The 72,089-nt window shown below is 43.9% G+C and overlaps 3 protein-coding genes across 8 annotated transcripts in view; 2 read left to right on the forward strand and 1 right to left on the reverse strand.

Annotated features, from left to right (window-relative positions):
• LOC308311631 (caveolae-associated protein 1-like) overlaps window positions 1–1,712 on the forward strand; it is a 20,919-nt gene extending 19,207 nt beyond the window's left edge. For all 3 annotated transcript variants that reach the window (XM_080758397.1, XM_080758395.1, XM_080758396.1), the window contains exon 10: window positions 1–1,712. This exon is cut by the window's left edge. The gene's annotated coding sequence lies outside the window, so the exon portion shown is untranslated.
• Window positions 1,713–5,934: 4,222 nt separating this feature from the next.
• Window positions 5,935–30,405, reverse strand: stat1a (signal transducer and activator of transcription 1a). Of its 3 annotated transcripts, none has more exons than XM_080758212.1 (25): window positions 30,351–30,405; window positions 28,786–28,919; window positions 26,881–27,025; window positions 26,623–26,718; window positions 25,739–25,825; window positions 24,029–24,107; window positions 23,839–23,930; window positions 22,535–22,686; window positions 21,166–21,324; window positions 20,670–20,762; window positions 19,745–19,804; window positions 19,539–19,559; window positions 18,442–18,532; window positions 18,286–18,327; window positions 18,029–18,118; window positions 16,725–16,823; window positions 16,420–16,555; window positions 15,514–15,569; window positions 13,808–13,899; window positions 12,579–12,718; window positions 11,996–12,081; window positions 11,787–11,889; window positions 11,255–11,330; window positions 10,253–10,349; window positions 5,935–8,621 (listed from the first exon to the last, which is right to left on the reverse strand). In XM_080758212.1, the coding sequence occupies exons 2-25, from the start codon at window positions 28,917–28,919 to the stop codon at window positions 8,580–8,582; spliced, it is 2,268 nt and encodes a 755-aa protein (XP_080614338.1). In that variant the 5' UTR covers window positions 30,351–30,405; the 3' UTR covers window positions 5,935–8,579. The 3 variants fall into 3 exon arrangements, with proteins under 3 accessions (XP_080614338.1, XP_080614336.1, XP_080614337.1); XM_080758210.1 differs by having other exon boundaries at window positions 11,996–12,087; XM_080758211.1 differs by having other exon boundaries at window positions 11,996–12,087; window positions 28,786–28,922; window positions 30,351–30,382.
• Window positions 30,406–31,160: 755 nt separating this feature from the next.
• On the forward strand, window positions 31,161–59,429 carry LOC308311405 (sentrin-specific protease 7-like). Of its 2 annotated transcripts, XM_080758093.1 has the most exons (22): window positions 31,161–31,341; window positions 33,188–33,301; window positions 33,966–34,033; window positions 36,017–36,226; window positions 38,601–38,659; window positions 39,611–39,675; window positions 40,850–41,120; window positions 42,234–42,332; window positions 42,438–42,910; window positions 43,193–43,226; window positions 43,414–43,614; window positions 45,296–45,492; window positions 48,661–48,707; window positions 48,868–48,984; window positions 49,833–49,946; window positions 50,745–50,837; window positions 51,436–51,569; window positions 51,741–51,793; window positions 52,300–52,343; window positions 56,784–56,864; window positions 57,823–57,973; window positions 58,093–59,429. In XM_080758093.1, the coding sequence occupies exons 2-22, from the start codon at window positions 33,191–33,193 to the stop codon at window positions 58,228–58,230; spliced, it is 2,760 nt and encodes a 919-aa protein (XP_080614219.1). In that variant the 5' UTR covers window positions 31,161–31,341; window positions 33,188–33,190; the 3' UTR covers window positions 58,231–59,429. The 2 variants fall into 2 exon arrangements, with proteins under 2 accessions (XP_080614219.1, XP_080614220.1); XM_080758094.1 differs by lacking the exon at window positions 36,017–36,226.
• Window positions 59,430–72,089: the final 12,660 nt, after the last annotated feature.

Here is a 72,089-nt window from a genome sequence, read left to right on the forward strand (position 1 = left end):
CTATCGGACACACATTCTACTACTAAACATCTGAAGTGTTTCCATGTGCGTCAGGTGTGTGTTTCTCACGTGAAACAGTATGCAAACAGAACAACCTTGACTTTGCTAACGCTATATGTGGCTGTCCTCATGTCATGCGTGTGTGTGTGTGTGTGTGTGTCTGTGTGCGTGTGTAGTGTTAAGCTAGCTGTGAAAACACCTGTGACCTTTTCTGTCTGTCCGTCTTAGTATATTAAAGGAAATGTAAGTGATATTTTCGTTTAATACAGAGCATGTTTGTTTTCTTCTTGTTTTGTTAAAATATGTGTACAACATTCTTACTGGGGGGGGGGGGGGCTACACTAGGGACGGAACGTAACCGTACGCAGCTAGGTGGTTGCACCGACAATTTGTCCGTCCCGCGGGGAGTTCCGTATTCATGTTCCTCTGAAGACGAAGGGCTGCGTAACCCACGCGGAAAAGTAGCTTAACTGCGCACTGCAGCCGGGTTCACAACACGCGCACTGCAGCCGGGTTCACAACACGCGCACTGCAGCCGGGTTCACAACACGCGCACTGCAGCCGGGTTCACAACACGCGCACTGCAGCCGGGTTCACAACACGCGCACTGCAGCCGGGTTCACAACACGGGCACTGCAGCCGAGTTCACAACACGCGCACTGCAGCCGGGTTCACAACCCGCGCACTGCAGCCGGGTTCCATTGGTTATAGTGGCAGCTAGCGTACCGTTGCAGAGCCAATTCCATTCCCAGTGTAGCCCGGCCCCCAACAATGAATTTCCTCAGTACCGTCGCTACCTATCAGTGGTGGAAAAAGTATACTCAATTGTTTTACTTAAGTAAAAGTACCAATACTGCAATTTAGAACTACTTCGTTACAAGTAGAAGTATACGGAATAGAAAATGTACTTGAGTAAAAGTACAAAGGTATCGGCATCAAAATCTAAAGTAAAAGTACTCATATTGCAGAATGTCTCATTTCACAGGTTCAAAATGTGAAGTCTATTGCCTATGTGTGAAGTCTATTGAAAATAGGCCAAATGTATAGGGTTGAAGTGGTTAATGTATGTTTTCTGATCAAAATGTAAATCTCCAAAGTAACTAGTAACTAAGGTTTTCAAATAATTGTAGTGAAGTAGAAGTACAAATTGTGGCTCTGAGATGTAGTGGAGTAGAAAGTACTGGAAATACTCAAGTAAAGTACAAATACCTCAAAGTTGTACTTAAGTACAGCACTTAAGTAAAAGTACTTAGTTACTTTCCACCACTGGAATACAGTATCAGATTTATTGTTATAGTGTTCCAGCTCCAATGTTGTATCGTCACTATGAGTTCTCTCTCCTGATTGGATAAAATTGGTATCCTGACCAGAATCTTTATTATTTACTAAAATAGCTGGAGAGATGGGGAGACCCCTGTTACTGAAAAAAATAGCAAGGATTACTATCACAATAGAGCTATTTAAAACTTATTTTAACAATAAAATGTATACAATACAGTATATTATTTTAATCTTTCTCAAGCTTGCTTGTTGTTGTTATTGCCGTCTTTCTTTAATGTTTTTAACAAACAAAATGCATCTGGTGCCAAAGAAATGCTTGTTTACGCTCACAGAAATAAATAAATGTCATACAGTATTATAAAGAACACTTCTTTCATTTGGGAAAATTCCAGAGTCTAATAAATAACGCAATAAAATGTATCTTAACCTAACTCTAATGTTTTCTGTCTTCTGTTGGATAGCCAGACAGACAGTAGGACAGCTGAGAGACAGACAGTGTAGGAGAGACAGACAGTAGGACAGCTGAGAGGGAGACAGTGTAGGAGAGACAGACAGGACAGCTGAGAGGGTGACAGTGTAGGAGAGACAAACAGTAGGACAGGTGAGAGACAGGCAGTGTATAGGAGAGACAGACAGTAGGACAGCTGAGAGACAGACAGTGTATCGGAGAGACAGACAGTAGGACAGCTGAGAGGGAGACAGTGTAGGAGAGACAGACAGTAGGACAGCTGAGAGGGAGACAGTGTAGGAGAGACAGACAGTAGGACAGCTGAGAGGGAGACAGTGTATCGGAGAGACAGACAGGACAGCTTAGAGGGAGACAGTGTAGGAGAGACAGACAGTAGGACAGCTGAGAGACAGACAGTGTAGGAGAGATAGACAGTAGGACAGCTGAGAGACAGACAGTGTATCGGAGAGACAGACAGTAGGACCGCTGAGAGGGAGACAGTGTATCGGAGAGACAGACAGTAGGACAGCTGCGAGACAGACAGTGTAGGAGAGATAGACAGTAGGACAGCTGAGAGGGAGACAGTGTATCGGAGAGACAGACAGTAGGACAGCTGCGAGACAGACAGTGTAGGAGAGATAGACAGTAGGACAGCTGAGAGACAGACAGTGTATCGGAGAGACAGACAGTAGGACCGCTGAGAGGGAGACAGTGTATCGGAGAGACAGACAGGACAGCTGAGAGGGAGACAGTGTATCGGAGAGACAGACAGTAGGACAGCTGAGAGACAGTGTATCGGAGAGACAGACAGTAGAAAGCTGAGAGACAGACAGTGTATCGGAGAGACAGACAGTAGGACAGCTGAGAGGGAGACAGTGTATCGGAGAGACAGACAGTAGGACAGCTGAGAGACAGACAGTGTATCGGAGAGACAGACAGTAGGACCGCTGAGAGGGAGACAGTGTAGGAGAGAGAGACAGTAGGACCGCTGAGAGGGAGACAGTGTAGGAGAGACAAACAGTAGGACAGCTGAGAGACAGACAGTGTATAGGAGAGACAGACAGTAGGACAGCTGAGAGACAGACAGTGTAGGAGAGACAGACAGTAGGACCGCTGAGAGGGAGACAGTGTAGGAGAGACAGACAGTAGAACAGCTGAGAGGGAGACAGTGTATAGGAGAGACAGACAGTAGAACAGCTGAGAGGGAGACAGTGTATAGGAGAGACAGACAGTAGGACAAATGAGAGACAGACAGTGTAGGAGAGACAGACAGTAGGACCGCTGAGAGGGAGACAGTGTATCGGAGAGACAGACAGTAGGACAGCTGAGAGACAGACAGTGTATAGGAGAGACAGACAGGACAGCTGAGAGGGAGACAGTGTAGGAGAGACAGACAGTAGGACAGCTGAGAGACAGACAGTGTATCGGAGAGACAGACAGTAGGACAGCTGAGAGGGAGACAGTGTAGGAGAGACAGACAGGAGAGCTGAGAGACAGACAGTATGCTCTGATGTGATGCCAGTGGACACTAACCCTCCACACTCTCCTATATCTAACATCAGCATACATGGGCAACTGGCGGCCTCCACCTTCACTTAAAGGACAACTTTAGTTTTTTTTCAACCAAGGTTCATGTTTTAGGTTGTTATTAGAGAAAGTAAAAGATGAGTGTTAATTTTCTTTCAATTGCTGCTTTCTTTTGTTTTGGGGATTTTTGCAGTTTTTGACAGGGGGGCGGGGGCATTCGAGCATGGGGCTAAATAGGTATTTTTTTTACAAAATATTATGGTGATTTATTTTTGTATTATTTACTATAGTCCTAATAAACCCCAAGAAATTACATCTGGCCACAAAAGATCACAGGATCTACTGAATGTGACAAACTGACATATTGAGCCTATACACACAGTATACACCCAGTAGGCTACCTTCACAATCAGTAGATCCTGTGATCTTCTGTAGCCAGATGTAATTTCCTGGGGTTTATTAGGACTATAGTAAATAATAAAAAAACTAATCACCATCAAATTTGGTAAAAAAATACACATTTATCTCCATGCTCGAATGACAAATCCCTAAAACGACAGAAAGCAGCAAATGAAAAAAGAATTACACTCATCTTTTACTTTCTCTAATGACAACCTAAAACATGAACCTTGGTTGAAAAAAACTAAAGTTGTCCTTTAATGCGGCTCTCAGGTTAATATCCGAACATTGATATATTATTGATGTCAGCTTATTACTAGTATTAACATGAAGATGTTGATGATGATGCGTCCTCTGGTGTCAGGGACACAGCTGCCCCTCACTATCTCTATGATGAGCCTGCCAACAATGTGGATCCAGCACCACCCTGTGGTGGAGCCAAAGGGGTGCACGACATGCAGATATGTCTAACCTATATAACCTTATGGACTGTTAAAACTGTACTGTACTCTCCCCTGCGCGTGCTTGTAGATTGGCTATTTTCGCTCTCAACATCTCCATCTATAACTATATACCACTACTGGATTCCGACTGGGCTTTATCCCCCCCCTTATGACCTGTTAAAACTGTACATTTCTCCCCTAGTCTAAACTAAGTATGTAATGCACCCCAGGTCTCACATGCGGAAATCACCCGACAATGCGTTGGTCCGACATGCGTTGCGCCGTGCTTGCGGTTAGGGATAGGCTAGTCAAGTGTTTTGGGTATAGGGTGTCGGTGTAATGACAGGGATGGAGGAGCAGACAGGGACATAGAGCAAAGAATCAGCAAAGCACAGCTGGCATTAAGGATCTTGCGACCGATCTGGATATCCAAACAGCTCTCTAACAACACCAAGCTACGGATCTTCAACACCAATGTGAAGACCGTCCTGCTCTATGGCTCTGAAACATGGAAGACTAACGAGGGCCTAATAAACAAGCTCCAGGTGTTTGTGAATAAATGCCTGCGCTACATCCTCAAGCTATGGTGGCCCATCAAAACCACAAATGAGGAGTTATGGAGGACCACAAAACAGGACAGTATAGATAGTACAATCAAACGTAGAAAGTGGAACTGGATAGGCCACACCCTTAGAAAGGACACAGAAAACATCACAAAGCAGGCCCTGGACTACAATCCACAGGGGAAGAGGAAACAGGGTAGGCCAAGAAACACCTGGAGACGTTCCACTCTGCAGGACCTAAAGGACATGGGAATGAGCTGGCAGGAAGAAAAAGCGCAGGCCCAGAAGAGAGTGAGATGGAGAGCTCTGGTGGACGCCCTATGCCCCTCGACGGGGTAAAGAGGATGAAGTCAAGTAAGTCAAAGTAATGACAGTCGGACCAATAGCATGTCGGAACTAAAGCCTGTAACCCAGCGAAAATACCACCAGCCTAAATGCCTTCATTGTCATTCTTCCAGGCAGAGGTTTTGGGACAGAATCATTCAAGCGATCTTTCAAACAGCCTTTTGGTTTACTATACGGTATTGATCGGGTCCTATTGGTGAAAGCAGTGACCAAAGAAAAACTGATAAGTGAAGACAGTTTGAGGAAAGGAAAGGTTACATATATATCTGTCTGCATTTTAAGAGACACAGACGCACAGGACAGACAGACAGGCATTATAATATGTCTGTCTTTTAACCCATTCTGAACGGGAACCCATTTTGGTATTAGCATCATGTTATGCTTTAGCTATTGAAAAATCGAAGAACGACAGACATTTTTAGAATCTGATCTCAGGTCAGAATGGGTTATTCAGACCAGTGTGTCCGGTGGAAACCTCGTATGAATCTGATCTCAGGTCAGAATGGGTTATAAGAGACAGAAAGGGATTACAACCACGCCCATGGACTGGGGGGGGGGGGTATGAAACAGGATACACAAGCACGCCCGCGCGCACGCACACATGTCCACGCAAACAACGCATCACGCACAGGAAGTGCAGGTCTACATTCTTTGAGCTGAGGTTACATTCCTTAGCAATTAAAACTTCACAAAACAATAAGCGTAAACACACACACACCATTTCCATTTCGAAGGGCGTGTGTGTGGGTGTGTGCGTGCGTGTGGTGGGAGGTGAGAGGGGAGAGCCTTCTTCCCATTCTGTATGGAGTGGTAGGTTTCTCGAGTTCTTTGCACAATTTTGTATAACTTTATAATACTAGTATTTGACAGTGAAGGTCTGACTTGGACCCCCCAACCCCCCCCAAAAAGGGAATCAGACACAGACAGATGAAGTGATTGTGTGCATTTAATATCCCCCTATGACATCAAACAGATGTCTGACATAGACAGACTCATGATGTCATGAGTAGCAAAACTTGTGTCACATTAGCGCAGTTCACATTTGTGTAAAAAAATAACGGATATATCATAAACCCAGGTGAAAAAAGTACCACACTTAACCCATTTTGGGCGGGAACCCTTGTTGGTGTTTTAAGCATTATGTTATACTTTAGCTATTGAAAAATAGCAGACCTACAATTTTGTAGCGCGCCACTCTTGTAGGTCTGCTATTTTTGAAAAATCGTTAAAATGTGGCGCAAATCATTGAATTTCAGAGCGAACATTTTAAACTAAAATATTTGCTTCTAGGGGGTCCCTGGAACTACATATTTTGAGATGGGGGTCCGTGGCCCAATAGAGATAATTCTGGGGGTCCTTGACATGAAAAAGGTTGAGCACCACTGACATAGAAACATAGGTTTTTCAGAAAGAAAATAGGATTTAGAAGCCTTTTTTTTTATCGACCTCAGTCCAAAATGGGTTAAACTAGAGAATACTGTTCCGGAAGTTCCTGAAGTAGGGAGCTCGAGTAGCTACCGGAGATATATTTTTGCTAGCTTACCTTGCCGATTTCATTTATACGATACACGATCCAAAAAGCGTTCCCATTATGAACGAGAGGCACGTTGAAGTCAGAAATGAAGCGCATAGTACATCCATCAGATCAAAAGCACGGAGAGCGCCCTGGTTTAGGAGAGACGAGGCATTCTCTCTGCCGCGCTAACAGCTAAGTGAACGGTAAGCTAATATGACTGTAGGCTTCGCTCTACGGTGGCCGAGTGTCTGAATATTCTCCCCTCGCCCGATATCATTGAGGACGCGCTAGGACGTGTATACACACGTCCAATCACGCGTCGGTTGGATTCCCTAGGACGTGTGGCTACGTCCTACGGACAGATACGGTTAATATACTTATACTCCTTTTTCACCTGAGTTATAAAAAAAAACAGATTCATACAGTAAGTACACATTTAAAGGCAGAAGGCAAATACATGGATCAAAGCAAAGTAAAATCTCACGATTGAATATGTTTGCATGGCCAAGTCCTATACAGTAAACGGGCCACTTGTGCAGTACTTAGTTTAGACAGTTTTTGGTTTAGACTAGTCATTGTTTAGACCAGTCATTAGTCCTACAACTACAACCTATCTCAAACCCTCACCCTAAACCTCACCCCCCACGGGAGGCACACTATTTTCCGACAGCATTCTAGCCGACGGGGCAACGGTCCGCTCCGCAGCGGGGGGACCGTCGCTGCGATGCGAAAAAGCGATGGTCCGACATGCGCTGCTCCCGTGCTTGCGGTTAGGGTTAGGTTAGGATTGAGGTTTCGGATCAATATGCTGTCGGAAAAAAGACCTGCACCCACCTCCAACGGGGCAGCACACCTAAACCTAACCTTAACCAATGTCTAACCAATGACTAGTCTAAACTAAGTATGCACCCCCACACGATTCCTAAACAACAAACACAATATGTAAAATGAACAAATGACACACGAGATATCCGACTGACACCATTATAGATTTGATGGAAGATGCTTCAGAACATAATTGCTAGTTGGACCACGTCAAATGCTTTAGAATAATCACCGGGAATAGACAACCTACAACAAGCTCTCAATGTGCGACACATTGAGAGAGAGAGAGAGAGAGAGCATGTTTTCACTGGTGCAACATGACTCCAAACAATATGGAATCAAATAAGACTGAAATCAGTCGTGGCGAGTGAGAACTTTAATCGATGCAAGTAAGGGCCGATTCATACTCCTATTTTACCGATGTTTCGGCGCTGTAGTGCCGAAATGATTTCGGCTCGTCAGAAATTTTCAGTAGCACCGAAGAGCCGACTTTAGGACTGTACCCGCCCCCCCGAACCTCAAATGACGTCAAATTGTAGGCTCTACAGCGCCGAACCGACTTTTATTCGGCTCTAAAATAGGAGTATGAATCGGCCCTTTCACTTATAAAGCAAAGGTCTGATGAGTCAGCAGCTCTCAAAGTGTGGTCCGGGGACCACCAGCGGTCCTTGATTGGGGTTCCAGGGGGTCCCCATGAGCAACATGATGAAAAACGTAACCCTCGTATTGCCCTTGTCGCTATTGACGTAATGAATCAAAACATCCCCCACCACCCTCGACGTAATTGATCTAGTTATTGTATTCCTTATAAGCGGGGGCTTTGTTTTAAATGATGTAGCAACTTTTGGCTAGTTTGGCTAACGGCCGATGTAATCTACCTAAAACCGTCCGAAATCCTCGCGCGCACGGTCGACCACGCACACGCGCGGTCTTTATGTGCATAGCTGCGTAAAATGCGATATTCGGGGCTTGATTAGAGCTTAATTTTACGATGATCGCTTATCCAGGACAGATGACTGTGTAACACGGTGCAGAAATCTAGCTATTGGAACATAATAGCAGATCTACAAGCAAGTGTCAGCCTGTTCGGACATAGCAGATCTACAAGCAAGTGTCAGCCTGTACAAATCTGCTATCTATCTGAATGATGATGACAAAATGCTCTCTTATTGAGAATGACTGATCTACAAACCCCCAGCGATTAGAAGTGTGATTTGACGATGATGAGGAGATCAGTTCTCTTCCAAAACGTCTTCCTGGAGCTCTGCAGTCATCTGGAGACGCGCACGCACGCACACGCACACACACACACACACACACACACACACACACACACACACACACACACACACACACACACACACACACACACACACACACACACACACACACACACACACAAATTAACACAGACTAACAAACAACTCACTTTAATCAGATTGATTAAAGTGAGTTGTTTGTTAGTCTTCCTGGAGCTCTGCAGTCATCTGGCAGTCATCTGGCAGTCAGACAGATTGTCTATTCTAATCAAAGACACAGAGCCCCCGATTGGCTCATACAACCGGAGCAGGTGCATGCATGCACATGAATGCGCACGCAAGCGAAATTATTCTAATTCTCCCCATGATATCATGTACATAAAGCACAACATCACCACCTACTCCTACTGTATTTTGCCTCATCGATTATTGATTGATCCAGAATTCCACAAACAGGGCCCATGCATAAAATAAATCAGATATCCGTTTCTGAGCCATACTGTAAAGTCAGGTGTTTTTGCACGATTTCACGTTGGCAATGTTGACCATCAGTCAGTTCTGTTATTCATAACTCATCATTTGAGGTTTTTTTTTTTATCTTTTAAAAACAAAAAGTTTGCTGTCCCCAAGGCTAAACTCCAAGTAGCAAGTTACACTACTGCTTCATAAAAATATGATCCATATCCCATATGCAACGGCAACAGATGCAAAAGTCGACGTAGCTGAGACTTGTTTTTAGTTTGCGCACCGTCATAACACAGACATGACGATGTGTCAAGGGGCCCCATAGCCACCTATTTCCTCTCAAAGCGGGGGAGCAAATTGTTTGTTCTTGCAATGTGATCAATCAACTTTTATTTTTTATTTTATTTTTTATTTTGGAATCGTACTGGAATTAGAAGTAGCTACGACCAGGAAGAAGGCTAGTTGACTTGAAAATGAAAATAAAATAACAAATAGCCTAAATGCAGATGTAGTGTGTATTGTATGTGCATTTGGGACGGCAGTGCGCCTTCTAGAGGTACCGGAGCGCAGGAGGGAGGTTCCGGAGACCAGCTCCGGCATCAATAGAGCTTCGCAGTCCCGCCCCCTTTCAGAACGACGAGTGGCCCAGGAAATGATTCTCCATTCATTTTCTCCATAGGCTTTTCAAAAAGTATTTATATAAAGACGGTTATACGCCGCGGACAAAGCCAACTCGGATCGTGACAAATCATGACAATAATTACAATGTTTTGGGGCCGATCAAATAATTAGTAAGAAGAAAAACAAAACAAATAGTGTTGTATCCTGCCTTTATTTTCTTCTTTCAAATTATTTGATCGGCAAATATGAACGCTTTTTGGATCATATATCGTATAAATTAAAATGATCGGGGATGCGAGGTCACTTTGTAAAGTCAACTTTTTTAGGAAAGTGTTTCCGGTTCATGGCTTTCAGAGTAAAAGCGATCAGACAACTCCGGCACCCCAGAGCTCCTATTTTGAAGCACTTCCGGCACTAAATGTGTTAAGCCCTAGAGCACCTGATTGGCTAATATCAATCTGTCTAATCTAATCAAAGACACAGAGCGTGATGCTGATGAGTGTGGTTACCATGGTTACCATGAGTGTGGTTACCATGGTTACCATGATGAGTGTGGTTACCATGGCGTCGATGTCTCCAGGGCTGACGATCTGTTCTAGAACTCTGTAGTCGTCTGGTGACATTATGCCCATAGAATCCTGGAGTCTGGAAGGATGCCTAAATAATACATATATACATTAATATAACATCCTGGAGTCTGGAAGGATGCCTAAATAATACATTTATTTGATACAGACAGGCTACCATATTGATACAGACGTATTGATAATCATATTGATACAGACAGGCTACCATATTGATAATCGTATTGATACAGACAGGCTACCATATTGATAATCATATTGATACAGACAGGCTACCATATTGATAATAATATTGATACAGGCAGGCTACCATATTGATAATCATATTGATACAGACAGGCTACCATATTGATAATCATATTGATACAGACAGGCTACCATATTGATAATCATATTGATACAGACAGGCTACCATATTGATAATCGTATTGATACAGACAGGCTACCATATTGATAATCATATTGATACAGACAGGCTACCATATTGATAGGCAGGAAGTGATGTGTGAGATGGATTCAAGTTTTGGTGTGTGTGTGTGTGTGTGTGTTTGTTGCAGCAAAAAACAAAATGTAAAGAGAATATTTAATGTGCATTTATTCATTATGAAATAATTTGCATTTTTTAACCATAACATTTCCTTCCTTAAAAAAAAAAGTTATCAACTAAGTTTTTCTAATTGATTTGGAAACTTTACATTTTCTGGCAATATATTGTTTAACCCACTCTGAACGGGAACCCATGTTGGTGTTGGCATCATGTTATGCTTTATCTATTGAAAAATAGCAGATCTACAAGCTCGTAGCGCGCCACTCGGTGGCGCGCTATGAGCTTGTAGATCTGTTATTTTTGAAAAATCGAAGAACGACTGACATCTTTAGAATCTGATCTCAGGTCAGAGTGGGTTAATCAGACCAGTGTGTGTGTCCAGTGGAAACCTCGTATGAATCTGATCTCAGGTCAGAATGGGGTTAACTTACACTTGAGACACAGAGATGAGTTCAGTCTTCATGTAACCTGACTTCTCTGGACCCTCCACATCCATGGGCTCTGGAGCTGATAATACACACCATATATCAATCAATCAATCAATCAATCAATCAATCAACCAACTTTATTTATGTAGACTCAGGGGTCCATTAAAACACATTCCATCCGTAGGACGTCTGGAAACGTGTTAGGGAATCCAATCGACGGATGCATGCATGCGCATCCTCAATGATATCAGGGCCAGAGAATAATATTCAGAATTTTAATTTTTGGGGTGCGCCTCGAAGGCCACCGTACCCTTCGCTCTTCGTTCATATTAGCGTCTCGTTCGCTTAGCCGTTAGCACAGCAGAAAGACTGCCTCTGGTGGATATACTAAGCGCCTCTCGTTCAAAATACGAACACTTTGGATGATTTATCGTAAAGAAATATTAGTACTCACCATCGGTACTTGTAGGGCAGTTCAAGTATTATTAGTACTCACCATCGGTACTTGTAGGGCAGCTCTAGTATTAGTACTCACCGTCGGTACTTCTAGGGTAGTACTTCCCGAAGGCCTTGTCTTTGTCAACGTCAGGGTAGAGAAACCTCAGGGGGTTTTCTGGGATGTTTTCTGCTGCCATCACCTGGTCAGCAATGATGTGTCATCATTTACAGCAACGTTTGAATTAAATCACACTGTATGTACAAAGTGTGTATGTATGTGTGTGTGTGTGTGTGTGTGTTCAGTACCTTGTATGTTCTAATGATGTCAGGCAGTGACACGGCTGTCAACTCACGCTTTGTGTACGGCTCTACGGAATGATACACTGGCTTACCTGCACCTACCACACACACACGCGCACACACACACGCACACACGCACACACACGCACACGCACACACACACACACACACATATATCATATGTCGTGCTCCACCCAGGTATAAAATATTGTACCATATATGTCGTGCTCCACCCAGGTATAAAGGTGTAATATATTGTACCATATATGTCGTGCTCCACCCAGGTATAAAGGTGTAATATATTGTACCATATATGTCGTGCTACACCCAGGTATAAAGGTGTAATATATTGTACCATATATGTCGTGCTCCACCCAGGTATAAAGGTGTAATATATTGTGCCATATATGTCGTGCTCCACCCAGGTATAAAGGTGTAATATATTGTACCATTATGTCGTGCTCCACCCAGGTATAAAGGTGTGATATATTGTACCATATATGTCGTGCTCCACCCAGGTATAAAGGTGTGATATATTGTACCATATATGTCGTGCTCCACCCAGGTATAAAGTTGTGATATATTGTACCATATATGTCGTGCTCCACCCAGGTGAAGGTGATCGCTCCTTCTTTGCTGCTCTCACTGAATCGCAGTAGGAAGGTTCCTGGACACTTATCGCTCAACAATGACTTCTCTCTCTCCTTACTGATGAAACCCATGATGGAGCTGGTAGAGAGACAGAGAGAGAGAGAGAGAGAGACAGAGCAAATTAAAGGTATTGTAGACAAGTTTCCAGTGTTTGTACACAGAATTGATCGAGTGTTTCCAAACAAATTAAAATCTAGCTCCACCCCCCTCCCCCCGTCATTCTATTGGCTGAGCCAGGTCACTTCGGGCTATGGGGTTGTTGTTGCTGCTGGGAGGGACGCTATGGATATTGCGCTCGTATGGCTAAATATGACGTTAAAAAAATATGAATTTCTATCGATATCATAGTTACAACAATGACATTGAGTTGACATGTTTTTTTAAGGGTAACTGTAGCGTAATCACAATATCACAAGACTGACACGACGAGTCCCGCAAATGAGGAAGTAGTGGAGCAGACTCACTGGCTCTCAATTCAATTATCTTTCATTTGTAATCGTGCATATAAAACATATTGCCCCTCAAATGCCCCAGCCACTACAGCATCGTTCATGTGAACTACTTTGTCCACGGTTATTCATTGCAATGAAGAAAAATCGCTATGATCATCAGCGACGGCTTGTCACCGTTGGCGAGCACGGGTTGAATGCAAGCTTCAAGCCGGCCGGACCACCCAACCATGCGCTATACATAGCGATTCTCATAATTTCAACAGGCTTACATATTACATCATAAACATACTATTTCACATGAACAATGGTGAAACTAAGATATGGGGATAATATTATACTTGCAATGAAATCGCATTGCGTTTTCATTATAATACTGCTGGGTCGAACACACAGTCACACCCTCGCGCTGTGATTGGCTAAGACTCCGCGTCACCCCCCACACAGACCCTCCTCCCAACACACTTTATTCCGTCCCGCGACATAAACAACAGTGGATATAAACAGATACAAACACATAGAGGGAGACAAAGGGAGAGTGTATGTCTACAGGGCAGCAGCTCAGCATCAAAATATAGGGGAAGATAGAGGGAATAAGGCCACAAATATAGATAGATAAATATTTTGATTTTTGGCTGAAAACCTGCCTATATCACCTTTAACAATCAAATAACTGATGGGTAAAATTAATACGTTAATTGATTGATCGATTACTGACCCGTCGTTCCAGATGTGCAACAGGTGACGTTTGATCAAATCCAGAATTCCTTCAATCCACAACCAGAAGGGAAAACTCTTCTCATTTACGGTCTGTTGAATGCGCACGCGCACACGCACACACACACACACACACACACACACACACACACACGCACACACGAAAAGTTGAGCCCGACAAAAGCCTGACTAAGACCCCTTTTAGTTTTTGCTCGAACCAGATTACATCCCGACATTTTTCAAAAGCATGGCAACAGCCTTGAATTTCTACTGTAGAACATTTATTTTCTATTTCCCCCCTCCAGATTATCATTATCATTATGCCAATAATTCCTATGAGGTTTTACATTGGCTTAGTGGGAATGCAATAAATCCTATGAGGTTTTCCATTGGCTTAGTGGGAATGCAATAAATCCTATGAGGTTTTTCCATTGGCTTAGTGGGAATGCAATAATTCCTATGAGGTTTTCCATTGGCTTAGTGGGAATGCAATAAATCCTATGAGGTTTTCCATTGGCTTAGTGGGAATGCAATAAATCCTATGAGGGTTTCCATTGGCTTAGTGGGAATGCCATAATTCCTATGAGGTTTTCCATTGGCTTAGTGGGAATGCAATAAATCCTATGAGGTTTTTCCATTGGCTTAGTGGGAATGCAATAATTCCTATGAGGTTTTCCATTGGCTTAGTGGGAATGCAATAATTCCTATGAGGTTTTCCATTGGCTTAGTGGGAATGCAAGCGGGCGCAGTGTTCACGCTGCGTGCAAAACCGGCCCATTCCCGCAAACGAGGCACAGCCAATAGGAATGGAATATGATAAATGTGATATATACATAGGTCTTGATATACGTCATATACAGCCACGGTTACCAAAGTGGGGTCCGGGGACCCCCAGGGGTCCTTGAGGGAGTTCCAGGGGGGTCCGTAGACTAATGCATGTTCAACTGGGGGTGCTTGAAATTAAAATGGTTCAGAATCACTCTTATGGGGGTCCCTGGCACATATTTTCGAACCAGGGTTCACAGGCTAATAAATGTAACCACATTTGACTGAGAGACTGCCATTGGATTTTTTTGAATTTTCTTTTTTTCATGTCATATGAAAACAGGGAATCATAGCTTCAAATTGACATATTGGCTTGAAAGGTTCACTTTCATTACACGTAGCGACATGTTTAAGCATTTCTTTCATATTTACATGTCGATTTCAGCTCCGACACTTATTTCAGACATGCTCTAGTATGCGAAGAGTCTGCCCGTACCATTAACCCATTGGTGAAAAGCTGGAATTTGCGCGATGGCAGTCTCTCAGTCAAAATCTGGTCACAAATGTCGATTTAGGGGTCCTTGACATAATAAAACGTTTGGGAACCACTGATATACAGTATCTTGATCACACGATCATATTCACATTTTATCAATTTGCGTGAGGTTTGGACAAAGTCTGTAGGAGTAGCAACAAGAAATGTGTTTCGCGAAGAAATCTGTCTCATGCCGGCGCTATAACCGATTTGAAAAATCGGCCAACGGTGCCGGAGATTAGCTATATACAGACGGACGGACAGACTATTTGTCTTCACCACGTCTTTGGCCTGGTGGAGACAAATAGTTCTACACGTCTTTAATTTGTGTGGGACGTGCTGCTGATAACTCTGTTAAACTCAACATGACGTATGACTATGTTTGCGTGTGTGTGTGTGTGTTGTACCTTACAGAACTTTGTCCATGGAATCTGTCCCTCTGGGTTCCTCTGGGCCTTGTGACCTGTGCGTGCGCACACACACACACACACACACACACACACACACACACACACACACACACACACACACACACACACACACACACACACACACACACACACACACACACACACACACACACACACACACACACACACACACACACACACACACACACACACACACACACACAGAAATGGCGGCAGGGATTCTGACAGACCTTCTTTGCCTAGGGGTGCTGCCGTGGCACACACGCACGCACACATGCACACACACCGTCAGGGCTGATGTCACGCCTACCTAGTTGTGACGTCATCCCCTCCTTATATAAGGCATCTTGCCAGCATTTTTCTCTGTCGGATTACCAGTAAGACGCGCAAACGCGGGAAGCGAACGCAGCTGAGACCCTGCAGATCATGTCTGTCTGTGTGTCTGTCCCGCTGTTACTGTATATGTGGACCTGGCCCCTTTTGTGCCCATATATGGAGCTGAGTGATTGCTGATGCAACACACTCCATATTTGGATAGCGGGACAGACACACAGACAGACAGACAGACAGACAGACAGACACACAGACAGACATGATCTGCTAGGTCTCATAGTAAGTGCTCACTGCATTCGCAATAATCTTCAATCTAGTCTGTATGAGAATCTAAAACTAAGCCTTGTAATTTAAGCTTTCTTAACTAGTCCATAAAGATCAAGATATCGCCAAGACCTAACTTCGGATTATACCAGCTGGTCAGCACTTTCCCGCTCTTGTGACCAAGAACCTTCTCCAACCTTACACACACACACACACACACACACACACACCACATGCAACTATCCATGCTCACGGCCGTAAGCGTAGTAGCGTCAGTTAACTAACCCAGTAGTTTATCAGCCAACATGTTCAGTTGTTCACAGTTTAATCCTCTCTTGGTGACGGAGCTGAACTGCCAGCTCAGAACGTCTGACAGCTGTGACCACGAGGCTGTGGGCGGGGACACGAAGAAACGCAGGTTCTGTCACACACACAGGCACGCACGCACACAAAAGCACGCACACACACACGCACGCAAGCACATGAATTTCAGAATGATCTTTATTGTCATTTCACAGGTTTACTTACAACAAAAGTGGGTGAAGTTTGTATGTGTGTGTGTGTGTGTGTGTGTATGTGTGTGTGCGTACCTTTGCCTCGGTGCACAACATGTTGTACCAGAGGATTGAAGCCCAGCCACTGGGGAGCTGACTGACGTTGGAGATGACGACCACTGGTAGAGCTAATGTCTGCAATATGGAACAACAGCATATAGCATTGTTAGATCAGTCCATGCATTGCACTGTATATACTGTACGTCCCTGTGATTGTCCATGGAAACTGTTAACCCATTCTGACCTGAGATCAGATTCATACGAGGTTTTACACTGGACACACACTGGTCTGATTAACCCATTCCACTCGGTGGCGCGCTACGAGCTTGTAGATCTGCTATTTTTCAATAGCTAAAGCATAACATAGTGCTAACACCAAATTGGGTTCCCGTTCAGAATGGGTTAATCCATTTTGGGGCGGGAACCCCTTTTGGTGTTAGCGTTATGTTATGCAATTAGCTATTGAAAAATTAGCAGACGAAGTGCAAAAGCTCAACATAGGAACACCGGTGAGGCCGCTTTCTGGGTCTATGGCCCCAAGTTGTGGAACACACTACCACTGCACCTTAAAAGGGGCGAAATCCCTTGATGTTTTTAAGAGCGAGCTGAAAACTTGGCATTTGTTTAGATTTATCTTGTTTTCATATTCTATGTTCTGGTACAAATTTTTCCTTACCATTTTAGTCTTGTATTGACCTGCTTTTCTTTCGGCATTCCGCTGCTTATTATTCTTTTATGTGAAGCACTTTTATGTATGAAAATGTGCTATATAAATAAAGTTTATTATTATTAATAGTGGGCGGAGGAACGTCAGCCGAAAAGATAAAATTGCTTCTCACAAAAGAAGGTTTCAAAATCATGGTAAAAATATCTTCCAATATTTCATGAACCTGACTGATCTGTGTTTAAATGTTCATTCCATTGATGTGTTTTTATTTGAATTTATATTTGTTTATTATGTTGTTTTTAGTTAATTTTATGACATAGGAAAAAAGGGATTGATGTGTATGTAAAACGTATATATGGACCTATGGAAAACCCCTTCCGACCTTTCTATGATGAAATGATATGAAAATGCTAAATTGCAATTGTTTTGAGATGCAACTCTTATCCTTTTGTAAGTGAACCATTGTATGTTTGTATATTGTATTTGTATATTGTGGTGAATGATGTTTTTGTGTACTGGACCCCAGGAAGAATAGCCACGCTTTTGCAAATGGGGATCCATAATAAAGTAAAGTAAGATCAGCAAAGCAAAACGTAAAGCCTGGACTGGGTATCAATAATAAGAGCGCTGTGATGCATGTTATAGGAAAGTGTCTGACTTCTGCAGGTCACACCTCCAGCTTGATGTCAATCCCTGATTGGCTGAGCTGCAGCTGTGACTCAAAGCAGATTGAATGGAGCTCCTCTGTGACGATTAGAGGACCCTGCACGTGCGCGCACACGCACACGCACACACACACACACACACACACACACACACACACACACACACACACACACACACAATGTGTAAAACATTATATAGAACTACAACGACAATAGAACTACAACACAACAATAGAACTACAACACAACTCCAGTAAAACCTCACCTCATTGGTCCGACTTCCCGCCACTTTCTGCTCCTTCAGTTGCTGGCATGTGTGATGAGAGGGAAAACAATGGAGCAATAATAACAATGGATCAATGGACCAGAATTGTCACCAGGTGTTATTGCAATGATGACCACTAGGGGCCAGTGTCGTTACCAGGTGTCTGAACTCAGCTGCCAGGCTGCCATTTGATTCCTCCATGTTCATCACCTTGGTGTTGGTTCCCAGAATGTTGAACTTACGGAAACTAAAACACAAACATGTAACGTTACGTGACACTAACAGTAACATAGCATAACAATACTATAACCAACTACTAAAGTCTGCTCCTATAGGAGCACAGGTCTCTGCCAGGCCGGGTTGCTTATCCAGGGGCATAGGAAAACCTTGGAAGGCAGTCAGAGCCAAAGTGGAAATGGAATATGAAACATGTGGTTTCCAGCCAGTGGTCCTTGAGGGGGTTCCAGGTGGTCCCAGGTTTTAAACCAAATGGTGCAGGTCCATTTGGTTTCATTTTAAGCTCTCAAGAGTTATGCTATTGTTAAACACCTGCATACTTAATTTACAAGAAGTCTACACAATTAGGCCCCTTTTCCACCGGTTGGTTCCCAGTGGGAACCGGTTCAGTTCTTTTTGGTTTTTAGTCCATGAGCCAGAGCTCCAAAATTGAAACATTAATTATGAATTGAGTGTGCAAAACCATACCTATATTAGATTGTTATCACCATTAAACTTCCCAATTGAGTACTTACACGAAGACAATGATTTATTGTATTACAATTTTTTAAATATGCAAATGAGGCATTATGTAGGATAATATGCAAAATAATCAAAAATATGAAAAAAGTACTACTGTGGAAGGGTTATCATGTATTAATTTACTTGTATTCATCCTATAAACAATGTAATATAGGGTATAGTTTGCCCACCAATTTTGGAGCTCTGGCTCTTGGACTAAAAACCAAAAAGAACTGAACCGGTTCCCATTGGGAACCAACCGGTGGAAAAGGAGTCTTAGAGAATGTAGAAGAATTTTTATTTTGATCAACATTTGCCAGTTCTCTCTCCTAATGGTACAAAATCCTATCCCACAATAAAAACTTAATCTTAACCACTGCTATAATGTACACAATAATATAACAATAGAACCACTGTTATACTGTACACAATAATATAACAATAGAACCACTGTTAAATACTGTAGACAATAATATAACAATATAAACATTTACAGGAACAAAAGAGGGACTCACCCTTTCTTTTCAGTGACGTCCCTACGCACGCGCACGCACACACACGCACACACACACACACACACACACACACACACACACACACACACACACACACACACGCATGTCAGCATGATAACAGAACTAGTCATACAACATGATCATTATTATAAGCAATAGCAATGGCTTATGATTGGAATATTAATATGAATGTAATATTAGCATACTTGTCAAACACAGCCTTCACTTTGAGCTGGTAGTTGAATTCCTGGAGCTTCACCAGAAACCTGGACCAATGAAAACTGCTTTTACAAAACATCTGGAGTTCTGGACAAATGAAAACTGTCTTTATAAAAACATAATTCTGGACCAATGGAGGAAAAAAAATGGGGATTATTTTGAATTTTCGTTTCTTTCATGTCATATGAAAGCAGGGAATCATCAGGGAATCATCGTCAAATGTACATATTGGTGGTTCAGTTTGACCCACCAGTTTTGGAGAGATGGCTTATAGAGTAATTGCAGAAAACAGCGAGTTGAAGAAACAGGCTTGAAAGGTTCACTTCTGTGGTCTCTAACATTACACCTAGCTACATGTTCAAGCATTTATTTCATATTTACATGTCGATTTCAGCTCTGACGTTTATTTCAGACATGCTCTAGTATGTGAAGAGTCTGCCTGTGCTATAAACTCATTTTGGGAAGAAAAAAAAAACCATTCTCCTCTGGTGAAAAGCTAGAATTTGTGAGATGGCAGTCTCTCAGTCAAATCCGGTCACAAATGTATGTATGGTAAAGGGAACTGTAGGGATGTTATCTCCGTGCATGTCTGTCTCGTCGGCGTCTTATTTATAACTCTGTGGTCGTCGTGGTGTCATCATTATGACTTATGGATCCCAACGCAGTTCTAGAAAAGCCTCGCTGTGATTGGCCAGTAGTGAGCTGCTTGCGCATGGTGTGTGGCGTGCGTGCAAAGTTGCCGGCCAAGATGATTGGAGAAATGCCATCAGCTCACGGGAGCCTTTTTCCCCTCGATCACCCTCGCAGTCAACTCTGCGCACGTCGATTCGCCAAATACCCGTCGTTCACATCCCTAATTTGGACCAATGAAACACCATAGCTGTGTGTGTGTGTGTGTGTGTGCATACTGACCTCAGTTTGACAGTGAACTGCACTCCCGTCTTCAACACCAGAGGGCGCTGTGGGTGAGTTGGCATGCAGGGCTGTCTCTCTACCACCATTGAACTACACACACACACACACACACACACACACACACACACAAATGCTTAGTTGTGGAATCGTCACATTCCTTCACACACAACGTTGTAGTCATTGTATACTAAAAGCTACAGGCTACGAGAGAACAATAACAGCCACAGGCTACGAGAGAACATTAAAAGATGCCACAGGCTATGAGAGAACGAGTCACGCGTTTATTGTTATTCTTCCGGTTTGAGGGAAAGGAAGTTCCAAGATTGATCGTTCCGGCCAGTTGACTTCAAAACAATGACTACAGAACATGACGTAACGATATCATCCACTCCCGACCAGATCATACAGCAATTTTGTATAACACAGACCAGGCTTTTCCTGGTCTGTGGGAAAGAAAGCCTGGTGGATGAAGCTAGGGGGTGTTGTCGGTTACTTGGCCAGCAGGCTGTTGAACAGCTCCATGGCTTTGTCCTCCAGGAAGACCCTCTGCAGGACGATGGGATCCTGGTCGTACGTGAACTTCTGCTGCAGCTCCTGAAGCTTCTTCAGCTGCTGACGACACTGAGACAGGCTCTCGGCAACCTCCGTGAACCTGAGGAGACACTGGTATTGTAGTCGAGTTCACCTAAAGCAAGTCCAAGTCAAGACTCAAGACCAAGTCCAAATAGCTAAAGTATAACATAATGCTTAGTTAAAACACATTTTCGCCCAGAATGGGTTAATGTGAATGGGCTCTCTGCCTCCTCGTAATAAGGGTATAGTAACATTATTTCACTGCATTGTAGTGACTCGTGACTCGAGTAGACTCCGAGTCCCTTGGTCCGAGACCAAGTCTGAGTCAAATTAAGGGCGAGACCGAAACGTGGACTCGAGACCAGACTCTAACCGAGGCAAGGAGGACTCGAGTACCACAACACTAGGAGACACTGAGACAGACTCTCTGCGTCCTCCGTGAACCTGAGGAGACACTGAGGAGACCGTTTGTGTTTGTAAATGACACAGTTTGCCAGATAACTTCACTTTCCTCGTGGGCTTCACGGAGAATGGCAATTGGCAACAACCTACAGTCATGGAATAGAACGGAGCTTGGGAGTCGATGGTAGCTGAGGAGGCGAGGCGCTTGTTTTACAGGTTAGGGTTAGGTTTAGGCATAGTCTTTGTGAGGTTATATATAACCCCGCCCTACTAGTAGTAGCCGGCGCTGTAAAACAAGCGTCCCATCAGCGCCCATCGACACCCAGGGCTGTATTTTGCAAGTACCAGGTCTTATTCCCTAACTTGAGTAAACTAAAGACCTGGAGGCGTGGTCAATGCCATTTGGCTATTCTGAGTGGCCAAAGAGCACTGATCACGCCTCATCATTTAGGTTATATTTGTATCTTTGTTTAGGTTACAATTGTATCATTTAGGTTATATTTGTATCCTTGTTTAGGTTACAATTGTATCATTTTTAGGTTACAATTATTATATTTGCTATATTTGGACTGGACTGTATTTTAAACACATTTTGTGCCCAACACATCCACAGACGTCCTAGGAATTACCCAGGACGACTGTGGACGTCTTGGACGTTTCTTTTTTTTTTATGTCAAAAACTGGGTCTAAAAGTGGGCACCTGGGTCGCCATTTTGAAAGATTAAAAGGGCACATAATGTGTTAACATCAGTTATTGTGGTGGTACTTGGAGAGCCCGATACTGTCTGAGGTGATACTTCGCTATAAAAAGGTTGAGAACCACTGATTTACGGTAACATTTGTATCATTTAGGGTAACATTTGTATCATTTAGGGTAACATTTGTACCAGTTCTGCAGTTGGTCCACACAGGCATTAGGAGGTCCTCCGATGCAGGCGATCTGTTGTCTCTGTTTCCATTCAGGAAGTTCTTCATTCAGAAGATCACATGACACAGACTGGACCAATGAGAGGACCTCCCCTAGATGGCAGACTACCTCCTGTTAAAGATCACATGACACAGACTGGAGCATTAGTCCGACATGCTCGAACATGCGCTGCTTGCGGTTATGGTTAGGTTAGGGTTTGAGGTCGTTTGTCGGACCAATGACTAGTACTGCACCCGCCATGGGTGAGTTTTAGGCTTTTTAGTTTTTTTACACTAGATGGCGATCTTGGCTAACCTATGTGCTAAAACTCGCCTCCCGTCCACTTTCTTGTTAGAGACATTTCTAGAACGCTAATATCTCTCTTCCTGTATCGTTCCATTCAATTCAAATTTCAATTCAATCCAAAAGGCTTTATTGGCAACAAAAACAAAAAATACAATCAAAACAATCCACTCTTGCTGTGACCACCATTCAAAATTCAATTCACTTCAAGTACTGAACAGATGGACAGTTTTAAAGTTAATTAGTTTTATATATTATTATTATTTTTAAACACGCAGCAAACGTCTCTCTGAGATGTGATCGTAGTGAAGATGAATATTCTGTGACTACTTAAAAGGTAAGCAAAAGGGTGGCAGTGACTAAACGCAGACGGAAATAAATCCGGCAGTCAATTCGTTAATTGATTAATTGATTAATAGCATGCCAATTGCATTTAATTACTGCTAATGAACAGATGGCACACTACCTCCTCATAATGACATGACATGACATAACATACTCATCTTCTACTATTATTACAATAGAGCGCCGCAGTCCCACCCCCTTTCATGACGACGCCAGGCCCAGGAAATAATTCCCAATGCATTTTTCCCATAGACATTTCAAAACGTATTTATTTAAAGACATTTTAAGCGTTGTACGAAGCCAACTCGAGTTGTGACAAATCATGACAACAAACACAATATTTTGGACCAAACAAATAATTACAAAGAAGAAAAACAAGTGTTGTAACCTGCCGTTTTCTTCTTCTTTCTAATTATTTGTTCGGCCCGGTCGTCATGATTTCTCACAACTCCAGTTGGCTTTGTACGAGGCTTACAAGGTCTTTAAATACATACTTTTTGATAATGTCTATGAGGAAAATGAAAGTTGAATCATTTCTTGGGTCCTGCAAGGGGGCGGGACTGCGACACTCTATAGCCAGAGTAAATAAAGTAATTCAAGTAATTCAATAAATTGGTAATAAGTACATAGGCCTACTTGTCGCTTAGTCTTCAGTTCGAAACACATCACGCTCATCATCATCTTCTCTTTCTCCAGCTCTTTAGCAGTCATTCCATTCATCTCGTTTTCTGCGGGGACACGATTACACATGACTCATTTTCACTCTGACACTACAATTACGCACAACTCATTTTCACTCTGACATCATTAAGGATGTAACCAATACCTCTGTTCTTCAGAGTGTTCAGTTTGAAGTCGTATTCGTCTTGTAGATCCTCCAGGTTCTTGATGCTCTGCTCTACCTCCTACGCCACAACAGACACACGGATACATCAACTCATGGAACAATAACAATTGAGCTGGAGATTTGTCCACACTCAACTCTTGTCAGTTGAGAATAACAGATTGTGGTTTGTAAAACACAAATATGAAGATTTCTTTCAATACTGATAAACCTAACCTACATGAATTTGCAGTTGAGAATTGTAATGATTTTGATTAATCTGCTAATTTGTTCTGGTAGAAATAAATTAAGTTGGGACAATTCCTGTTGAAAATAAAAAAGTGCACATGCAATAATTAATAGATAATACTGTTTTGTTTTTAAGTGTAGCATATGAGGTGAGGTTTCAACTGGCAACCTTTGGACTGACATGGTTGACACTGTTAGCCTGGTGAAACCACTCCCCCTGTTGGACAACCTTTGGACTGACATGGTTGACACTGTTAGCCTGGTGAAACCACTCTCCCTGTTGGACAACCTTTGGACTGACATGGTTGACACTGTTAGCCTGGTAAAACCGCTCCCCCTGTTGGACAACCTTTGGACTGACATGGTTGACACTGTTAGCCTGGTGAAACCACTCCCCCTGTTGGACAACTTTTGGACTGACATGGTAGACACTGTACCAATCAAGCAATAGCATCCACAAGGAAGGGTTTGACCCCCTTCTCGTTCTCTCTTATGAAGCCATGCCTTCTACTGTAAATATTAATTGGCTTCACATTTTCACGTACAAATTTCTCTTCAACTGGGATTTGAAATAATGGTCCATAGATTGTGCGTTAAAAAAATTTAAAGCTTAATTTTTAAACTTTAAAGTTTTGCGAGAACTGACTGCACGGCTAATTAAGCCAGAAGTGCTATTTTTACATGAGGGACCAAGAAGTCCCTTCAGGCTTCGTCCTTTAATACTATGAATATTTAATACATCACTGAGGATACGTCCCAGGTGCATCCATTTATGTATGTATTTTGTTATAGTTCTTCTATTTATAGTGACTCATATAGGAATAGACTAAGTGACAACCAGGAATAGTCTGGTGACCACCGGAGAGACGGGTGGCAGCCGGAAATTAGACGGCACCCGGGAGCAGTATGGGTCGGCGCCCCAGCCTGTGTCTTCCGTGAGGAAGAAGCCCAACAAACCCACGGTGAGGCCTTTAGGAGGGCCATGCAAGCCTCAAGCGGAGCCTGTGGCACCACCAAGGGCAAGGTGGAGCCTGCGGAACCGTTGCGGCTTGAGAATCCACCATTCCTGAATAAAGTGCCTGGTGCTGGGAGTCTGGTGCAACGCACAGGGCCTGACCTGGTGAGAGCAGGAGTGGACCTGGTGAGACGTAGGAGGGGCCCGGACAGGTGTCAACCCACAGAGCCTAGTCCTTCCATGTGCCAGAATGGTACCTCCCAGTCCCGGCAGAGTAGTTCAGGAGGAACGGATTGTGTGGCCCTGGTTTTTCCCCTAATGGGACTTATCGAGGGTATAGCTACTGGGACGTAAGTCGGGACTTGATCACGCCCGGCTGGGTCACCTGAGTGAGGGGCATGATGTTGCGAGACCCGAAACCCCTGATGACTTTGGGACACATCACTGAGGATACGTCCCAGGTGCATCCATTTATGTATGTATTTTGTTATAATGATATTTAAACTTACCTGGACTTTGGCTCTCATCTCTTTCACTTTGTTGTCCAACTTCAGTTTCTCTATGACCATGGTGGAAACGGAGCCTTCCCCACAAATCTATAAATAGAATACATCGTTGCTGTCGGGGGGAAACCTCATAACTCCATTTTTGAGGTTTAAAAAAGAAGTTGGCATAAATCAGTGCTATGTTTTTCTTTTAATATATTTTTTATCCCAACGATTTTGTAACCCATTTTTCACCCCTGTGTCAATCGTCTAATGTGATCCTGGGCTCTACACACCCTCCACCAACCTAGTCCCCGACTCCCCATATATGGGGGACATGGGGAGAGCAACGGACTTGAACTCATGCTTCCTTCATGCCTGAGTGTCCAAGTTGCTCCTTTACACCTGACAGGGGGGAGTTTCCCTGGTTGGACGTAGCGCGTGGAAGGAACACGTTATTCCAACCAGCTCCTTTCCCCTCCATCAGGCGCCCCGGCTGGCCAGGGGGAGGCAGTTTAGTGACCAGGATTACTGCATGTTTTTTGTGAGGGTACTTACCCTAGGGGACACGGGGAGAGAACATGCAAACTCCACACAGAAAGGCCCCGCCAACCCCGCCTTCGGGTATGGGCACTGATGACGTGGAGGAGGAAACACGCCGCCAGCACCCACAGCGTCCCGAGCGGGAATCGAACCCAGGACCTTCTAGCTGTGAGGCGACAGCACTACCAACTGTGCCACCGTGCCCCTATAAATCAGTGCTATTGAACACCCTTTACGTCTGTGTGTCGTTTCAAAAATATTGAACCAATGGAAAGTAGTAAAAAGTGAGTTTGGACAAAACCTCTTAACTCCACCGGACCTTCAAAATGTCAGACAGACAGACAGACAGACAAACAGACACTTACATCCGCGTTTTTGGCACATTCCAGTATTTTCTTTTCTTCTTTCAGGTTTCTGGAGATTATCATCGCCATGTGAACCGGATCCTCCTGAAACCTGTCCTGTGTACGTGTACACACACACACACACACACACACACACACACACACACACACACACACACGAGACAAGACTAAACAAAATGTCCAGGTAATGGTATACATGTGCATGCAAGCAATGACTCCATTGACTGTGTCCGTGTGTGTGTGTGTGTGTGTGTGTACCTGGACATTGCGTTTAATCTTGCGTATGTTGTGCTGCAACAGGAAGTTGTTGTCCAGAGTAAAGCGACTGTGCTGGTCGTCCAGCTGAGTCAGGAGGTCAAAGAACCGTATGGTGGCCAGAGAGTCCTGCACGGCTACTGCATCCCTAGGAAAATAATCATAATTTAACCCATTCTGACCTGAGATCAGATTCTAAAAATGTCTTCTACATCCTGACAGTTTTCATTGTTTTCACATAGAAATGTCTTCAAGTCGATTTTTCAAAAATAGCAGACCTATACAAGCTCGTAGTGGCGCGCTATGAGCTTGTAGATCTGCTATTTTTCAATAGCTAAAGCATAACATAGTGCTAACACAAAAATGGGTTCCAGCCTAGAATGGGCTTTGGGCATGGGGGGGGGGTCAGACAACATAATGGAATGATCAATTCTGTACTGGCCATATATGGAGCGTGTCTTGAGTGTACAGGGTTTGATGAGGTCAGATCAACAAAATGGAATTTCAGAACAGGTCAGCTCCATATATGGAGATCTAAGGGTGGCAGCGGGGGGCAGTGTCTTGAGTGTACAGGGTTTGATGAGGTCAAATCAACATAATGGAATTTCAGAACAGGTCAGCTCCATATATGGAGATCTAAGGGTGGCAGCGGGGGGCAGTGTCTTGAGTGTACAGGGTTTGATGATGAGGGCCCAGGTAGGGCCGGGGCCTTCATTTTCGGGCCTGTTTGATGACTCTAGTTTTTGCCGGCTGCCGGGCACGGCTGCACTAATAACTTTGGGGCGGGCCCGTCTAGAGTTTAAATGGACAGGTTTCAGTCAAAAGGGAGGAAGAGGAAGGATGGAAGGAGAAGGATCAAGAGTAGGCTACAGAATTCCTAAGTTCCTGATGTCACTTGTTCATCCCCTGAGTCGTGGAAGAAATGTCTCTATGAAGAATAACATTGGGTATCTTAAAATCATCTCATTATGATATAATATAATACATTGTGGTCCAAAAAATAAACAAACTGTCTCTGCGGTACTGTTGGTCAGGGAGGTGGCTCTGTATCGTTAAATTACGATAGTCACTCATATACATTTGACGGTCTGTTTCTGGGGAAAATGTAAGGTGGGTAACATTAGCGTGTTCTCGCCATCAGTTGATTCTTCATTATCTATACGAGTCAACCTCCGGGAACATTTGGTTATTTCTGGAACACCGTTCTTATAATAATTAATTGCATTTTTATAGCGCTATTACAAGTGCTCAAAGCGCTTTACAATGGTTCATTCATTCATTCATTCATACATTGGGAGGTGAAGCGGCGAACAGTCGACGCCAGCGTCCTCACATCACACATTCACACACAAACGGTGGCGAGCTCACACCGACCAACTTATTGGAGGCAGTGTAGGGTTCAGTGTCTTCTTGCCCAAGGACACTTCGACATGCCCTGGTTTGCAGAAGTAATTTCTCTACGGAGAATAACATTGGGTCATCTTTAAATCGTCTCATATGAGAATTATGGTTCAAAAATAAACAAACTGTCTCTGCGATATTGTCGGGACTCGGGGAGGTGTCGCTGTAACGTTTACGACAGTCAGTCAGCCAAGCATATTTGATAAAGTCTGTTTCTAGCAAAAAATGCTACAACTATTTCGGCAGCAGGGCCAGTAACATTAGCGTTTTCTCGCAGTGAGTTGATTCTTCAGTTTCAGTTCATAAAATAATAATGAGTGAAACGGCTAGGATGATTTGTTTATTTTTCAAACACAGTTCTTATATGAGGCAATCTAATATCCCGCCCCATGGGGACTATAATACGAATCTGATCTCAGGTCATAATGGGTTAATCAGACCAGTGTGTGTCCAGTGGAAACCTCGTTTGAATCTGATCTCAGGTCAGAATGGGTTAACATGAATTACCAGTCTATGCTCTCTATCCATTTAGACAGGTACTGTCTTATGTCCATGGGGAATGAGTCATCATACAGCTGGTCAACCTGTTCCAGGTACTTCGAGTCCAACATCTGGAGCTGGTGCCACTGTGACTGCGCCATCTGCTGGACACATGGAGAACAGTGTCACGTGTTACTATAGTGTTAGGTTAGGTATGTGACTGTGTGTGTGTGTGTGTGTGTGTGTGTGTGTTATGTTCTAATGTAATGATCTGACTGTACATTTAACTCATTAAAACCATCATCATTTTAGCGTTGGCTGTTCAAAAATAGCAGATATCTCACATAGCTTACAGCACGTCACAGTTCCAGGGTTCCCACAGTTGTGAGTATTCCACAACACACACACACACACACACACACACACACACACACACACACACACACACACACACACACACACACACACACACACACACACACACACACACACACACACACACACACACACACACACACACACACACACACACACACACACACACACACTTTTATGCACCAGTTTAGGTGGCCAAGTCATAGACTGTGACATACGCGGTATGCAGAAGTGCCGTTCACGCCTGTGGTTTCTGGCCGTGATACATCATAGACGTAAGCGCGTAACTACCGTAAGATGTCGGTGCGGGAGGTGGTACAATGGGATGTCAATAAGGAAGTCAAGGAAGGAAGGAATAGATCATTTCAGAGCTGCCAAAACGGTCAAACACAGATTAAAAATACTTAACAGCTTCTGCGCCAAAGGAAAATTCTCAGACGTTTCCGTTGTCTCCTATATAGCTCCTATATGCTTCTTTTGAAACGGACGTTTCCGAATGTATGTACGTCTGTGTAACATTTAGCCTGGGAGAGATGGGACGGGACCCTACGTGTATGTAAAGTCATCCAAATGTCAGAAACTTTACGTAGGGTTCCGAGCGGGGCTAGGTGTGAATGGAATTCGAATGTCACGGTATATGCCTTGGCCACGCCGCCACGTGAAATGGCGCACAGAATTGTGCGCTTTCTGGGTGTGGAATTAACTAAATTCTAATAATAGATATAAATGTAATTCTTCTCTCCAGACATTAAAAATACAAACATTTTAAAATGTTGTATTTAATTAGTTCAGCAGTCAAAAAGTTTTTTAGATTAATTTGAACACCTTCATTGGTGTATTAATTTATGTATTGTCTCACAAATTTAGAAATATTCATTGGTTGAAGTATTTATTAACAGTTTGCAGAATTACAGTACATTTCAAGCACAACTCCAAACAAAAACTCCATACAAAAACTGGGACGACTACATAAATCATTACCCTTGTTTACAATAGTGTCCAACATTTTCAATTCATCAGAGATTGTTTATAAACAAACTCTAATGTAAAAGCTCTGGTCCATAGCTCTAATGCCAAAGAGTGCTAACTTACTTACCTCCGCTCTCACTGACAAGACAAACAGATCATACGGTTCCTCTCAGTGTAGGTATAGACAGAATAAATATGTATTTTGAAGTTGATTAAAATACAAATATAGCCTATAAAGTGATTTTTACCGTAGGTTTTTACTCCACACAACCTCTTCCTGTATATAACAGCACAACAGTGCTAGTACGGGCCCACGGGCCAATCGGCGCGCAGGGTCTTGGCCCCACCGTTCGCCGGCCAACCAATGGGGGCGTCGTGACGTCAACGAGCGCTGAGGCAGGGACGGTCACGTGATTTCAGGGAAACGGAAAGCTGGAGAGAAGTACTCTTCTCTGACTGAGGATACTTTTACTTTAACTCAAGAGGAATACTTTCATTTCAAAGGATCCACTGGCATTATTGGCATGAGAAAACATACGTTTGCATTGCCAAAGTAAGTGTCGAAATATAATAAAACAGTTGGAAATGGGGAAAGTATAAACTATGGAGTTGGAGGGGGTACATTATTGTGTAAACACTAAACAGATCGAGCTATATGTGCCTATGTCACATTGTTGCATCGTTTTGTAATTATAGGCTTGACTTTTGAAGTCATTTTGGGAAATAGCAGAATTTTTCCTCAAAACAATTTAAATAGTATAAAAAGGGGGTGAGGGGGTCCCGGGTAGTAACGTATAATTTGTTTTTCTCTTCAAAATAAAATTGAGAAAACAAGAAAATATCATGTTTTATGTACAGGCCTGTTTTTAATTATTCGGAATGTCTGTAAACCGTATTAGAGTATAAATACTCTAAGCTGTACATTTGTATTCATGTATTTTATATTATATGACATTTTCACATACAGATAGTTTTGTGCATAGGGTTTTGTGACTGAGAACGAACGTCCTGACGTCACGGTTTACGTTTCATATTCCCGGGCGTTACGTACGGAAGTGTTGGTGTGTTTATCTGTGTGTGTGTGTTGTTGAGGAGCACCGAATAATGAATTAATTCATCATATGATTCATTAAACATATCGCTCAGACTGTCAGCGGAACCGTAAACCAGTGGATGAGCCTCCAGTCTGCAGCTAACAGGCTAACTGTCTGTTAGCTGCCTGCTACACACGACGTGCAGGTCTGTTTGTGTTTGTGTGTGTGTGTGTGTGTGTGTGTGTGTGTGTGTGAGAGAGAGAGAGAGAGAGAGAGAGAGAGATATAGAGCTATTTAACACTGTTAATGAACAAACCTCTATAGCAAAGATCACAATATAGAGATTTTTTTACTTTCTGGTGCTCAGCTGTGTCTGTGTGTGATACCTCAATGTGTATGCCAAATACCTACATAGCTATGAATATGACAATAACACTTGTTATTGAAATATTTGTAAGTGTTTGCTACACTTATACACAAATATTAAATCTAGTGGATACATTGTTATTTTACATTCCATAGACCAGAAGACAGATAGCCGGGGATGTCATGACATACTTTTTTCTATTTGTATTTTTTTCTATTAAATTGGTCATTAATCTAGATTCCTTGAGCTTTTGGGCCTGTGGCTCCCTAACAGAGTGCTCTTGAGTCTGGCCACGTTCAGGTGTTTAGACAGATCTTGTGTTGTGTTTATAGACGTCTGCCTGATTACACAAATTGATTATGAACAGGTGCTCTGAGTCTTTGATTAGACAGATTGATATGAACAGGAGCTCTGTGAGTCTTTGGTTAGACAGATTGATATGAACAGGAGCTCTGTGAGTCTTCGGTTAGACAGATTGATATGAACAGGATCTCTGTGAGTCTTTGGTTAGACAGATTGATATGAACAGGATCTCTGTGAGTCTTCGGTTAGACAGATTGATATGAACAGGCTCTCTGTGAGTCTTCGGTTGGACAGATTGATATGAACAGGATCTCTGTGAGTCTTCGGTTAGACAGATTGATATGAACAGGATCTCTGTGAGTCTTCGGTTGGACAGATTGATATGAACAGGAGCTCTGTGAGTCTTCGGTTAGACACTAGACAGATTGATATGAACAGGAGCTCTGTGAGTCTTCGGTTGGACAGAATAGAGCTGATCGGTCATTACCCAGAAACTAGACCTGACGGTGCCCGCTGGCCATCGGCCTACTTGGGAACCTAATTATCCCCGTTGTCATAGCACCGTCTGTGTCCCTTTTGTGCCCATACTTTATTTGGAGATCTCTGTATATCTGCCTGTGTCTGAATAAAAGTGGACTGGTTAGAGTAATCAATTGGGCATTGGCAGGGTTTGAGGCAGATGGTTGGAAATTGCGTAGGTGAGGTGACTTTGGCTCATTAGGGTCCACTGGCAGAAGCCTGACCAAAGCCTTTCGTGGTGTTTCAGTACAACAGTGTGTTCCACACACACACACACACACACACACACACACACAGACTCAGACAGAGACACAGACAGACACACAGACAGACAGAGAAACAGACAGAGAAACAGACAGCGACACAGACAGACACACAGACAGAGACGTGGCACATTTATAGTAGTGAATAGTGATGCACCGAATAGTAGTGATGCATTTTCGGCCTATTTGGTTTTGGCCCGAATAGGCAGAAGATATATGATATCACCGGATAATGTATGCAATTAATGCATTCAAAGGAGCCAAATAAAGGTTTTATGGACCCATAATAGTGATTATTATTTAAGTTAAGTTTTGCCTATAACCATTTATTTTGCCATAAATCAGGCAGCTTTAAGGTACGGCTATGACAGCAATGGTAGGGGGAAAAATATATATATAATATATTCGGATATTTGGTATTCGTTTATTTTCCCTTTCGGTGCATCCCTAATTTATAGTTGGATGATACAGAGATATACCCATCACAATCAAGTATCCTGAACCGAGCCATTTAATAACATGTAATATTCTTATCGTACATATTAAACTATTATTCGTAGAGACAATGTCATTAAAGTCTTAATGTCTTCATCCTACAGACGATGGCGTTTATAATCCCAAAGAAGAAGCGGCAGGGGGCGGAGCCAGAGACGGACATCGTTGTGATGCAGTCTCCTCTGTCCCGCCTCCAGGACTCCGCGTCTGTTGCCACGGTAACCATCTTAAAATCACCTAAATCCGCTCTATAACAGACCGATGCCTAATCAGACCCTCAGAGCAACCTGCTCTCGCTCCGCTGATTTACGGCTGTTTCCAACATGACAGCCATGTATGTATTGTAAACGCGCGCACAGTGTACTTTACAGCAAAACGTTGTGCTCAAAAATGTTTTCGAAAACATTTGAGCGAGAAATATATACGAACGATTGCCCGCCTCCGCTGTCACGTCGGTGGTTAATCAGCCTGTCAGTGATTTAACTATAAACAATGACCACTCAGTCATACATTATCCCTTACATAATGAGCATTTGAGGACCAATTATTTGAAGAAAAAAAAAAGTTAATTAACCCATTTTGGGTGGGAACCTCTTTTGGTGTTAGCATTGTGATATGCTTTAGCTATTGAAAAATAGCAGATCTACAAGCTCATAGCGTGCCACCGAGTGGCGCGCTACGAGCTTGTAGGTCTGCTATTTTTGAAAAATCGAAGAACGACTGACATAGAAACATAGCTTTTTCAGAAAACTGTCAGGGTGTAGAAGACATTTTTTAATTCTGATCTCAGGTCAGAACGGGTTAAAGTTAATGTAGCACAGAAGATAATTATTAATTTAATTCATAATTATAATGAATTGAGTGTTTGTTTGTTCTAAACAGAATGGTTGGGGCGTGGCTAATGGAGCCAGGGGCCGGCCTAGCGTGAGCTTCAGGGACGCCATGCAGCGGTACGTAACCACGACAACCGCTTTGCCGGTGAAAACAGCCGGTGGATTCTATTGGTTCACCGATCTGTGCCCCCCCCCCCCCCCCCAACCCCTCTGCACTGTTATTGGATAGTGAAATACGAGGTTCACTCCCACTCCTATGCCACTTTTCCTGGCTTGTTCGCCCAGGGTTTTTTTTTCTTCTTTTGAAAACAAACGAGGCTTGTCTCTGTCCTGAACTCCAGACTCTAAATAGCATTCAGGAGGTGTAGTTCCAGACTCTATATAACATTCAGGAGGTGTAGTTCTAGACTCTATATAACATTCAGGAGGTGTAGTTCCAGACTCTATATAACATTCAGGAGGTGTAGTTCCAGACTCTATATAGCATTCAGGAGGTGTAGTTCCAGACTCTATATAACATTCAGGAGGTGTAGTTCCAGACTCTATATAACATTCAGGAGGTGTAGTTCCAGACTCTATATAGCATTCAGGAGGTGTAGTTCCAGACTCTATAGAGCATTCAGGAGGTGTAGTTCCAGACTCTATATAGCATTCAGGAGGTGTAGTTCCAGACTCTATAGAGCATTCAGGAGGTGTAGTTCCAGACTCTATATAGCATTCAGGAGGTGTAGTTCCAGACTCTATATAACATTCAGGAGGTGTAGTTCCAGACTCTATATAGCATTCAGGAGGTGTAGTTCCAGACTCTATAGAGCATTCAGGAGGTGTAGTTCCAGACTCTACATAACATTCAGGAGGTGTAGTTCCAGACTCTATATAACATTCAGGAGGTGTAGTTCCAGACTCTAAATGGCATTCAGGAGGTGTAGTTCCAGACTCTATATAGCATTCAGTGTTTCCTGCAGGAAAAAGCTTTGGCATGGTGCTGGGCGCGGGGGGGGGGGTCGGTTTCTGGCGTGCGGCCTCAGGCCGCGCGTCGAAAATTTTAATTAATTAATTTGATTAATTAATTAATAATTAATAACATTAATAAAGTAAGATTAATTTGTATCATTGCTCTTGTAATGCTATTGGAGAAACTGGGGGGACACTGGGGAGGCACTGAGGAGGCACTGGGGAGGCACTGGGGAGGCACTGGGGAGACACTGGGGAGGCACTGGAGAGACACTGGGGAGGCACTCAGGGGCAAACTGGGGAGGCACTGGGGAGACACTGGGGAGACACTGGGGAGGCACTGGGGAGGCACTGAGGGGACATTGGGGAGGCACTGGGAAGACACTGGGGAGGCACTGAGGGGACACTGGGGAGGCACTGGGGAGGCACTCAGGGAGGCACTCAGGGGGACACTGGGGGGCACTGCATGGGCAGACACTGGGGTGGCACTTGGGGAGGCACAGGGGAGGTACTGGACATTTCATATCACACACACACCATGATTCACTAACCCCTCAAAAAAAAAAAAGGGGACACTGGGCAGGCACTGGGGAGGCACTGGGAAGACACTGGGGAGGCACTGAGGAGACACTGGGGAGACACTGGAGAGGCACTGGGGAGGCACTGGGGAGGCACTGGGGAGGCACTGGGGAGACAATGGGGAGGCACTGGGGAGACACTGGGGAGGCACTGGGGAGACACTGGGGAGGCACTGGGGAGACACTGGGGAGGCACTCGGGGGCAAACTGGGGTGGCACTGGGGAGACACTGGGGAGACACTGGGGAGGCACTGGGGAGGCACTGAGGGGACATTGGGGAGGCACTGGGAAGACACTGGGGAGGCACTGAGGGGACACTGGGGAGGCACTGGGGAGACACTGGGGAGGCACTCAGGGAGGCACTCAGGGGGACACTGGGGAGACACTGGGGGGCACTGCATGGGCAGACACTGGGGTGGCACTTGGGGAGGCACATGGGAGGTACTGGACATTTAATATCACACACACACCATGATTCACTAACCCCTCAAAAAAAAAAAAATTGTGCAGGAAACCCTGGCATTCAGGAGGTGTAGTTCCAGACTCTATATAATGTATCACGTTGCAGGCCAGCGGTTAAGCTGACCCTGACAAGCGTCGTCCGAAAGCTTCTGGAAATCGACGAACCAACGAGAGCGGGTCCCGTCACGTCGGTGGCCAATCAGAGATCCAGCGTGACCGCCCGCGAAATGCCTTCGTCCAATCGCGCGTCGGTCGGGCATGGGCAGAGCGGCCAACCGGCGGGCACGGCGCGAACACAGCAAGCTGCTTCCAACGGGTCTGTTTTGTTTTTACTACTCATACATTTATATTCAACAGTTTTGACTGTGGAATTAATTAAATCACAATGCGGCACTCTATCTCACAGTACAACTTAGTTCAAGAGTGTGCCAGTTTTCTATAGAGCCTTCCAGGCGAAAACCCCCAGCTTAAGCCATTTTAGGGCGGGAACCCCATTTGGTGTTTTAAGCATTATGTTATACTTTAGCTCATAAAGTATATGTTATACAAGCTCGTAGCAAGCTCGAGCTTGTAGGTCTGCTATTTTTGAAAAGACGGGAAAATGTGGCACAAATATTTGAATATAAAATATTGAACATTTTTAACTAAAATATTTGCTTCTGGGGGGGGGGTCCCTGGAACAACATATTTTGAGATGGCGGTCCGTGGCCCAATAGAGATAATTCTGGGTGTCCTTGACATGAACAAGGTTGAGCACAACTGACATAGCAACATGTTTTTTTTTTCAGAGAACTATTAGGATTTAGAAGGCTTTTTTTTTAAATCGACATCAGTACAAAATTGGTTAAACACACCGTCAACAGGCCTTGCGGGAAAACACCCAATCTGGCAACAGCGAGCTGTCACCCCTGTCTTTTGTCGCACTAACACAGGTGTTCCCAAACTTTTTTGGACCAGGTACCCCTTTTGGGGTAGATATTTTTCCAGTTACCCCCTCATCCTCGCAACACGGATAACAATATATTTACAACCACAAGCAGTGTTTCCTGCAGGAAAAAGCTTTGGCATGGTGCTGGGCACAGGCCGCAATTTTGATTAATTAATTAATTTGATTCATTAATTAATAAGATTAATTTGTATTATTGCTCTTGTATTGCTATTGGAGACACTGGGGGGACACTGGGGGACACTGGGCAGGCACTGAGGAGGCACTGGGGAGACACTGGGGAGGCACTCAGGGGCACACTGGGGAGGCACTGGGAAGGCACTCAGGGGGCACACTGGGGAGGCACTGGGAAGGCACTCGGGGGGACACTGGGGAGGCACTCGGGGGGACACTGTCTAAATGTGTACGTCTTCTCTTATGGGGGTCCCTGGCATATCTTTTTAAATGGGGGTCCACAGGCTAAGTAGTGTCAATTTGGGGGTCCTTGACATGAAAAAGTTTGGGAACCACTGCTTTAAACACTTTAGCACTTTATGAACATGAACAAAATAGATGGGTCCCCCCTGGAACTCCCTCAGGTACCCCTGGGGGTCCCCGGACCCCACTTTGGGAACCACTGCACTAACAAATCACATCACAAGTCAACAACGCAGAGCACGGACGACCGCTCGGGCTCTGAGGATTGTCCCCTCGATGGTAATGTAAAACGCCGGTTGGTTACGGATTCAAAATTGGATACGATATAATTGCGCATGTCCGCATTATATCATGTGACGGCATCATGTCGGTGGTGCGTTTGAAACCGCGAGGCTCGTCATCTCTCCGAATAGCCCCTGTTCCAGGCAGTGTGTTGGCAAGTTCACTCGCTGAATCATGGGGGGAAGGGACAGAACTATCCCCTGTTACTTACAGTACATTTTGTGAACTGAACTTTGAACTAGTTCATGTAGAAAAGTGAACTTTCCCAACAAGGACTGAGGCATTATCTTATGTGGTCTTATGGTTTACTGACACACACGACACTGTCTATCTGCATTCTATATGTGATTTATAGAGCTTACTAAGACTGAGGTGCTACACTGCCTCTCTGCATTCTATGTATGTGTTTATCTAGCTCTGGTCCATAGCCAATGCTTCTATGATTCTGCCCTGCATTGGCTATGCTACTTTCGCTTTTAACTCTCACATGGAACACAGACCAGCCTCTCCTCCTTTAGCGTAAATAAAAAGAATGTTTTTGCTACTCACCAAAACAAAGACGGGTTGTGTGTCATTAGAAAGCCCTACTTTCCTTAGTGGACGCACTCTGACGCACCCCCAACACACGTATAAACGGTACTTTTTGGCCAAAAAGGGATTTAGTTTCCACCGGAAAAAAATACTTTTAGTTACTCCAATGCACCCTCTACCGATATTGCCGAGAGAATTGCCTCCATAGAGAATATTTTTCCTCCGGTGAAAAGAAATCACTTTCTGGCCAAAAAATTACCCGCCTTTGTTTTGGTGAGTAGCAAAAACGTTCTTCTTAAATACGCTAAAGAGGAGAGGCTGGTCTGAGTTCCATGTGAGAGTTAAAAGCGAAAGTAGCATAGCCAATGCAGGGCAGAGTCATAGAAGCATTGGCTATGGACCAGAGCTAGTGTTTTATCTTGCTTACTGTAAGCCACTCTGGATAAGGAGTGTCTGATGAATGACAATCATGTGCACACTGAGTGACACTGCTGTTGTTTGTTCTGTCCAACAGGTGGCGCCCAAGGAGGGCATCTGACCGTCTCATTGAAGACGACAGCCAGCGGAGAAAAGGTGGGTTGAATTTGAAACTTGAAAGGTATTAGGCCAAGGGTCTTGGAGGGGAGCTAGCCCCTCCTATATACAGCTTTTTGTCATGACTCAGCTCACATTTTGCCATTTGACAATGAAAGGAGAATTGACGTCACGTGTCTGAGCAAATCGGCTTTGTGTGCCAACGCAAACATTAAATGCCATTGACAATGAAAGGAGGATTTACGTCTTGTGTGTCTGAGCGAATCGACATGTTATGGCCCTGATGATGTACGATGATAAGAGCGGCTCTGAACTCCACACGGGTGTGATTTTTGAGGGACGCTACAGCTTTTGTCCCCACGAAATGTCCGCAACACTAAACATTAAATGCAATTGACAACGAAGGGAAAATCTACGTCGTCTTGTTGTCCCCCACACGTCTCATATTTTCCATCGACGACGATGAAAGGAGAAGTTTCGGAAAATTTCGGCCAATTCTTTATTTTTTTACTCTGATCACCCTTGTGAATAACTTTGTATTCTTACACCCCTGTAGATTCATTTACGGCACCCCTGAGTTAGAATCTTATGTCATATTAATTTATGGTACGTACTGTAAATATGCAAATCTTTCCATACAGTTCATGTCAGGGGGGAAACTTAATCTCAGTTCCCATGATAGGACAGATTGAACATAACTTTATACTTGGAGTTTAACCAATTGAACCCCAGCATCCCTCCATACCATGGGGGGGGGGACATTTACCAAAAATAGCAGATCTACAAGCTCACAACGCAAACGTGAAGAGAGTTGTGGTAGTGTCATGTATGTACGGGACGCCAGTGGCTCAGGGGTAGAGCGGCCGGCGATTCACGGGCTCCCCCCAGAGTTGGTGTGTAGAGAAGAGGTGTCCTTGAGCAAGACTCTGAACCGTGTGTGTGTGTGTGTGTGTGTGTGTGTGTGTGTGTGTGTGTGCGCGTGTGATTAAGACTCTGTAGTGTCGGTGGACTCGAGTGAACGGGAGACCCCAGGAAGGACGTCATCTGATAGACCGGTACAACCCAGTATCCATTTCAACCTAGCACACACCCACACAACCCAGTATCCATTTCAACCTAGCACACACCTACACAACCCAGTATCCATTTCAACCTGGCACACACCTACACAACCCAGTATCCATTTCAACCTAGCACACACCCACACAGCCCAGTATCCATTTCAACCTAGCACACACCTACACAACCCAGTATCCGTTTCAACCTAGCACACACCCACACAACCCAGTATCCATTTCAACCTAGCACACACCTACACAACCCAGTATCCATTTCAACCTAGCACACACCTACACAACCCAGTATCCATTTCAACCTAGCACACACCCACACAGCCCAGTATCCATTTCAACCTAGCACACACCTACACAACCCAGTATCCGTTTCAACCTAGCACACACCTACACAACCCATTATCCATTTCAACCTAGCACACACCCACACAGCCCAGTATCCATTTCAACCTGGCACACACCTACACAACCCAGTATCCATTTCAACCTAGCACACACCTACACAACCCAGTATCCATTTCAACCTGGCACACACCTACACAACCCAGTATCCATTTCAACCTAGCACACACCCACACAGCCCAGTATCCATTTCAACCTGGCACACACCTACACAACCCAGTATCCATTTCAACCTAGCACACACCTACACAGCCCAGTATCCATTTCAACCTAGCACACACCTACACAACCCATTATCCATTTCAACCTACAGTAGCACACATCTACACAACCCAGTATCCGTTTCAACCTAGCACACACCCACACAACCCAGTATCCATTTCAACCTAGCACACATGTACCTACACAACCCAGTATCCATTTCAACCTAGCACACATGTACCTACACAGCCCAGTATCCATTTCAACCTAGCACACATCTACACAACCCAGTATCCATTTCAACCTACACAACCCAGTATCCATTTCAACCTAGCACACACCTACAGTACACAGCCCAGCATCCATTTCAACCTAGCACACACCTACACAACCCAGTATCCATTTCAACATAGTACACAACCCAGTATACTTTCACTATGCATTACATCCTAGCACATATATTTCTGTATAATGTAATAATTGTCTGGTTATTTATATGAACAGTGTCGACGTGGTCACTCGGTGTCCGTCATGTGTCGTTTCTCCCCAACAGAGACAGTCCCAGCAGGGAGTGACCAGAGACCCATTCCGCTGGCACACCACCTCCCCCTCCTCCTCCTCCTCCTCGCCCTCCTCCTCTCCTCCTCCTCCTGCCCGCCGCAGCGCCCCTCAGCCCGTCCTCTCCACCTCCCTGTCTCCCAGGAAGACGATCGGAGGACGCCTGTCCCTCGGCGCCAGGAGGACTCTGGGAGACGACACCAGATCCTCCGCGTTCACAAGATTAGGGAGACCCTCCCTAAAACCCCCTAAACCCACTGAACCCAGTAAGTTTCTGCTCCATTTACTGCCAAGGTGACTTAACCCATTTTGGACTGAGGTCGATTAAAAAAAAAAAAAAAAGGCTGACAGTTTTCTGAAAAACCTATGTTTCTGTCAGTGGTGCTCAACCTTTTTCATATCAAGGACCCCCAGAATTATCGGTATTTGGCTGCCAACCCCCATCTGAAAATATGTTGTTCCAGGGACTTCCTCAGAAGCAAAGACTTGGGTTAAACACGTTCGCTCTGAAATAATATATTCAAAGATTTCAGCCACATTTTCAAGATTTTTCAAAAATGGCAGATCTACAAGCTCTTAGCGCGGCACTCGGTGCCACGCTATGAACTTATAGATCTGCTATTTTTAAATAGCTAAAGCATAGCATAATGCTTAAAACACCAGAAGGGGTGTCCCGCCCAGAATGGATTAAACAAGTTATTTCCCAATGGACTTACCTGACTGTAAATAAAATAACTCACGATTGAAACTTCACCATTTGATTTTAAAATTGTGGAATGAAAAAATTGCGATATCTGAGTGAATCGATTTGTTTTGCCCACCCGTATGTGTGTGTGTGTGTGTGTGTGCGTGCATATCTAATTAAATCCTCTACACTAAGGAGACTGGACCTGTGTCGGACAATTTTTTCAGTCTACACCAAAATGTGTTATAGTCCAGACGGCCAACAGGTTGTTTAAAGTGGGAAAATTTGGTATATTGTTTTTTTTTTTTTTTTTTTTCTGCCTAAAATATTGTGTACATGCATTCATGAATGCACTTGCTGGCCGGCTGTCGATATTGATCTTCTTTTTTTATAGGGGGATATATGTGAACATACCATTAACAACCTATAAGGCAACATTTTCAAAACGTAATTATGCTTATGTAGCATGTGGCATGTCAACAGTCACACTAGGGGGTTTTTCATGATTCTGAATCCATTCCAAGCATTAGTTTTGCACAAAAACACTTGGACTACAAGCTACAACTACAGCTCTACAAGCTCACAACATGGTGTGGCTAATGTGCTGAGGCTGATGCCATTGTTTCCTCTAATGTGGACGCTATGTTCACGGTTTTCTCACTGACCTGTCTGTCTGTCTGTCTGTGTATGTCAGTTGTCCTGTCCAGTGAGGAAGAGGACATGGAGGACATGGCATGTGGTGTGAAGACGTTGGAAGCTCCAGAAGGTTCTAGAAGGGTCCAGGACGGTGCAGGTACCACACAGTAGAACCACAATGTTCCCCCCCATGGTGGTGGTGGTGATGCATGAGCTTTCAAGTAGAATCAATTATACAATGTTCCTTGGGGTTCCGTTCTAGGTGCAGCGGAGACGTGTTCAGAAGCTTCTAGGACAGCGAGGACGTGTTCAGAAGATTCTAGAGCAGTGCGGACGTGTTCAGAAGATTCTCGAGCAGTGCGGACGTGTTCGGACGTTTCTTGGAGAGAGGAGACCTCTTCAGACGGTGCTTGGACTGCAGTGGAGACATCTCCGGCTGTGAGGACATGTTCGGAGGCTTCTAGGAGAGTGGAGACAACTTCAGAACGTCCTTGGACAGTGGAGACATCTCCGGCAGTGAGGACATGTTCAGAAACGTCTAGGACAGTGGAGGCGACTTCAGAAGGTTCTCGGCCAGTGGCCACATCTCCAGAAGCTTCTAGGATTTTCCTGGATGATGTTTCTCCTCCTCCATCCAGTGTTGGAGCCTCCTCCTCCTCCTCCTCAACGATGGAGCTTCAGTTCTCCAGGCTGCTCCTGGGTCAGCTCAGTGCCCAGGCCCGTGGCAACCTGCTGGTGAGACCTGATCTGTCATCTGTGGAAAGATGGACGTCTCACACACACACACACACACACACACACACACACACTTTACATTTACATCATGCACACATTATCATTAATGTAAAACGGTTGAACTGCAAATTAGGTTCATAATATTGGCAAAACCTCTGAATAAATAAACAAAACCAAAACGAGAACAACTGAAGTGCTTTGGAATGTCTCAGACACAATTAGACGATTATATGTAATGATTGGCACATGTCTGTCTTTCTGTCTGTCCGTCTGTCCATTTAGATCACGGAATCTTGCATCTTCCTGCCTCTGAAAGGTAACAACCGCATCCTTCCTGTCTGTCTGTCTGTCTGTCTGTCTGTCTGTCTGTCTGTCTCTGTCATATATGTATTAACCCATTCTGGGCGGGAACCCCTTTTGGTGTTGCATTATGTAATGCTTTAGCTATTGAAACAAAATGGTGTCTGTCTGTTTGTCCGCCTGTCTGTCTGTGTCTCTTTCAGGTCTGCATATCGACAGCGAGGTGGAAGCCGAAACCTTATCGGTTGCCGTGGTAACCTCCCAGCTCCGCGGTTATGGCGTGTGGGAGGAGGGTGTGGCCGCGGGCTGGCACGCCCCCTCCCTCCTCTTCCTCTGGGTGACGGACAGCCAGGCCAAGCTCTTACAGACGGAGCTGTCGGTGTTGCAGCCAGTCACGGCCGCCGGTATGTTATTATATAATGACTACATTTGACTGACTCGGGACTGCCATTTTTTTTTTTTTTTCATGTCATATGAAAGCAGGGAATCATAGCTTCAAATTGACATTGGTTGTTCAGTTTGACCCACCAGTTTTGGAGATATGACTTATAGAGTAATGTCTTGCAGAAAACAGCGAGTTGAAGGAACAGGCCTGAAAGGTTCACTTCTGTGGTCTCCAACATTACACCTATAGCTACAGCTAAGCATTTATTTCATATTGACACGTCGATTCCAGCTCTGACACTTATTTCAGACATGCTCTAGTATGTGAAGAGTCTGCCTGTGCTGTTGACTCATTCAGATAAATTCATTCAAATGCATTCATTCATGATAAAATTTAAATCTCAAACTATTAGAATATCTTACAAGACTTTGGTTTTATCTAGAAATGTCGACCACCTGAAAAGTATGGCTTTGTCCGAGGCTTTAAAGGGTCTTTAAATGAATACTTTTTTAAACGTCTATGGGGAAAATGAACGGTGACCTCGTCATTCTGACAGAGGGCGGGACTAAAACGAGTGGCCCAGGAAATCAAAACCCAATGCATTCTCCCATAGGCACTTAGGCTTTTAATTTATTTAAAGACGGTTACGCCGCGGACAAAGCCAACTCGGATCATGACAATGAACACAATGTTTTGGGCTGATCAAATAATTTACAAGACGAAAAACAAAACAAATAGTGTTGTCTCCTGACTTTCTTTTCTTCTTTCTAATGATTTGATCGGCCCAAAACATTGTGTTCATTGTCATGATTTGTCACGATCCGAGTTGGCTTTGTCCGCGGCATAACCGCCTTTAAATAAATTAAATGCCTAAGTGCCTATGGGAGAATGCATTGGGTTTTGATTTCCTGGGCCACACGTTTTTCTGAAAGGGGGAGGGACTGCGGCGGATATAGGCAATGCAAACAAATTAGCGAGTGCACATTTCCGAATGCACTAGGGCATTAAGCAACTGACTAGTTTACTAGTTTACTAGTCGACTAGTAAATCCACTAGTCGACCTTGTTGGTACTAGTTGATTTAAAAAAAAAGTTATTATTTAAAAAATTTCCCCCGATTTTGTAGTTCTCATGATCAGGTAGATTATAGTTATAGTCACACCAATCACAGTTTTTAAATTTACAAATATATATATTTTTTACATAATAGGTAGTTAAACAACTAGTCGACTAGTAAACTAGGCAAACTAGTCAAGTAGTAAAAATGACTAGAAGTGAATGCCCTAGAATGCGCCCAATAAAAACACTGACCTCAGAGGGGGCGTGTCCTATAACTGCGCCGTCTAAAACATCAGAGGGGGCGTGTCCTCTGTCCTCAGAGGGGGCGTGTCCTCATAGGGGGCGTGTCCTCTGTCCTCATAGGGGGCGTGTCCTATAACAGTGCGCCGTCTTAACACATCAGAGGGGGCGTGTCCTAAGAGGGGGCGTGTCCTATAACAGTGCGCAGGCTAAAACATCAGAGGGGGCGTGTCCTATAACAGTGCACAGTCTAAAACATCAGAGGGGGCGTGTCCTCAGAGGGGGCGTGTCCTATAACAGTGCGCAGTCTAAAACATCAGAGGGGGCGTGTCCTCAGAGGGGGCGTGTCCTATAACAGTGCGCAGTCTAAAACATCAGAGGGGGCGTGTCCTCTGTCCTCAGAGGGGGCGTGTCCGTTCATCCTGGTGGAGCTGACGTCTCCGCTGGCGGGCCTGCAGTTGGCTCTGCTGCGCTCCCTTCTGGACATGTGTGGTACCGCGGCCAACTCCTGCTCCATGTCTGTCAGCGTGAGCCACGCCCTGTCGCTGATGCACGAACACCCGCTCATGCTGGCGCTTCTGGGGCACGACGCCACCGGGGTGAGTGTGTGTGTGTGTGTGTGTGTGTGTGTGTGTGTGTGCTATAGATGTTTGAGACGAGAATAGAGCTTAACCCATTTAGGCCTGATGTCAACATTTTTAAAATGTATGTTTTCTGAAATGCCTTATGTTTCTATATCAGTGGTTGCTCAACATTTCATGTCAAGGACCCCAAAAATGATATGTAATTGACCGCCGACCCCCGTCTGAAAATTATGTCATTCCAGGAACCCCTCGGAAGCAAAGAGTCGATTTGCTGTGAAAGAATATACATTCAGAGATTTGTGCCACATTTTCGTGATTTTTTTTTCAAAAAATAGCAGACCTAAAAGCTCGTAGCGCGCTATGAGCTTGTAGATCTGCTATTTTTCAATAGCTAAAATATAACATAATGCTTAAAACACCAAAAGGGGTTCCCGACCCGTACAGAATGGGCTAAAGGTATATTTAACTTTTAACCCATTCTGACCTGAGATCAGATTAATATGAGGTTTCCACTGGACACACACTGGTCTGATTAACCCATTCTGACCTGAGATCAGATTCTAAAAATGTCAGTCGTTCTTCGATTTTTCAAAAATAGCAGACCTACAAGCTCGTAGCGCGCCACTCGGTGGCGCGCTATGAGCTTGTAGATCTGCTATTTTTCAATAGCTAAAGCATAACATGATGCTAACACCAAAATGGGTTCCCGTTCAGAATAGGTTAACCAGGAAAGCACCATTCCGTGCCATTTAGATCTTGTACATTAGAGTTCTCGAATTCTGCCTGAACCCAAACCCCACCTAGAAATGACATCCCCCAAACACATCCCCCAAGAATACATTTCAACTGCCCCTATAGCGGGGACCTCGGCCCGGCCCAGTAGGGCCCAGTTGGGCCTTAATTTCCAGGGCTGTTGAGAACTCCATTTGGGGGGACTGCCTATAACTCCGTTAGTCTGACCTAATGTGGTCCGGTAAAGACTGAGGTTCTAGGGTTTAGGGTCTGGGATAGTGTCAGTGATAGACCGAGGTTAGGGTTTAGGGTTTGGGATAGTGTTAGTAATAGGTCTTACTAACGGGAGGTCGGAAACGAGGACATGTTACCCATTCGGTGTTTAAGTCCCTACGTTACGTGTCGGGTCCAAGTGGCACCAGCTCCCGTCCGCCTCTCATTGTAAATGGCAATATCTAAACGCGTGAATCTTTTTCGTTATTTTTCAGAATGGAAGCCATTGAGGGTTAAAATGGGTCTTAATGCTTCCAACCCGAGTAGAATTATTAATTCTAGTGTCCATGACAAAGAAAATATATGATTATGAAGACAATAAAGACTATTATTGTCATTATTATTGAAGGTGGTTACAGTCGATTTGCTCAGTACAATAGTTCGGGGTCATATTTAGAGTGTGTGCAGGGTTGAGTATGTTGAATCTAGTTTGCGTTAATGAGGATTTAGTTGATGAAACAATGAAATAAAATTGCGATAGTATTCAGTGTGAGCGGGGCAGACGGCCTGTCACAGCCAGATTTGGGAGACCAGTAGCTTTTGTTGTTGCGAGACTTTCGTGGTTGTTTTCGTCTCAGATTTTGTCCGACGGAGCGTCACAGTATAAAGGTCATTACACACTGGCGAATTAGCGACGCGATGCGAATAAGCGATCTGAAAATGCGAAATATTGCATGTTGCAGTTCGCCTGCGAATCTCTGCAAAATACGACACCAGAGCGAACAAATAAAGAGCGAAAACGGTCGCACATTGGTCGATGTGGAAGCTTGCATGGACTTCAATTGGTTTTTTTTTAAATGCGAATTATTCCCACGAATATATCGCGTCGCCAATTCGCCAGTGTGTAATGACCTTAACTCTTAACGGGAAACACAAAAGTAGGAGCTGAAAGTATCGCTGAAGGGCCCCGCTCAATACTGAATTATTGTATATATCTGCTACTTTTTTTTTTTAAACAATTTCATTTATACATTTTCAAGACATACTTTACAAACAATCACATCACATACACATATACACACACAAACCCTTCCCAACCCCCCCCATTCAAAGGAAAGAAAAAGGGGGAAAAAAGGAAAAATAATACATTTACCACAGAAAGAAAAGCAAAACACACACAAATGAAAATAATACTATACAATAGATCACAGTTAAGAGTTTTTTAGAAAATACAAAAATGAAATAAAACATTTATGTGCATACATACTTCAGCCTGTTAATGAACAAAAAACGGTTGCCACATTCTGTCGAATACTTTCGTTTTAAGAGAAACGTCATTCCATTTCCATCTGTAGCAGGTTGGTCAATTCTGCTAGCCATACATTAAAAGAGGGTGCTTCCACTCCTTTCCAATGGGTCAGAATATTCCTTTTTGCGATAACCAGGCCATATTGTATGGCTTTATGTTGGTAGTATGAGTCAGAAATGACAGGTCTTGAAATCCACCCAGAATAGCACAGTAGGGGTCTGGGGTGATAACACAGTCAAACACGTCTGAGAAAAACTTAAAGATGTCACTCCAAATTTCCCAGGGCCAAGTGCATATTATTTTGGGGGACGTTGCTGCTATGAAAACATTTGAGAACTAGAACGGAGCAATTCTGGGAAATTGCAAAGTGTGAGTTGCAAGGAATCCATTTGGAAATCAATTCTGTCTTATTATATAGGTATATATATTCCTCAAGGCACGAGGAATCTACTGGGACCGCATTTATATTATATATTGTGATGCAGGTGTGGGCAACCTGGAACAACACATTTTCAGATGGGGCTCGGCGGCCAATTACATATATTTTTGGGGGTCCTTGACATGAAAATGTTTGAGAACCACTGATATAGAAACATGGCTTTTTCAGAATAATTTTATCATCTACTTCTACAGTTTTTAAGTTGCTTGATTCAGTATTTACATACTTTATGATATTAAATTAGATCTTGAAGCTACAATGGGTTTCAAGGTAGAGGTGTATCAAATATATAAATAATACTAAATCAAGTGTTGGCACATCTATTGTACATTCCACATCAGAATGAAGTTCAGAGGTGAGACACTAGAGGGGGGAAGAGACCTTCACAACTTAATGGCTGTGGTTATTTTATCACACACTTGTTTCACTGTATTATCCTTGTTTCTGTCTGTCTGTCTGTCTGTCTGTCTGTCTGTCTGTCTGTCTATAGGTGAGTTCCAGACTGAGAAGAAGGGCAGCAAACTGTCTCACTACCAGGTAAAAGAGTTCTGATTGGTCAGGCTGCCGGGTTGGGGAGACCATTACAAAATATATATATACACAAATATGACAATACGACGGCTTCTGATGAGGTGTGTGTGTGTGTGTGTGTGTGTGTGTGTGTGTGTGTGTGTGTGTGTGTGGTGTGCGTGCGCAGGTTAATCCAGTATCCGTTGACCCAGGGTAAAGGTCGCATCGCCGTGACACTGGAGGATCTGTCCTGTCTGAATGAAGGAGAGTTCCTTAACGATGTCATCATAGACTTCTATCTGAAGTATGTTCATTCATTCATTACATGTAGGCCTGACGTCGAAATAAATAAATAAAATATTCTAAATCCTGACAGTTTTATTAAAAACCCATGTTTCTATGTCAGTTGTTCTCAAACATATTCATGTCAAGGAACCCCAAATATACTAACTGTATATGACATTGGCCGCCGACCCCCATCTGAAAATATGTAGTTATTTACATATTTACATATTCTATTAACACACATCATGGACTGGTGTTCAGGCATAACCCAGTCTGGGCGGGTACCCTTTTTGGTATTGTAAGCATTATGTTATACTATAGCTGTTGAAAAATAGCAGATCTACGAGCTCATAGCAAGCTTGTTTCTATTTTAGAAAAATCGAGAAAATGTGTTTAAATCTCATATATATATTCTAGAATATATATTCTTTCACAGTGAACGTGAACTCAAATCTTTGCTTCTGGGGTGGGGGGGTCCCTGGAACAACATATTTTCAGATGGGGGTCGGAGGCCAATTATGGGTTTTTCAGAAAACTCTCAGGATGTAGAAGGAATTTGTAGAATCGTCCACGGGTCTAAATGGGATGATTAAACCCATTCTGGACGGGAACCCCCTTTTGGTGTTTTAACTAAGCATTATGTTATACTTTAGCTGTTGGAAAAATAGCAGATCTACGAGCTCATTCGAGCTTGTAGGTCTGTAGGTGCCTCAAATCTTTGAATATATATTATCACAGAATGGACATTTTAACTCTCATCTTTGCTTCTTTCGACGTCAGGGCTACATGGATAAACCTCTCTCCCTCCTCCCTCCCTCCTCTCCCCTCCCTCCTCCCTCCTCTCCCCTCCCCTCCTCTCCTCTCCAGGTACTTGTTGTTGGAGTGTTCAGGGAACCTGTCTGAACGTTGTCACGTGTTCAGCAGCTTCTTCTACAGACAGCTGACGAAGAGAAGAACCACTGAAGAGGAACCACAACCTCTGTAAGAGAACCCATTGTTTTAACCCTTCAGAATAAGTTAACCCATTCTGGACGGGAATGTTTTAATCCCTTCAGAATAAGAGAACCCATTCTGGACGGGAATGTTTTTTAACCCTTCAGAATAAGAGAACCCATTCTGGACGGGAATGTTTTAACCCCTTCAGAATAAGAGAAGTCTTTCTGGACGGGAATGTTTTTAACCCTTCAGAATAAGAGAACCCATTCTGGACGGGAATGTTTTAACCCCTTCAGAATAAGAGAACCCATTCTGGACGGGAATGTTTTAACCCCTTCAGAATAAGAGAACCCATTCTGGACGGGAATGTTTTAACCCCTTCAGAATAAGAGAACCATTCTGGACGGGAATGTGTTTTAACCCTTCAGAATAAGAGAACCCATTCTGGACGGAAATGTTTTAACCCCTTCAGAATAAGAGAACCCATTCTGGACGGGAATGTTTTAACCCTTTCAGAATTACAATCGGAAACATCTTTATTGTCACATCACAGTTTTACAAGTAAAAAAAAGTGGGTGAAATTCATTTTACATCGTGTTATTTATCCAAGACTCAAAGAGAGGGAAGGAGAGAAGGGGGGGGGGGGGGGGGGGGCGGGTAGGGGATGATTCAAGAAGATAAATAAGAAAACACACACGGCACACTCGTAGGGTCTCTTTTAGCTAAAATACAAACAGCACAGGCTTCGGGTCTCTTATCTTATTGGGTTTGAATAGTTCTACAGACTCTTGTCGTGTGTGTGTGTGTGTGTGTGTGTGTGTGTGTGTGTGTGTGTGTGTTCAGGGACAAGGTCGGCAGACATCAGAGGGTGAAGACTTGGACTCGAAACGTCGACATCTTCGACAAAGACTTCCTGTTTGTACCTGTCAATCAAGAGTAAGTCGCAAACAAATCACTAGTCCACGGGATGTGACGTCGCCATCTACAGGATGTGATGTCACCATCCATATAAGCTTGTGGTTATTTCCACTATTAAAATAAATAAAAGGTATTAACGCTTTGTGTGTCCTTTCAACATTTTCAAAATAGTGACCCAGGGTGCCCAATGTTATTTCTGACATTTTATTTAAAAAAATATATAAAAATCACAAAAAATATGTTTTTTTCTTTTTTTTTCAAAGACGTCCACAGACGTCCTGGGCACCACATAGCGGTAATTCCCAGGACGTCTGTGTGTGGATGTCTTGGGCACACAAATTGTTAAGAATGCACGTCAAAGTTGTTTGACTCTGCGGGGTCAAGCTGGCAGGGGAGAGGATTCTAAATCCAGTTCTTTTCCTTGAGCACGTGCATAACGTGAGTGGCAAAGTGGCATATATAGTGAGTTAACATAGTTTAATGCAATCCAATAGGACTTTTCTGTTTGGATGTATGGGCTGTCAAGGCCAGAGAGTATATATTTTTGCCACTCAGTATAGGCGTTCCTCCTGCATGACTTCCGGGTATATGACCATGTTCTCCTGATGTTCTGCAGGGCTCACTGGTACCTGGTCGTGGTGTGTTTTCCAGGGCTGGTCAAAGACCAGCTGGAGGAAACCAACTCCTCCGGCGGGTCGACGACGACGCTCCTTGAAGAGCAGGGGGTGAAGAGACCTCGCCTCACAAGAGGTATACAGTACGCTGCGTGTGGTTAACTATACTGTTCTTTTTTTTTTTAGCAATGTTACTTACAATGGGGTTTGGCAGTGCCACTCGTTGGAAACGGATATTCAAAAACGCACAGCAATTGAAAGATTGAAATATAAGCGAGTTTGGTTTTGAGTTTGTTTTGTTTTGCAGATATGCTACCCCGATGTGTACCACCCCCTGTGAGATCCCGAGGACCACCCCCTGTAAGTATAATAGTATTATTATTATCATCAATTCATCCAATGTTATTTTGATACTAATACAACACACATTATTGTAGGCTTATACACCACCTGATTCCAACACACTTTGCTATAGTCTAGGATGGCTCAGGGTAGAAGACAGTGTTTAGGATAGCCTGGGGTCCACCTATGCTTTCTATGGCATAGGCAGCTCCCAGCAGGGCGACATGAGACTAATTAATTAGAGCGACAGAGAGAAAGAGAGGTGTGTGTGTGTGTGTGTGTGTGTGTGTGTGTGTGTGTGTGTGTGTGCGTGCGTGTGTCAATTTAACAAAGGTTCAGACGATCAGAAATCAGCAGAGAGTGATCAACGTTTGCGCTACTCTATGCCGAATTGAAGTGGACTCGGTCCCAGACTTGGGTTTCCGAAGGCTAGGTTTAGGATGGTTCAGGGTGGAAGACCACACATGGTTCAATGTGTATCATTGAACCATTTCTGGGGGTTCAATGTGTATCCTTTCTTCTAGGAGTGCACCATGCTGGGGTGGAAGAAAGAGACAGTTTTAAAGAGGTAAGAACTATATCGTACAGATTCCGATCCCCGTAACTTGCGTATTGACTGACAGATTATTTCCCCCGTCTATGTATGTTCCCTGCCACAATAGTCCATTCAGTGACTTGCCTTATTCAAGGGGCAACATTTACCCTGGTTCTTGACCTGGACGTTGGCGAACGGCTAAACACTAAAGAACCCTCACGTGGGAGAAACGCGACCGGCATCGCTTTTGTTTTGAGCCATGAATAAAGCGTTTATTTTTATTTTTATATATATAATTTTTATCTCACGATTTTGTAACCCATTTTTCACCCCCGTGTCAATTACCTAATGTGATCCTTGGCTCTACACACCCTCCGCCAACCTGGGGAGAGCAACGGACTTGAACTCATGCTTCCTGAGTGTCCAAGTTGCTCCTTTACACCTAACAGGGGGGAGTTTCCCCGGCTGGACGTAGCGCGTGGAAGGAACACGTTATTCCAACCAGTTCCTTTCCCCTCCATCCGGCGCCCCGGCTGGCCAGGGGGAGGCAGTTTAGAGACCAGGATTACTGCATGTTTTTTGTGAGGGTACCTACCCTATAGGGGACACGGGGAGAAAATGCAAACTCCACACAGAAAGGCCTTTTCGCCAACCCCGCCTCGGGTATGGGCACTGGTGACGCGGAGGAGAGAACACGCCGCCAGCGCCCACAGCGTCCCGAGCGGGAAAGCGTTTTTGATCAGTTTTAAAAATCCAGCTCCTACTGGAGGAGCGGTGGCCATGTTTCCTGTCCAGTGCCTGTTTAGTGCTAGCTATAGCGCCCGGGAGGTTTTTGATTGATTGATTGAAATCTTTATTAACAGTTTGCAGAATTACAGTACATTTCAAGCACAAACTCAATACAAAGACTGTTAACTGTGAGTGGACGACCCAATTAAGCCTTACACTTGTTTACAACAGGGTCCACATTGTTCAATTCATCAAAACATTTAGAGACAAACAAATAGACACTTCTATGTAGTTAAAGAACAGAACAGGAATTCATCATATAGGAAGCGAAAAGGGAAAAAAAGTATATATACAGTGAGGGGAACAGGGGGATAAAAGAAAAGAAAACGAAAGACAGAGTGTAGGGCGCCTGCACACAACACCATGCGTTGATGCCATGTGTGCATATGTGCAGGCACCCAACACCACGTCCATACAAAAACATAGTACAATCCATAGTACAAGGACAGAGTGTAGGGCGCCTGCACACAACACCATGCGTTGATGCCATGTGTGCATATGTGCAGGCACCCAACACCACGTCCATACAAAAACATAGTACAATCCAGATACAAATTCAGCTTTTACAGAGGCCAGTTTCGAATTGCAGCCATCCGTAGGTGCCCTTTGAGAGCAGTTTTGAAGGAGCCAAGGGATTCACATGTCTTAATGACTGTTGGTAGGGCGTTCCACATTTTGGTCGCATAGGAGCGAAAAGAATTTAGTCCCTTGTTTGTGCCGAATCTGGGTTGTACATGGTTTGTTGCACTCCCTCTGGTGTTGTGGGTGTGGACTTCGTTTACATTAAGGAAGTATTTAGACAGGTACATGGGTATCTTGGTGGTGTATCTAATCTTGTGGACCAGACCCATTGCAAGATGCTGTACTCTGTCGTCGACCCTAAGCCATCCCAGCCTGTCAAAGTGGGCAGGGGTGAGGTGGGTTCGGGGGGTGAGGCCAAGTAGGAGCCTGACCAGTTTGTTTTGGGAGGTCTGGAGCCTTGTTTTAAGGGCCTTTGAGGTGCTGTGGTACCAGGAGGTGGATGCATAGTCAAAGAAACCTTGTACAAGGGCTCCTGTTAAGGTCTTCAAGGTGTTTTTGTCGACCAGTGAGGAGATCCTGTAGAGGAATCTTGTTCTTTGATTGACTTTTTTGATTACGTTGGTGGCCATCTTATCACCGGAAAGATTGGCCTCCAGGATGGAACCTAGGTAGGTAATTTGATCCTTCCGTGTGATAATATCATCACCAACTCTAACCAAGAAGCCATCTGCCTTTTTGAGATTACTATTTGATCCGAAGAGAATGGATTCAGTTTTTCCCAGGTGTAAGGATAGTTTGTTATCAGCGAGCCAGGTGCAGATTCTACCGAGTTCAGAGCTGAGGGTCTTTTCAACCTGCAGTTTGTTCCTGTCCGAGACCAGCAGTGCTGAGTCGTCTGCGAACAGGAACAAGTTGCAGTCACAAGCTGAAGTCATGTCGTTTACATATATTAGGAACAGTAAAGGCCCTAGTATGCTTCCTTGTGGGACGCCACAGCTCACTGGGAGGGGGGGGGACAGTGTTCCGTTCACTTCCACCATCTGTTCTCTCCCCTCCAGGTAGGATTGCATCCAGCTCACTGATGTGCTATCAAAACCAATAGCTTTAAGCTTGTTAACCAGTATGGAGTGGTTCACGGTGTCAAAAGCCTTTTGGAGGTCCAGCATGACCATGCCGCAGTATTTTCCAGCATCCACCTCGTGTTTGATGTGGTCGCTCAAATAGAGAAGGCATGTGTCAGTGGAGTGGGATGTTCTGAAACCAGATTGGAACTCGTACAACAATTTATTAGTGGCAAGATACTTTTCAACCTGTTCATAGACTATTTTTTCCATCACTTTCGAGATGGAGCTTAGAATAGAAATAGGGCGGTAGTTGCCGGGTTCTAATTTGCTCCCTTTTTTGTACAGGGGGGTTACTTTGGCCAGTTTAAAATCTCTGGGGACCTGTCCTTGTTTGATGGAGAGGTTAACTATGTGGGTGATGACTGGAGCTATGGAAATGGCTGAGTCTCTGAGAAATTTGGAGGGAATATTGTCATGGCCAGTGGCCTTGTGGGGTTGGAGGGCACTCAGTTTCTTAAGTACCTCCTCAGTTGTTACCATTGTCATTTTAAAATCGTCTTTACAAACACCTGGTAACCAGATGATAATGAAGAAGGACACGTTTCATCATTATTAATAATGACTTTAAAACTCGTCCAAACTCGTCTTTGCTCTTTGGCAGGCTGTGGCTTTGCTCAAAACTCGTCCAAAGTCATCATGTATTACAGATGTCGGGTCATTGTAGACCTGACATCCTATAATAATCCTATTGTTTCAATGTACAGATTATTGATTTGGCTGAATATTGAATATTCTACTGCATACATGGGAAACTGGCGGCCTGGGGCGCACATGCGGCCCCCACCTTCACTTACCCATTTAGGCCTGACCTCAAAATGTTATAAAAAAAATCTTCTAAATCCTCTGAAATAAATATTTTCACGATTTTTCAAAAATAGCAGACCTACAAGCTCATGGCGCGCCACTCGGTGGGGCGCTATGAGCTTGTAGATCTGCTACTTGTCAATAGCTACAGTAAATTACAACATGATGTTTAAAACACCGAAAGGGGTTCCCGACCCAAAGTGGGTTAATGCGGCACGCAGCTTACTATCGGAGATTCGGAACACTGATATATCATTTCAGCCGTTACAATTCCAAAGATGCAAACATGACCCACTTTAATTGCTTCAGTCTAAATTAGTAGCTTAATGATTAGTATTAAAAGGTCTTTTTGATGCCCAAAGTATTTGTACTTTTACTTCATAAAGTTAACATAATTAAAGGCATTTGAGAGGCATTTGAAATTAAATAGAAAATGTTAACTTTTCAGAATTCCAATTCAAAAATAGCAAAACAACATTCAGGATTTCAATTCATTAATATAGTATTTGTGTTTCGCTAAACCAATAACGGTGCAGAGGGGCGTTGCTCCAAATTTAGAGCCTCTAGACCAGAAATCACCTGCCCTCCGTAATTCAGCGTCAGTGCCAGTCAATGCATGGACACTAAGTTATTAGGCAAATTATAGTTGTTTAAAATGAAATACTCGTAAATTCATCACACAGACACACACATACAGTAACGTAGACGTTTATTAAAAAAGATATTATCCATATTTACATGACGGTAAAATGACGATTAGTATTATTATGACGGTATTCGGTATTATTTATATACTTAAATATTGCGGTAAACGGTAATATCGGTATATTGCCCAAGCCTACATGCTGTGTAATTGTATGTTGTGTAATCGTAGTGTGTATTACATGCTGTGTAATTGTAGTGTGTAATTGTATGTTGTGTAATTGTAGTGTGTTGTGTATTGTGTATTACATGCTGTGTAATTGTATGTTGTGTAATCGTAGTGTGTATTACAATCTGTATAATTGTGTGTTGTGTAATTGTAGTGTGTATTACATGTTGTGTAATTGTAGTGTGTTGTGTATTACATGCTGCGTAATTGTATGTTGTGTAATCGTAGTGTGTATTAAATGCTGTGTAATTGTGTGTTGTGTAATTGTAGTGTGTATTACATGCTGTGTAATTGTAGTGTGTATTACATGCTGTGTAATTGTAGTGTGTATTACATGCTGTGTAATTGTGTGTTGTTGTGTAGACCGTGCATTCTGGTCATGGATTCACTTAAACGATTGTCGAGCCATGAGAAGATTGAGAACGTCTGCAGACTGCTACGCGAGTAAGTATTATTATTATTTTTATTGAGGGGCCAAGCCAGAAGGGCCTATGGTCCCTCATTGTAGTTGTATGTCTTCTTTTTTTTTTTTTTTTTTATCCCCCGATTTTGTAACCCAGTTTTCTTTTCACCCAGTGCCAATTATCTAATGTAATCCTGGGCGCTACACTTCCTCTGCCAACCTGGGTCTTCTTCTTCTTATTGCAGTTCTGTTGCCATTTTGTGCAGTTTGAAAGACACTTACACCTGACTTTCTTCTGGGATTTTTGAGCTATTCGTGTGAAACGTTCTACACAACCTGTGGACCATTATCTGAAATCCCAGTTGAAGAGTAGTATGTACGTGACACAGCACAGACAACAATTTACAATTTACAATTTAGGCATTTAGCAGACGCTCTTAATCCAGAGCGACTTACATTAAGCAAGAACAAAAGCATGGGAATACATCACATAAAGACATTTATCATGAAACATGCGTAGCTAAGAAAGTAACAGTGGAATATCTATAATGAAACTATACATATAAGCTATACATCTATACTACTATGCTACACATATGTACTATGACGTGCTATGACTACTAGAATTGCTATCTAAGGGGGTGGGGTAAGTGCTATGGGCCATGATGGAGTCTGAAAAGGTGGGTTTTCAGACTGCGGCGGAAGATTGGGAGTGATGCTGCAGTTCTGACTGCAATGGGAAGTGCATTCCACAGTTTTGGAGCCAGAAGGGAGAAGAGTTTGGGACGTGTGGAGCGTTGTCCCGGCGTTTTTAGTGAGGGTACTTCCAGCTTCCCTGCGTTGGCTGATCTGAGTGAGCGGGAGGGTTTGTAGGGTTCGATCATACTTGCAAGATATGGGGGAGCCATACCTTTGCTCTAACTCTAGCTCTAACTGTGTGTGTGTGTGTGTGTGTGTGTGTGTGTGTGTGTGTGTGTGTGCACGTTTGTGAGCGTGCAGGTACATGCATGTAGAATGGACACAGCGCAGACCGAGCACGCGTATCTTCTCCAGTACCACCATGAAGAGCGCTAGCTGCACACTCCCCCTGCAGGACAACAGCAGCGACTGCGGTCTCTACCTGCTGCAATACGTGGAGACATTCCTGAAGGTGAGACTGCTGCCTGTCTGCCTGCCTGCCTGCCTGCCTGTCTGTCTGCCTGCCTGCCTGCGCTAGGCTGATATATATTTTTTTTCATATTGAACCCTCCATTCTGATTGGCTCCTCAGAACCCTGTGGTGCACTTTGACCTCCCGGTGTGCCTGAACAACTGGTTTCCACGGCAGCTGGTACGCAAGAAGAGAGAGGAGATTCGACAGCTGGTGATGGAAATGAACCAGCGCCAGACCTCGGACCAGCCACTCTGAACCGGTTCTGCTGCTGTGCACCCACAAACCTGCTGTGCTCCCCGAAACCGGTCTCAACCGGTTCTGTGCTGGTTCCCCGAAGAGGACATGAACTCAACCACAACAAGTCCACCCAGCAACCAGTCCATACTGAACCCAGAAACACATTTCTTTTTCCCAAAATGGCAAGAATAGCAAATATAGAAGTTAACTTTATGCCAAGCTTGTAGATCTGCAATTCTCGTTGTTTTAGTATTTGCGGTCGCGCTCTCAATTGACTCTCAACTCCCCGCGACAGAGGGCGCGCCGCCTGAGGCGGACTCGAGCGAGATCAGGCTTGCCGTGCCGAGCGTTGTGACGTTACCTTCAGCCGACTCGGCGCTGTCCGAGTTAACGCGGCGGTAGGACCGAGCGGTAAATCACCCCCACGGTTCCAAAATACCATGGAACTGATTCTGGTTCTTCAATCTCCAGGAACCGGGTCTGAAGGGTCCCAACCTTATAGAGTATATATGGATAGAGACGGCACCGGATTCCTCCTCCCATCCACTTGCATTAAGTTGCTCAAAAGCGCATGAGGCGATTTCACTCCTCCTTCCGTGTATAGGAACAGAGTGCATTCTGGGATGGATTTTCCCCAAACACATGAACGCGCTGCCGTTGACTATCATTGTGCCGTTTGTGCGCGTTCCGTTCACGTATGAAACATTCGTTCACGTGTCATGGCCCCAATAACATGAACGTGCGCAATGATAGTCAATGGACCAGCGCTGGCTCGAGCTGCAATACCAAATCTGGCCACTGTGTCCATTTCGCCTCAGGGTTTTTCCTCCGGGTGCCGTCCCAACCCTTGTCCACAAGTGAACACAGTCGCAACACTCCATAACCCCCTCTCTCACCCAATCCCAGCGATCCCTTACTCCCCTATCAGCCAATCGGAGTGCTCCTTACTCCACTTTCACCCAATCCCCAGCTCTCACTATAGTCCCCTTCCAGCCAATCGGAAGCCGTGTCTGGTTCCGGTGGTCCCCGCTCGTCCTAGGTATAAACAATGGCTGCCGGTTCCAACGCCTGCCTTGCTCGAGGTCCCGCTGTTCTAGCACTGTGAAATGCCTGGTTGAACAAAATACTACTAGTGCAAAGATGTATGCATATACTTTTTAAGTTTGTTTTGTTCTATTTTTCTATAATTTATTTGTGTGTTCAAGCTGATAATAAGTATTAATTAAAGAAGTGATATGTTAATAAGAGGAAGATGAAGTTCTATTGTTGTTGCTGTTTTTCCAGAATAAAGTCATCTCCAAGTGTGTGTGTGTGTGTGTGCGTGTGTGTGTGTGTGTGTGTGTGTGTGTGTGTGTGTGTGTGTGTGTGTGTTGTAATGGGAATTTTAGAATGCCAACTAATAGTGCCAGATATATGCATTATTGTGTATTTATCTTCCTTCCATTATTTAATCGATAAAATAATCGATTATTTAACAGTGTTGCATCATGTCTAAAGGCCTATTCATACTCCAGTTTTAGGTGATAAGGTGACCACCGAAAAGTACCGGAAACAACTTGAGGTCACTCCGGGGGTGATAAGCAACTCACCGGGGTGATAAGCAACTCACCGACGCTGATGGTGAGTAGCTTATCACAAATCTTTATGACAAAATAATAGCTTAATAATGTGCAACATGGTTTTCTCACTCGACAGTAAACAAACATACATTACAGTATATGGGTGTCTGCACATTTATGAAGTTACAATTTAAGGAAGAAGTTTTAACTGAGCATTTGGAAAATCTCAAATAATTTTTTGCCTTGCGTCAAAAGTATAATCGGAATGAAAATGCATCCGCATCGCATGGATGCACATCAGGGTTTCGGGGTCTCATGCCCCCTCACCCAGCCGGGGTGATCAACTCCCGACTTACGTCCCAGTAGCTACCCCCCGATCAGACACACTATAGGGGAAAGACCAGGGCCACGCAATCCGCCGCTCCGGAAACTACTCTGCCGGGACTGGGAGGTAGACCAATCTGGAGCATGGAAGGACAAGGCTCTGTGGGTTGACTCCGGTCCGGGCTCCTCCTACGTCTCACCAGGTCCAGGACCTGTGCTTTGCACCAGGCTCCTGCTCTCACCAGGTCCACTCCTGCTATCACCATGTCCATGGCCTGTGCGTTGCACCAGACACTTCGTTCAGCACTGGTGGATTCTTGAGCCGCAATAGAGGGTATGTGCATGCATAAAGTGAATGGCAAAGTGAACTTAACGTTGTTTAATGCAATCATATTGGACTTTTCTGTTTGGATGTAGTTGGATGTAGTTTTTTGGCACTCAGTAAGCATTCCCGCATAACTTCCTGGTTTGATGATGATGTCACACGCGTACCCTCTATAGTTCCGCAGGCTCTACCTGGGCAACGGTGGTGCTTGTATAGGCTCCGCTTGCGGCTTGAATGGCCCTCCTAAAGGCCCTTTTTGGGCTTCTAAGACACAGGCTGGGGCGCCAACCCATACTGCTTCTGGGTGCCATCTCTACATTCCGGTCTGTCACCCGTCTCTCTCTGGTATGGTCAAACCTTAAAAATGTTCTTTTTTATATCGCAGATCTACAAGCTCACACCACCTCCTCAGCGTTGGTGCAGCTTATATCTTATTTCACATTATTTATCTGTGGAACAAGAGTCAAAATAGATGTTATGGCTCAGCTCCTAAAACTGCTTTGTCAGGGCCAAAGTCAAATATAATTAATTCAGGGGGGTCCCCCCAGTTCACATGATTATTTTGGGGTGGGGGGGGGGGGGGGTCCCACTCCCACTCCCCAGTATCTTTAAATATGATTATGTTAGGGTAGAGGTGTGTTGGGGGGGGGGGGGGGGTGGTGGTGGAGTAACTTTTATTTTAACTATTATTTTGGGGTGGGATGGGGTCGAACGGTGGCTGAACGGTTAGAGAACCACGGATGCATCATTCAGTGTGTTTAAGGATTATGTGTTTTCCAGTAAGAGGAGATGAGAGGTGAGATTAAACCATGTTAGTGGATTAGATTATTAACACTCCACACACACACAGATTAATGATGACTGCATGTCTGCTACCACGTCTTACTAATGAGGCTTATAAGGCAAAGGCCAAATGTAAATTAGATAGCATGCGTCTATCTAATTAAATTAGATAGCATGTGCGTCTATCTAATTTCATGTAGATAGACTCCACCGTCGCCCGTAGCACCTAACCTAGCCTCGACGACCTTGCCGGCATATGCAAAGGCTAAAATACGCAATTTATATATCGCATGTTTTGTAGACATTTTGTAGCATTGTGTACTTATAGTTTCATTGTACATTATATTCATGTGACCAGATTTGACAGAGCCTGCCATCGCGCAAAATCCAGCTTTTCACCAGAGGAGAGAAACTTTATTTTTGTATTTATTTTTTCAAATACAAGACACAACACAACAGTACAAGACTGATAATGACAGCATATACGTAACAAATAACAAATAAGGGAATGAATGGGTGGGATTGTTGACCATCAAAGAGCAGGGAAAATTATAAATTCAATAGTGAAAGATGCACGGTTGCACCAAGATTTACAGAACACATACTCAACTATTGTAGTAGTAGTACTGCAAGTAAATGTTTTGGAACTTGGCTTGTGTATTCTGTCCGTCATGACGAATTTGTTCCATCTTGGCATCTCGTTGAGTCATCTTTTGAAACAGTTTAGAGACTTCCAGTTTATCACTATACATTTTTTTGCAGCCAACAACCATACTTTTTTTTCTTTTTTAAATCCAAAATGTGTTAATGGCACACAGGCAGACTCTTCACATACTAGAGCATGTCTGAAATAAATGTCAGAGCTTGTAGGTCTGCTATTTTTGAAAAACCGTGAACATTTGGCTTTAAATCTTTGAATATATATTCTTTCATGATATTTTTAAATGGGTTAATATTTTGATTTGTATTTGATGTATTACCTTGTGTTGTCCTTGCTCACTGTAAATCAAGCGGGATCAAGATTTACTTTATCTCTTAATGAATTAATGAATGACGTGTGAATGACTGCATGTCTGCTATACAGTCTCCATATTGTGTCTAATTAATTACATATCTTAATTGTACTGTATATGTTAATGAGCGTGAATGCATACACTATTACACTGTTGTTATCTTATCTATCTTATTGTTAGAGGTGTACGATATTGAAATTGTGACCGATATCCCATCTCCGATCATTTGCTTGCTTGTCACTCACTGAGACGGAGACAGGCAGACTGGCTGCTCTGCGAGTACAGCCTGTCTGTCTGTCTGTCTGCCTGTCTGTCTGTCTGTCTGTCTGTCTGTCTGTCTGTCTGTCTGTCTCTGCATGTCTGTGTGCGCAGCGTCTGAAGAGCACAGAGTCGGACAGGTTGCAGGTTCAGATCCAGGCTTATCTGGACGACGTGTTTGACGTGGGGACGCTTCTGGAGGACGCCGAGACCAAGACCGCTGCCCTGGAGACGAGAGTGGAGGAGCTGGAGGACAACGTCGCCACGGTAACTAGCCCATTCTGACCTGAGATCAGATTCATACGAGGTTTCCACTGGACAACACACTGGTCTGATTATAACCCATTCTGACCTGAGATCAGATTCTAAAAATGTCAGTCGTTCTTCGATTTTTCAAAAATAGCAGACCTATACAAGCTCGTAGCGCGCCACTCGGTGGCCTCGCTATGAGCTTGTAGATCTGCTATTTTTCAATAGCTAAAGCATGGCATGATGCCAACACCAAAATGGTTGCCCGTTCAGAATGGGCTATAGGCTAGGCCCCCGTTGAGACGGCAACGGCATTATCGGGGGTTGGAGAGGAGAAAAAAAACGCAACAAAATCAAACCCACTTCCATAGTCCATGTCTGTCTGTCTGTCTGCCAAGATTCGTGTCTGTCTCCCAGGGAAAGGTAATCTGAGACAAACACATCGTAAAGATTAGACAGATTTACCCCCCACCCCCACACACACACCCCTGTGTAATCTGTAAATGTTTCCACAAACACGCATGCATGCACAGACACCAAAGACTCATTCTCTCTCTCTCTCGTGCGCGCTCACACGCACATACTGTACACGCACACACGCACACACACACACACACACACACACACACACACCAATAATCAAACGCATACACACGTATACACGTCTAGCAGTGTAATTGGTTGCTATGGAGACTTGAGTGAAAACTGCGAAGGGAGAGTTTAGCAGGGGGGGGCTGACCTCATATGACCTCTGACCTTCCTACTGTGTCTGGGAGATTATCCTGATCAGACACGGATGGACAGACAGACAGACAGACATGTATTGGTTTTCAGGGGGAAATTCTGTCGTAAATTGAAACGGACTGAATTAGGAATAATAATGATATTAATAATTATCTTGTCTAGAGGAGAACCTGACAGAACTACGTATAGGGTTAGTTAGTAGGGTTAAGGTAGATGACTCTGATGTCCTACACATAAATCTATACATACTGTAAGGTTATGTAATAATAGTAATAAAACTTTATTTGTATAGCACCTTTTATGATGACATCTTAATAGCCTAATTTTTGTATAATGTTTTAGTTTTCGTTGCACAGTCTCGCCAGATCTCACACAGCAATGTTATTGTTTTTTGTTCTTTTTTTATTTGAATCTTAATTTAATACATTTGATTATTCTATTGATTATTTTATTTCTTACATTTGAATATTCATTCGAATATGGAATATCCGTTGGCAGAACTATACTACAAAGGCTCATTTAGCATGAGATGTAGCACCGAGTTGGTGGATTACCCTGATACTAACAAACACATACATGACACGTCATCTATACTTAAGATTGCGTAGCACTGCAGAGCATGTAGATTACCCCGACACTAACAAACACATACTGTACATGATAACTCATCTATACGTACGATTGCGTGGCACTGCAGAGCACGTGGATTACCCCGACACTAACTACACATAAATCTATAAGGTTACGTATAGCACATCAGAGGTGTATATCCAGACTCTTAACAAACATCTGGCTTGCACTGGGGCTTCTTTGAGCTCTCCCTAGCCATTCTGATACAGTAATTACCAGTAAGACGCGCAAACGCGGGAAGCGAACGCAGCTGAGACCCTGCAGATCATGTCTGTCTGTCTGTCTGTGTCCTGGCCCCTTTTGTGCCCATATATGGAGCTGAGTGGACCTGGCCCCTTTTGTGCCCATATATGGAGCTGAGTGGACCTGGCCCCTTTTGTGCCCATATATGGAGCTGAGTGATTGCTGATGCAACACACTCCATATTTGGATAGCGGGACAGACAGACAGACACACAGACAGACATGATCTGCTAGGTCTCATAGTAAGTGCTCATTGCGTTCGCAATAAGCCACTGTCAGTCGTCTGATATACATGTCTCGTCTGTAGCGACACCACGGGTCGGCAGTATACAGAGGTGTACAGAAATATCTAAAGAGAAATGTCTTCTGACCACGTGCTACATTTTTGACACGGTTTCCTTGAGCATACAGCTTCCGACGCTGTCTAAATATGTCCTCGTCATCAGATATGTAATTTGAGATGATATTATGGCCTCATCATCATCATCTCAATAACACAAATATGCCTAATCTATATGATTCAATTAGATTTTTATTACATTTTTCAACCATAGCCGATCTGGATGTATATGAGAAATCCGATAAGACGTCTTTGCTTTAAAAGACTATAGACTATAATGTGTACCGATTTTTGTGACGTTTGGATAAAATCTGTATGTTTTGAAAAAATGTACCTCCTGGTGGCGCTATAGCAGGCCCATGAGAAGAGGGGAGGGGCAGAGGTTCTGCTCGGTCATCCAGGTAGTGTGTGTGTGTGTGTGCAAAGTGTCACGTCAATATCAGCCAACCACCATGTACAGTACACACCTCCCACACCACAAAACGACAAGCGACAAAACCAAACAATGTATGTATAATTTTATAATATAAGTGAGAATAAATTAATAAATGAACAGAGCCGTGAACAGAGCCGTGTCACAAGGAAGACAAAATCTGTGCATTTTCTGTTCAGAGATAGTTCTACAACATCCATAAAGGAAAGGCATATCTGTCAGGTTTTCAGTAAGCGAGGGGGTCTTTAGCAAATTGGATTAGAAGGCAGGCGCAAATCTCCATCTGGCCACCGGCCCAGTCTAATGTCACCTCCCACCAGTCCTGACTGTCACCTCTCAGCCTTCTGACCGTCACCTCAGGACACTACTACAACTGTTTAACCTGGACCATGGCTATTATAGTTTGATTTCATTTTTAGATTAGTTTAATTCGTTTTGATATGACTTAAATCATTTTAGATTAGTTTAATTAGTTTTAATTTAAGTTTATTTTAATCGGTTTCTGGAGCGGATTTGCTAGTTTCATTTTTATTTATTTTTCAATTTTAGTTTTCGTTATTTTTTATAAACACCTTGACCTGGACACCCTGGATCCTGTAACTCCCACAGTGCCACCTCAGCCTTTCTGACTGTAACCTGGACCCTATAACTGTAACCCGGGTTATGACTGTCACCTTCCTTCTATAGCTGCCACGTTGGTGTCCTAACTGTGACCTCAGCCTACTAACTGCCAGAGTGGTCCTATATCCGCCAGCTGGACGCGTTCTCCTGGGACGCGAGGGTCCTACTCGCCAGCTGGACGTGTTCTCCTGGGACGCGAGGGTCCTACTCGCCAGCTGGACGTGTTCTCCTGGGACGCGAGGGTCCTACTCGCCAGCTGGACGTGTTCTCCTGGGACGCGAGGGTCCTACTCGCCAGCTGGACGTGTTCTCCTGTGGGACGCGAGGGTCCTACTCGCCAGCTGGACGTGTTCTCCTGGGACGCGAGGGTCCTACTCGCCAGCTGCACGCGCCTCGGGGGAAGCGATGCCGTGCTGTCCGTCCCTGGTCCGACCAGCAGGTAGAACGTCCACACGCTAGATGTTTGGACTGACATGGAGAAGAGGAGGACTGTTGCATTGTGGGCTCTGGGAGCTGTCCTCGTTATGGGATCAATATGCCTTACAGCAGGTATGTGGACACTTTTGATTGATTGATTTCCATCCATCCATCTTCAACCGCTTATCCGTAGTCGGGTCGCGGGGGCAACATCTCCACCAGAGTGCTCCAGGCTCCAGAGCAACATTAGTGACTTCCTCCTGGGGGATTCAGAGACGTTCCAAGGCCAGTGAGTCGATGTGTTTCCTCCAACTGCTGCCTTGGTCTGCCCCGGGGTCTCCTCCCAGTGGGACGTGATTTGAATTATTTAATATTTACTATCAAGATTGTCAACTGTACTATTGTACTAGTAGTAGTATTGTCAAGTAGTACAGTAAAGTATGGAGATAAAAGGTGATATAGAGCAACTGGGAACTTATTTTTGGAACTTAGATTTAGAAGACATTTGTCAGAAACCGGTTAAAGAACTCTCCACACATAAATGAGTTATGTGACATCATTGAATCGCATGGCATCGCATCGCCATGAAGGAACGGATATCGTCCACGCATCGCATCGTCAACCGTAACCCATTGAATCCGGTAAAGCCACCTGTATCATTTTTAGATTTTAATGTTGGCTATTCAAACTATAGCCGCATAATTGCAGATAATGACACTCGAAACTCACCTCTTCAGGACAGCCTTCCCCAGTTGAGGTATATAGGATGTCTCCCCCAGACCCCAGGATGGTTACCATGACTACTCATGTGTTGTTGTCTTGGTTCAAACATCCTGGTTACCATGACTACTCATGTGTTGTTGTCTTGGTTCAAACATCCTGGTTACCATGACTACTCATGTGTTGTTGTCTTGGTTCAAACATCCTGGTTACCATGACTACTCATGTGTTGTTGTCTTGGTTCAAACATCCTGGTTACCATGACTACTCATGTGTTGTTGTCTTGGTTCAAACATCCTGGTTACCATGACTACTCATGTGTTGTTGTCTTGGTTCAAACATCCTGGTTACACATGACTACTCATGTGTTGTTGTCTTCTGTAGTTCACACCGATACAGCGGAAGCGCAGCCTTTCACCGCGCTCGATGTAAAGATCTCACGGCCCTACGGAGACGGTCAGATCTCACAGACCTCTGAGAGAGGAGGAGGACTGCTGTCCCGGTCCAAGAGGAACGTTCTGTTTCCCAGCGGAGTGAAGATCTGTGACCAGGAGACCCTGGACCAGGCGGTGTCCAACCACCTGGAGTACTATCACCGGAGAGGTGCGCGCACGCACGCACGCACGCACTACAATTCAAAGTCGCATGCCTGTTTGCAGATACGTGCACTCAACTGTGTGTGTGTGTGTGTGTGTGTGTGTGTGTGTGTGTGTGTCTGTCTGCACGTGCTTGTGTGTGTGTCAGTGTGTCAGGACACGGTGTGGGAGGCCTTTAAGATCTTCTGGGACCGCCTCCCGGAGGGAGACGAGTATCATGATTGGGTGGACCGCTGTCTGCAGGGCTCCCTGTCGGTCAAGGAGATCGGCGTACATTTCAGCCAATCGGAAGAGCACATCCACCTCATCCGGAGTGTGAGTCAAAAACATTCTGACCAATGAGGTGTTGATTAAACATATTGATTGATTGAAATATGTATTAACAGTTTGCAGAATTACAGTACATTTCAAGCACAAACTCAATACAAAGACTGACCCAATTAAGCATTACACGTTTACAAGAGGGTCCACCTTGTTCAATTCGTAAAAACATTTAGAGACGTACAAATAGACATTTCTATAGTCAAAGAACAGAACAGGAATTCATCATAAGAGAGCTAAAGACAGTGTAGTGTCTCAGTAAACTATAGGATCATATAATGCAGAGAGACAGTGTAGTGTCTCAGTAAACTATAGGATCATATAATGCAGAGAGACAGTGTAGTGTCTCAGTAAACTATAGGATCATAGAATGCAGAGAGACAGTGTAGTGTCTCGGTAAACTATAGGATCATAGAATGCAGAGAGACAGTGTAGCGTCTCAGTAAACTATAGGATCATAGAATGCAGAGAGACTAGTGTAGTGTCTCGGTAAACTATAGGATCATAGAATGCAGAGAGACAGTGTAGTGTCTCAGTAAACTATAGGATCATAGAATGCAGAGAGACAGTGTAGTGTCTCAGTAAACTATAGGATCATAGAATGCAGAGAGACTAGTGTAGTGTCTCAGTAAACTATAGGATCATAGAATGCAGAGAGACAGTGTATTGTCTCAGTAAACTATAGGATCATATAATGCAGAGAGACAGTGTAGTGTCTCAGTAAACTATAGGATCATAGAATGCAGAGAGACAGTGTAGTGTCTCAGTAAACTATAGGATCATAGAATGCAGAGAGACTGTAGTGTCTCAGTAAACTTTAGGATCATAGAATGCAGAGAGACAGTGTAGTGTCTCAGTAAACTATAGGATCATAGAATGCAGAGAGACTAGTGTAGTGTCTCAGTAAACTATAGGATCATAGAATGCAGAGAGACAGTGTAGTGTCTCAGTAAACTATAGGATCATAGAATGCAGAGAGACAGTGTAGTGTCTCAGTAAACTATAGGATCATAGAATGCAGAGAGACTGTAGTGTCTCAGTAAACTTTAGGATCATAGAATGCAGAGAGACAGTGTAGTGTCTCAGTAAACTATAGGATCATAGAATGCAGAGAGACTAGTGTAGTGTCTCAGTAAACTTTAGGATCATAGAATGCAGAGAGACAGTGTAGTGTCTCAGTAAACTATAGGATCATAGAATGCAGAGAGACAGTGTAGTGTCTCAGTAAACTATAGGATCATATAATGCAGAGAGACAGTGTAGTGTCTCAGTAAACTATAGGATCATAGAATGCAGAGAGACAGTGTAGTGTCTCAGTAAACTATAGGATCATAGAATGCAGAGAGACAGTGTAGTGTCTCAGTAAACTATAGGATCATAGAATGCAGAGAGACAGTGTAGTCAGTGTCTCAGTAAACTATAGGATCATAGAATGCAGAGAGACTAGTGTAGTGTCTCAGTAAACTATAGGATCATAGAATGCAGAGAGACAGTGTAGCCGCGTCTCAGTAAACTATAGGATCATAGAATGCAGAGAGACAGTGTAGTCTCAGTAAACTATAGGATCATAGAATGCAGAGAGACAGTGTAGTGTCTCAGTAAACTATACCATCACATACTATGTAGAGCAGTGGTTCCCAAAGTGTGGTCTAGGGACCCCCAGGGGTCCTTGAGGGAGTTCCAGGGGGTCCCCCAGCTAAATGATACTTTGTAACCATATAGACCCTTATGGTTCTGTAACTGTGAGAGTGTACAAATGGTAACTTTGATTTTGTGATATAATGTGGGGTCCCAGAGATAGAAATGCCATTAAATGGGGGGGGTCCGTAAGACTAATGCATGTCAAACTGGGGGGTCCTTGAAATTAAACTGGTTGAGAGTCACTGCTAGAGCCGTGGAAATCTTCTCTTATGGGGGTCCCTGGCATATCTCTTCAAATGGGGGTCCGCAGGGCTAATTAGGGTCAATTTGGGGGTCCTTGACATGAAAGACGGTGTAGTGTCTCAATAAACTAACTACTTCCCAATCATATGTTCCTGTTTCAGAGGATTGCCATGGATACTGCAACGAACAGGTGAGAACCGTGTGTGTGTGTGTGTGTGTGTGTGTGTGCTTTTTAATTAATATTACTTTGAGATTTGTGTGAAATATAAAGTGTGTTAAAAATTGTATGTGTGTGTGTGTGCTTTTTAATTAATATTACTTTGAGATTTGTGTGAAATATAAAGTGTGTTAAAAATTGTGTGTGTGTGTGTGTGTGTGTGTGTGTGTGTGTGCGTGTGCGCGTGTGCGTGTGCGTGTACAGTACCGAAGACATGCAGTTCCAGAGTGACCATTCAATGGACAACACAGGAGGTATGCCTGCTCAGTCGTTTCAGAACGTCACTCACCCAAAATAGGCGATCTACAACGTAAGCTTGTAGATCGTTTGGTTGTTAGTTCTTTTAACCTCTAGTAGAGCCCCATGGGGCTCAGAACCTCTGAACAGGGCTCAGCGGGTCAATGGAATGGAGACCCATTTGGTCTCCGGTTCCAACGCTGATGTTGCGTTTTCTCCCCCTGGACCCCCCTGGGGTTTAAGAGGTTTAAGGCCAGGGTATGGTGATACTGTTGGTTAAAACCAAGATGTGTGTGTTAAAATGTTAATGCTCTACATTGTGATATATTGTTATATGGTGTTTGTTTGGTAACAGTTAAATATTCATGTCGTCATCTGGACTTTAAAGAAGTAAAGTCTTGTTATTTCCAAGCAGAAGCTCTAACAAGCTAATATTGCACAATGCCAGATAAGTTGGGTTGTAAAATCCTTTAGAGAGATGACTGGACAATGGGCAATTCACCATAAAGTACTGCCTACCAGTGACATCATCGATGGGAAATCTAAGCTAAGCTCCGTTGTTCGCACGTTAATAAAAACGGAAAACAAACTAGAAATGCACTCTGTCGAGGTGTCAACTTGCGCCTTGCACACATGTAGTCCATGGCCTACTTGTGCGCCAGCAGAGCTCGCAAGTACTGCTACGAACTAATGTCTCTTACGACTGCCGTTCTAAATCCTTTAGACTCGTTTATTGACCTTACAGTATACCAACCTTGAAACGTACTTAGTTACGTCACCATCAACAGCCAATAAGGGACCACCATTCTTACCCCGACACATACATACAATACATATATTTCATACCCTGCCGATCACCAAACGTACCTTAGTTACGTCATCAAGAATGGTGGTCCCTTATCATCAAGGTGGACAACACCGACATACATACATACATACCCAGCCGATCGCAGTACTTGCGCACTCTGCTTGTGCAAGTAAAAAATTAAAACCTGCCTAACAATGACATTTGTACCATAATATTACAGTGAGCATTAATGAAGATAGATAACATCACCATTTTAATTCTGTCTCGCTGTACTGTACCTATTCTTCGTCTCTTCGTCACAGACAATTATGTCACTACGAGTGGACCAATCACAGCTGTGGGTGTCGACCGTGGATTCCCCGCTTACACCCGGGTGACCCCAGAGATGCACGAGGTCGTCATAGCAACCACTACAGGGAGTGACATCACTGCCGACGTCGTAACGAAGGAACACGGACACGGCAACGTCACTCAAGGCCACGCCCACGGGGCGGTGCCTCTACAGGTTTCCACGGCAACAGCTGAAGTCCCTGCAGAGGCCTTGGCCTACGATACCCACAAACCCACTGGCCAGGAAGTGGGGGGCAACACAATACCGTATATGGTCGAGGAGGAAGCGGTTGGCGGGGACACTGAGGAGGAGGAGTCAGGTGAGGAGGCCCTTCCTTCTACAGTGGTGGGAAGTAGATTCAATTCATTACTGTACTTATAACCCATTTTGACCTGAGATCAGATTATAAAAATGTCTGTTTTAAAATGACAGTTTTCTGAAAAAGCCATGTTTCTGTGTCAGTCGTTCTTCGATTTTTCAAAAATAGCAGACCTATACAAGCTCGCTATGAGCTTGTAGATCTGCTATTTTTCAATAGCTAAAGCATAACATAATGCTAAGACCAAAAGGGGTTCCCGACAAAAATGGGTTAAATAGTTTCCAGTTTCCAACACTTGAACACTTTAGGTACAAGTTTTTTTTTTTTTGTATATTTTGATTATTACTACAACTCACACATTAACCAACACCATATGGACAGCTTTTTTCTGTCAATGGCCCGCAGCCTCGTGGAATGAACTTCAAAACTCCTTCAATATAATATCAAATAGTTTTGAGTGCAGTACTTTTCCTCCCACCACTGACTGCCTCTTCTTCTTCTACGGGA

Source organism: Protomyctophum bolini, assembly GCF_963924005.1.
Source record: "Protomyctophum bolini genome assembly, chromosome: 24".
Lineage (NCBI taxonomy): Eukaryota > Metazoa > Chordata > Actinopteri > Myctophiformes > Myctophidae > Protomyctophum > Protomyctophum bolini.

Coding starts and splice junctions, on each gene's coding strand:
- stat1a (XM_080758210.1), bottom strand. CDS start 28,919: ATGGCGCAGTCACAGTGGCACCAGCTCCAGATGTTGGACTCGAAGTAC. Junction 27,026..28,785: donor TGGATAGAGAGCATAGACTG/GTAATTCATGTT, acceptor TTATTTTCCTAG/GGATGCAGTAGCCGTGCAGG. Junction 22,687..23,838: donor AACTGAAGACTAAGCGACAA/GTAGGCCTATGT, acceptor GATCTTTAACAG/GAGGTAGTCTGCCATCTAGG.
- LOC308311405 (XM_080758093.1), top strand. CDS start 33,191: ATGGCGTTTATAATCCCAAAGAAGAAGCGGCAGGGGGCGGAGCCAGAG. Junction 33,302..33,965: donor ACTCCGCGTCTGTTGCCACG/GTAACCATCTTA, acceptor TGTTCTAAACAG/AATGGTTGGGGCGTGGCTAA. Junction 57,974..58,092: donor ACGTGGAGACATTCCTGAAG/GTGAGACTGCTG, acceptor TTGGCTCCTCAG/AACCCTGTGGTGCACTTTGA.